Source organism: Euphorbia lathyris, chromosome 7 (assembly GCF_963576675.1).
Source record: "Euphorbia lathyris chromosome 7, ddEupLath1.1, whole genome shotgun sequence".
NCBI classification, from domain to species: domain Eukaryota; kingdom Viridiplantae; phylum Streptophyta; class Magnoliopsida; order Malpighiales; family Euphorbiaceae; genus Euphorbia; species Euphorbia lathyris.
Window position 1 is genome coordinate 61,400,368 of NC_088916.1, and position 72,089 is coordinate 61,472,456.

The following is a 72,089-nucleotide window of genomic DNA, read 5'->3' on the forward strand; positions in this document are numbered from 1 at the left end:
CTTCCAAAGGGAGCAAAGGAGGAGCGGGAATGACCTGAATAAGGCCAAACTGTCGAGAACACAATGCTGGCCAATACAACTCGAAACACGCCGCCGTCCCTGTGATAGTTGGCTTGAAGGTGGCACCGACATGGAGGAAACGAGTTAATAAGAACGACCTCCACATTTCATATGTCTCATCCAGGTTGATTGTAGAAGCTTTCATTATTCTTCCAGATTCTGGCAGTCTAGAGAAACAATAAGTGAACCTCAACGGAGGCTTATCTTTCAAACAAGAGAAAAACTTGAAGAACTTCCTGGTCTGGGTCATTTTGGTTCTACAACTCATCAGAGACCGACCAATGGGCATAGATGTGTCTAAAGCAGAACTTTGAAGCTGAGGAAAGTAAGCAAGGAGCCACAATTGAACGATCCAGAGGTTTCCACCAAGGCGGGTGGAAGGTTTAGTAGAGACCACGTGGGCAATGTGATGATAAGTTGCACCCAACAACATGGATCCTAAAGCCAATTTTTTCCCATTTGCAAGCTCATATGCAATCTCCTTGTATTCCGCAGTTACTTTGCCAGATGCAGTGCAAAAAATATATCGGCAAACAAGAGTCCATAAAAAGAGAAAATGATCAACCCGCTTTCTCTCTGGAGGATGATTAGTCATAGCCATACATTCGATCAGCCTTACCGAATCCATAGATCTGTACTTCTTGAAGAATTCTGGAAGCTCATGTCGAACTAAGGAAGGTATCTCAGGACCAACCACTGGTAGTCCTGTTAGCGCAAGCACATCCCTCAAGGTAACAGTCATCGGTACAGGTGGAAATAGAAAAGCATTACAGTTACGTGACCAGAAACCCAAAGCTGCATATAAAAGATTCTTGTTTACTAGAAGCTCTATCTGGGACATTTTAATCAACTCATTGATTCCAAGATTGCACCATTTTCTCTCATACGTCGGCTTCAACCGATTCACCCAGGTAGACCATGCTTTTATGGCAGTTTCACTAGCAAGACGGGGCCAACTTTTGCATTTAACATGTCGGCCGGTGAGAAGATCAGGTTTCATCAAAAGAAGTTCTCCCTCTTGAGATATTGGAAAAGGCACTTGAGGAGGTTTGTCTCGACCAGTCGGCAAAAGAGCATACAATTCATCATCATTAAAATTGATCTTGATTGTGTCAGGTTGATGTGCTTTTCCGAGTTCACCAGCACTTTTTCTAGAAGGATTTGGGTGCGACTTTCTTACAAGTGGAGCAGTTGGTTTCTTGATAAAAGGGGTTTCTGCCAAATTAAAGGTAAAAATTAAATTTTTTAAAATTTCGGCAGTATTTCCCCTTAAACTCTAAAGTCCCAAAAATCATGTCAACATAAAATTACTCTTTCAAGATTGTCATCCATTCACCAAATATCAATCATCAAACACATTTGAAGTCCATTACTTTTATTCACAAGTTCGGTGGTAAGTTTACCTTTGGAAGACATCTTGGCGGTGATTTTGAGTAAAGGAGTTGCACTTTAGCTAGACTAAACCTCAAGTTTGGTAACACCTTGATTAAAGGAAACCGATCAAAGATTAATCCGACCTTTAATCCTTGAGGCCTTCAAATCCTTCGTCAAAAGAGGAATCGGTTGTGCACTTATTCTCAGAGAATTCAATCAAAGGTACAAGCGAGCAAAGAGTTGGTAGTGCAATCACGAAGAACTTGTTAGCACCGTGATTAAAGGAAATCGATCAATGATTATCACTGATTGATCCGGCCTTTAATCCTTGCTACCGGTAAGCGTATCGTCACAACAGGAACTGATTTGGTTCAAGAAGATGCAACGGACAAAATAATTCTTCAATCTGCAGAGCATTAAAAGAAAAAGGTACTGGTTATTATAAAAAAAAAGAAAGAAAGAAGAAGAACAGTGTCGAAATTATCACTAGTTGATGAAGTATGGAGAAATCAGTAGAATCGACCAAATGTTCAAACCACAGACCAGATGTCGGTTGTTGAGATTAATCGTCAAAACCTCTCATAGCATATTTCTTCGAAAAACTAATCAGCAATATCTTCAATACATCGGATGGAATCTGATTGGCCTTTGAGTGATGAAGAGCTTGACAAGAGGAGAAAGATTGGCGGTACAGCTAATCAGCAAGGTCCCTGATGCATAGAGTGGAATCTGATTGGTATTTGAGTGATGAAGAGCTGTGAAAGAAGAGAAGAATTGATGGCACAAAGCAGGTGAGATTTCTAGGCTTATTTTTTTATATGTAAAGCATTAGGGTTGGATCAGTGCCTTTATTTATTTTTTTTTTTTTTGGTAGAAAAGGAAAAGAAAAATGAAAAACAACAAACTACCCAGGAATTAGCCTAGGGAAGCTAACCCCAATCCTATCTTCTAAGAGAAGATGAGAGATGAAACTAGGGGAAACAGGAAGGGTAGTAACGCCTAACGTCCCTTCATGGCCCGCCGCCGCCAAGCGATCAGCAACACGATTCTGCTCTCTAAAAATGTGTCTGAACTCTACGAACTCAAAGGAGGAGCAAAGCCTTATAATAGCTTTGATGAGGTTGCGACTGTTAAGACCCATAGAATGATTCTCAGAAATCATTTTGATTGCTTCCAAATTATCAGACTCCACAGAGAGCCTGTTAACACCCAGCCTTTTAGCAAGATTGATTCCAGTAAGAATAGCCCAAAGCTCCGCAGAAAAGGAAGAACCCAACCCTAAATTCTAGGAGAACCCAGAAAGCCAGACGCCCCCTACATCTCTAAGCACACCTCCAGCCGCAATCTTACCGTTACTGAGGCAGGAACCATCAGTATTCAGCTTCACAACCCCCTCTCTTGGCCTGCTCCATCCCACGAGATGGACATCACAACACTGAGAGGCTCTGGCAAGGGACTCTCCTTTGAAACTATCGATAATAGAGAAAAGTTTTTTCGAGAAGAAATCAGCTAAGTTTGTCATAAAAACAGTTTTATCTCCAAAAATCTCCTCGTTTCTCCATTTCCAAACTTGGTGACAGATAATAGCAAAGAAAATGTCACCATGCTCCATGTATGGAAGCAACTTTCCTCTAACACCATCAGAGAACCAGTCGACCTCAGAATGTGCCATGAAGGAAGAGAAAATATGGTGTGGGAGAATTTTCCTCCAAACCTCTTTACTATTAGAGCAATCTCTAAGAGCATGGCACAAAGTCTCAACATGGCCTCTGCATCTACTGCAAGCTCCAGAATCAGCCAAGTGCCTTCTGTGCCTATCCGAATTAGTAAGAAGCCTGTCCTTAACGCCCAGCCACAGGAAACTCCTAATACGGAAAGGAACTTTAAGGGTCCAAATCGACTTCCACACATCCGAGGGAGGATCAGATCTAAAGAGAGAGAAAGCTTCAAAGGCCGATTTGCAAGAATAAACTCCATTGTTAGTCAGCGCCCAACAGTGCCTATCCAAGTCTTCCTCTTGATTACTCACCTTCACTCCCCGCATTCTAAGGAGAGTCTCAAGGCTAAAGAAAGTATCAAACTTTGACCAGATCCAGTCCCCTTCCGAGTCAACCACATCGGCAATCCTCTAGTTGCGTATATCACTAGGCGGGGGGGAAGAACACACCTCAATTAACGGTTTATCCCCAATCCAGTTATCAAACCAGAAACTAATGGACTTACCATTCCCCACCTCCAGGCCAACTCCCGAGCAGAACTCATCAAACACAGCACTAAGTCCTTTCCAGAGGAAGGAACAATTAGCAACTCTCTCTTTCGGGCCCCCGAAGATTTTGTCTTTCCGATACTTACCACAAAGGAGGCGAACCCAAAGAGAGGAGGGGTTTTGCCACATACGCCAAAGGAGTTTCATTAATAAAACTTTATTATTGTCCTTTGCTTTCCTAATACCCAGACCCCCAGAATCTTTAGGCTGGCAAACCTCACTCCAAGGCACAAGATGGATCTTCCTGCCCTCCGCAGCTTCCCCCCACAGGAACCTACGGTTAATCTTGTCAAGATCATTAAGCACAGGATCCGGAAGCTTACAAGCCTGCATGATGTGATTGGGAGCAGCACAATTAACAGATTGAATTAACGTGAGGCGGCCAGCGAGAGACAGAGTCTTGGCTTTCCAAGTGGCACACTTCGAATTAGCTTTATCCAAAGTCTCTTTGAAGGAGCCTTTAGACACACACTCACTATGGAGGGGAACGCCCAGATACTTCCCAAGAGAATCAGTAAGAGGAATACCTGAGAGATCACTTAATCTCTTATAGACTCTCTGATTCATATTCTTAGAGCACATCATCCTAGATTTCTGGATATTAAGCTTCTGCCCAGAGGCCGAACAAAAACAATCCAGAATATCCATAATGACTCTCAACTGCTCCTCATTACCCTCAAGAAAGATAAGGACATCATCTGCAAAGAATAAGTGAGTCACCTAGGGACAAAAGCTGTTGATCGCCACAGGGTGGAAACTCCCATTATCAATCGCATCCTGAATCAGGTGAGAGAGCCTCTCCATAGCAATAACAAAAAGGAAAGGGCTCATAGGATCCCCCTGACGGATTCCTCTGCCCGGGGAAAATTCCTCCGACATATCCCCATTGACCATAACTTGAAACACAGGAGAAGAAATACATACCTTAATTAAACTTCTCCAGCTGTCCGGGATTCTAGCTCTCTCAAGGCTCTCCATCAAGAAATCCCAATTAATTCGATCATAGGCCTTCTCTAAATCCAGCTTCAGAGCCACAATGCCTTTCCTCCCCTTCCTAATCTTCATCGTGTGGACCATCTCTTGGGCGATCACCACATTATCCATCATTTGTCTACCAGGCACAAAGCTACCCTGATTCTGACAAATGATCGCAGGAAGAATGCCACGGATTCTATTAGCCACAATCTTTGTAACAGTTTTGTAAAGAACATTACAAAGACTGATAGGTCTCATATGCAAAAAGGAAGAAGGCTTATCAATCTTAGGAATCAGAACCAGGAGGGTTCTATTAACCAGCTCAATATCCTTCGAACCACTGAACACCCCCAAGACAAAATTATAGATGCCTTCCTTCACTACATCCCAATGCTTATGGTAAAAGCCCGCCGGAAGACCATCAATCCCAGGAGCTTTAGAAGCCCCAATGCTGAAGATAGCTTGGTCAATCTCTTTTCGGGAAATAGGTTGAAAGGCCTCCTGACTACAATCCTCACTGATTAAAGGAAATGTAGCAATAGAGTGAGCCCTCTCCAAAAGAACAGGTTCCTCTTTGAACAGCTCTCTGTAGAAATCCAGGGCTAAGTTTCGAATAACCTCATCTTCATAAACCCAATCACCATTAGAATCCTTAATGGCCTCAATTCTATTTCTCTGCCTTCTAATCAGGGTAGAGAGATGGAAGTATTTGGTATTACGATCGCCATCTCTAATCCAGGACTTCCGAGACTTCTGGAACCAAAGGAACTCCTCCTGCCTAAGCACAGCCTCCAGCTCCTTCTGAAGGGTTCTGAGGAGGCCCTCAAGGCTATGATCAAACCTCCCCTCCAACCTGCGTTGAATGCCCTCCATCCTCTTTAATAACTTGTTCTTCCTTCTGATAATATGCCCAAACACATTCCTATTCCACCCCTGCACCTTATTCCTGAACCCTTCAGCAGCTTGCAGTACATACGAATCTTTCAATATTGTTACTCTTTCTCCAAAACAAATTAAGTCTTTATTTGTTTTTCCAATTCTTTCCTAACTAGAAATCTGTTTTCAACCGGTACTTTTCTTTTCATAAATCTAATAATAGAATCAATTTAATCAGTAGGTGTCCTAGTATGATATGGTTTCTAATTACTTATTTGAGTTTATCTTTCATTTGGTTTCAGTTGTTAATTTTAGTTTAGTTATTTATTTTTATTTTTTATTTTTTTAGGATTAATTCGGGTCTCAAAAGATTCAATTCCATTGAAAGTCATTTTGTTTCAGTTTTTTAGGATTGGATCAGAATTTGAATTCATTTTATGTGACAATTAGTTTATTTTTATTTATTTATTTTAATGGGTTATTGTATTTATATTTTGGTAATTATTTCCGGGACAACTAAAATTGTAGTTGTTTATTTAAAAAAAATGGCTTTATTTTTATTTCTATTTTTGTTGTTGCATTTTTTGAATTTTTCGAAGTCTAAAAGATCTTTGTCGAGGGATCCAAACATAAATTTCCATCTCTCAAATCCATGTTTGTGGGGGGAAATTGTTTGCACCATAATTTAATCTTTTGGCTTTTAATTATTTTTAATATATTAATTGGCTACGTCTAAGTATATTTTTCCAAAGTTGACATCAGGGAAAACTTGAAGTGAACTTAGGGGAAACTAAGAGCCAATTAATATTTTAACGTATTTTTGTGAGCCAATTAAAAAGCAGGAAAGTTAGAAGGTGTCAAAAGTAATCCATCGTGAAAGTCAAAATGGAGCAGTTACTCAAGACGTGGGCTGAATGTGGAGAATGTGACTTAGTGGAAAGAAGCAGTAAGTTACCTCCAACGTCTATAAAAGGAAGAAATCACGATGAGAACAGCCCAATCAACCAACTCAATAAACCCAAGCAAAAACTCTAGCAAATTTTCTCTAGACTTCATCATCTTTAGATTTCTCACTTTGTTCCCTTAGTTTCAATTTTCAGATCTAAAGTTCATTCATTTCCCAGTACATTTTTTATTTTATTTGTTGTTCAATCGTTTCTGTAAGGTCGGTATCGTTTTGATAATCGAATCTTTGGAATTTTACGGTCTCTTTTATTCCATACAATCGTTTTGATAATTAGAAGTTAGAAAGCGCACTCAATTTCATTCCATAGTTTGATAATACTATAATTATCTGGCACGCTCGCAATTTTCCACAAAAGAGCCAAACAGGGACCAACATTTTCTTCTTCTCCGTCGACCCAGCTTTTCCGTTCAAGTAAGTACCTTAACATCTTATTTTCCTTGCGTTAATTTTTATTGTTATGGATCTTAAAATAGAAACCAGCCTCCACTGACCCCTCGACTAGCAAGCATAAAAAGGCTCTTGTCCGAAAACCTAAGAATTTTTTAGCAAGCTTTCCTCATGGATGAGTTTACTTCTTGTCCGACTGGCCTTCAAATACCCTAAATTTGGGCAGCAGGAGGCCATGTTGCCCAGACTAGGTGACCACACGAGCTCTTGAAAGCCACATAGGTTTTTACAGCATCTTCCTATAATAGGGACTCAGACTACCCTTTTTTTATGGCGTATTAAATGTTCTTAATGAGTTTGATATATGTCATGCCCAAATCGCTCCAAATGACTGGCTTGATTTGTTATCCTTAGTCAAACTCTATAAAGATTTAGACATGGTCTTGACTGGGGCCCTTTTTGTCACATGTGGACTCCGACCATACAGGAACAGGATGATGCTGTTTGGTTTAGCAAATCCTTGTCTGACCAGAAGCCTTTTATTACTAATAAGAGCTCTAGTGTGAAGGATTTTAAACTATACTATGTTTGGATCCATATATGGAATGATGAACATGTGAGGCCGTTAGAAGGGGTCATGTACCCCGAAGGGTTTCCATTTTGTACCTCGTGGAATAATGGTTCCGTCCAGAAGTCCTTCTTACCGAAACTAAGGAAACTTATTGATGAGGAGGACAAACTTTACCGACACCCGGTCTCCATTAATTTTTCCTTCATGTGGATTGAGTTCTTTGAGCATCTCTAGAGGACAATCCTTTCTTCCTTCGAACGGAGAAGGGGAGAGTTGCTTCTGAAAGGATGATTCATTATAATATGTTGCTTGTAGGCACCTTTCCTTTTTTGGCTGGTCCTTTTGATTTATTTTCCTTTTTTATTTGTGCAGGGTTTAACATGAATTCTATTCACGAAACTATGTTAGTTCGATGCGCTGCAACCAATGAAGCCTACGAGAAGACAAGGACCCAAAGTCTGGTTTGAATGGTTACCTCTTGTATAGTCTCAATTGGTTTTGGGGCAAGATGAAAATATTCTTAAATCTTTATTTTTTTAAAAAATATTTGTAGATCTTTACCGGTACATAAAAGTAATAAAATATCATATATATATATATATATATATAACCACAGACAAAGTAATAATCACTTTGCAAAAACAAATTAAGCATATAATTTACTAATAGTTCTATATTCAATTGAACAAAATAAAATTTAAAAATTTAATAAAAGAAAAACCACAAAATATTGTTCAATTGATACAACCTATTCGAAGTAAATCTCTTAAAAGTGTTCGAAAATCTCATTTTAGTAAAACTTAATTCAATTGATTTCAATTTGTTCGAATTTGTAAATAAATAAAATAAATAATAATAAAAGAAAAAATGAATTCTCTTATATTTAATAAGGGTAGCGATATCACATGAATATGAGCACACCCCGTGACACTTATGAAATTCGAACCACCATCCGGAAAAAAGAACACATGGAGCCACTACAGAGAACATATCCTCGATACAACTTGGTCTTATGGTATTGCATTGGGAAACCTCTATAGACCCCGTCAAGGATTAACCCGTTACAACAATCACCCCCAATCCCGTGAATCACGGACCAAGTGGGCTTGATGGATACCGAACCCCGATCTACAGGCACACATTCACCTATCAACAAGTGACACGTAGCACGACTCGCTCCAAAGCTTACAACCATCTCTCATAGTTCGATCACAATATAAACAGAATAAGACATTCCATAAGGTACATTACCTTTATTTATTCACCAAACTTACATTATAACTTTGATTTATTGTCGTGTTCATCCTGAAATCGTCCACAAAGCTGACTTTTGCACTAGAGCGGGTTAGTAGGACGTCAACCCCTCTTTTGATCATGTTTTATTGCAGGCTTAGAAGTGACCTATAAGATTCAACCAACTCAAGTAGTAATTAAGGACAATAAAACTTTAAATATAAATGTTACAATCCACTAAATAAAAAAACTCATAAAATCGTTTTTTTTAGAATTATCGGTTTAAATTCAGTCCACCGTTTGAGATTGCTTTTCGCCTAAATGCTACTATTAGAAGTTTTAACTAATCAAATATCTTAAAATAAAATAATGTTAACAACTCTATTTCTCCCCTAATACGACATCAAACAACTCTTTCCTAATACTACTACTATAACCAAACCCTAAAATATCACACCGGGCGAAAAAAAGAAACAATCACCCTATTTTATTAAGGAAGGATATCCATTAGATTGGCGGCTTGGATTCTTTACTTGTTTATTAGCAGCAGCAGAACCTATTGGCGAAAATACCCATAATTACTTCTAATATTATTCCCCTACTCGTATCATATGATGAAATAATCAAGGGCACATTCGTCAAATAATTTCGTCCCGTTCCTCAATTCCATGTCCTGACTGGATACTAGGCCCTTGTATTAGCGCAGACTCAATTCCTAGTTCGGTTTCTTTTGTTGGTAAACTTATCAAGCTAGGGTTAGGGTTTACAGGCCAAGTGCAGTCACCCGAATCGATTTTTGTTTAAGCGAGATATACAGATCAGAGAGGCTGCGGTCTCACTAATTAGCAATGGGAGTTCCCGCTTTCTACCGATGGTTAGCCGAGAAGTATCCGTTAGTGGTGGTGGACGTAACTGAGGAAGAACCGGTGGTTATCGATGGAGTTAAGATTCCGGTAGATACCAGCAGACCTAACCCTAATAACATTGAATACGATAATTTGTATCTCGACATGAACGGGATTATTCACCCTTGCTTTCACCCTGAAGACAGAGTACGTCTTTTATTTATTTTTTGATTATCTCCTTTAGGCCATTATAGCATTTCTTTCAAGTATATCTTTGACATTTTTATTTTATCCGAGTTATGTAACAATTGGTGGACGTGATCCCTAATTGTGCACTTTTATTTTTCTAGATTTTGACGTAGAGTGCTATTTTAGGTGAAGTTCAATAAGCTATTAAGATGTATGTTGTCGCTTGAATTGTAACTTAATTTTTCTCTATCGGTTGCAAACCTTATGTGGACACTGGATTTGAAATTTTTAATTATTGTCTGATATCTAATGTTATTTTTGTTCTTAATTTCATGGCATTGATCTGTGTTATGTCGTCTTTGATGCTAATGCTTGTGGAATGTGCTTTGTTAATATGTTCTATCAGCCTTCCCCAACATCATTTGAAGAGGTGTTCCAATGTATGTTTGACTACATTGACAGGCTTTTCGTGATGGTGAGACCTCGAAAGTTGCTATACATGGCTATTGGTAAGTATCTAATTCAGATGGTCTGTAATGCTGAAAAGCATTTCTATGTCCCTTATCATGTCCTATGTGTTACTTATTTTCTGAATACAACTGTTAGATGGTGTTGCTCCTCGGGCTAAAATGAATCAGCAGCGATCTAGGCGTTTCAGAGCAGCTAAAGATGCGGAAGATGCGGTATGTGCATGTGCATGTGCAATCATGTGTGTAATAAAAATGAATATATATATGAATAATGTGTTGGTCCTCCGTCTGTAGGCAGAGTAGGGTCATTTTTTTTAATCAACATATCATCTTCTATTGGCTAAACTTAATTGTTGGAGGATTTATACTGAACACTTGTGGATTTAAGCATAATTTGGATGGTTCGTCTGGCTTCTCAGTAGCAGGCGTTGCTTCATGGAAGTGATGATGTTCTTTTATTGTCACAAGCTATGTAAATAATCTTACAGCTGCATACAGCAAGAGACAAAGTTTGGATGTATGCATAAATTCTAAAATTTTAATGGAATATCCACAGTTATTTCTTTGGAAGTTTCACTTTTTGAATCTGTAAGAGATTAAGGTTTTGAAATTTTTGTTTTACTAAGAAATATCAAACAAGTCTGAAGTTCCTGCTGTAATATGTGGTCCCATTCCTCTACTAAATTGAGCCATCGTTAATGAGCTTTTACTGTTTTTTCTTTTAGGCAGCTGAAGAAGAGAGGCTAAGGCAGGAGTTTGAGAGAGAGGGCAGAAAGCTACCTCCTAAGGAGTCATCACAAATTTTTGATTCCAATGTTATCACTCCTGGAACTGAATTTATGGCTGTGCTTTCGATTGCACTGCAGTATTACATTCATCAAAGACTGAATTATGATCCTGGATGGAAAAAAATTAAGGTACCACTTATTTCATTCTCCTATTTTTTCTTCTTTATCCTGGTTTTAGTTAGCTATTATGATGCTGTGCTTATCATCTGATGGTTTATGCTAAAAGAAAGCTTTCATATACAATTCCTGAATGAATAATAATTTTTGAGTTTTGTTTTCTGTGAAGGTTATACTTTCTGATGCAAATGTTCCTGGTGAAGGCGAACACAAGGTTATGTCCTATATTCGTCTTCAAAGGAATCTTCCTGGTTACGATCCAAATACACGTCATTGTCTCTATGGCTTGGTATATCTACTCATTCTTGTCACTTCCCTCTCTCTCCCCCTATCGGGCAAAAAAATCGTTTGTTTTGGTTTTGGCAATTTTGATCTAAACTGATTTGATTTCTTCTGTAAACTGGTGTTATTGATAGGATGCGGATCTGATTATGCTGGCATTGGCTACTCATGAAATTCATTTTTCGATTTTGAGAGAGGTTTGCATCTTTCCAGACTCTTCAATAGAATTTCAACAAACTATGCCATTACTGTCATTGCTATGATTCTTAAGGATGCTATTTGTTGTAAAGATTGAAAATTGAGAGGACTTCATGTGTTTTCTTTATAGCACCTGTGCTGACATCTTCAAATTAATTTTCTCTGACATGGCTATTGTTTCTCAATTATATATTCCAGATTGTTTTCACCCCTGGTCAACAAGACAAATGCTTCATTTGTGGCCAGATGGGTCATTTAGCAGCAGATTGTGAGGGAAAGGCAAAGAGGAAGGCTGGAGAATTTGATGAGAAAGGTGATGAGGTTGTACCAAAAAAACCGTATCAGGTAGACTTTTATTCTTTGTGTTTGAAAGTCATCTATTTTGATAAATTCTGTAAATACATGGAGAAATAATTAACTGTTTGTCTCGGCACTATTTTCTCTTGATGCAGTTTCTCAATATTTGGACTCTACGAGAGTATTTGGAATTTGAAATGAGAATTCCTAACACCCCGTTCAAGATTGATTTTGAATGCATTGTGGATGATTTTATTTTCATGTGTTTCTTTGTTGGGAATGACTTCTTGCCACATATGCCAACATTGGAGATTCGTGAGGTTTGTTGAGATTTTACCTTCAAATTTGAGCAAATCTGCGTATTAGACTATGATTCTGTTGATTTAAGTGTTTTGGTGTTGTACAATATAAAACATATATTGGTTTATAGTCGAACTTAGTGTTTATTTTATTTATGTAATGTCCATCTAAACCTCGGTGACACGTGAGGGTTTTGTAAAATGATCTTCAAGAAGTTTTGTGTAGCAAATAATTATGGAGATGGGCACATGCATATATGTATGTCTAGATTTGAAAATCAAATTTAGAGATGCTTGTGAATTCCTTGCGTTTTTGGACGATATAGACAGCACAATGTACATGTGAACAAAGAAGGCATATGAAAGTAAATATTTTGAGTTATGCCCCAAGGCAGTAATACATCATTGAATTGCATGATTAAAAATGTTTCCTGACAGAAAAGGTGCAGTTCCTCTTCTTGCTTGTTGGTTTGGAGAAAAGGGGATTGTGGTTGGTCTGGGAACATGGTATTGGAATTTTTCTGTTGTGGGATAGACAGCCAGTGTATTGTAGGGTAGGATTAAATATGGTCCTTCAAATGTATTTAGCTACCTCCAACCTTGATATGTAAATTTTTTGTTGAAATACTGATGTGGCCATAATATCTTAATATTTTATTATACATTTAGCATGATCTCTATTGCATTTCAGTGCTGCACTTCAACAATTGTTTGAATAATTGTGGACTTCTCTTTCTCCATGATGTCCTCTTTTCAGTTGATTGATTATGGTATTACATGCTCACTTTTTCTATTGGAAATAACTTGTGTTAATTGATCTTTGTTTTCCATTCTCAATTTCATTTTCAGGGTGCAATCAACTTGCTGATGGCAGTGTACAAGAAGGAGATAAGGACAATGGGTGGTTATCTGACTAATGGAAGCAAGGTGTGTCTTCCGATTAAATTTAGCTGCTTTGCAGAGAGTTTATTTGCCATGTTTTTGTTATTTTGAAGAATTTGCTCAGTTCTGATATTGTTTCTTATTTATGTTCTTTTTTTTAAGCCAAATTTGAGCAATGTGGAGCATTTTATTCAAGCTGTGGGATCCTATGAAGATAAAATATTCCAGAAAAGAGGACGCTTGCATCAGGTTAAATTTTCTGACTTTGTTGATGGGTTCAGAATATTGGATGTTGACTTCATTAACTTGGACTATATGAAGTACATGAAGTATTGTATTTATTATACCCATGTCCTCCAGTTGCTCTTCTGGCTGTCAGTTTTTAAATGATTATCAGCTTATATAAGAAATGAACTGCTTCTGCATTAGTGAAGTTTGATGAGCTTGAAGGATATGCATATGTGTGATTGTTGGCTTTTAGCAATCAATAATGTTTGCTATATAAATTACCTTTTAGCAATCAATAACGTTTGCTATATAAATTATTGATATTTGAAAAGGAAAAACGAGAGACTAAAGAAATATGCATATATTATATTATATAATAGGCTTAATGCTTCTCCAGCCCCCTTAACTTGTCCAAATTGGTCATTTTACCCCTCCAACTCATCGAATGTCCTATTTACCCCCTTAACTCCATAAAAATAGTATTTCTCACTCCCTTAACTTGTCCAAATTTGTCATTTTACCCCTTCCCAACTCATCGAATATCCTATTTACACCCTTAACTCCATAAAAGTGGTATTTCTCACCACTTATGATCCTATTTACCCTCTTAACTCCATAAAAATGGTATTTCTTATCTCTTTACAGTAGGAAAAAAAGTTGAAAAGAGAAAGAACGAATAAAAAATACAAATAACAAGAACATTGTATAAACAAATTAAATACATTATATGTAGGGATAATGTACCAAAATAGGCTTATGATTTTTGGGTAAGTACCAATTTAGGTTCCACTTACAAAATAGCATAAATATAGGTTTAACGTTTAAAAAAAGTTATCAATTTAGGCTTCGATAACGAATTGTAAGGGGTGAAAAATACCACTTTTATGGAGTTAAGGGGGGTAAATAGAACATTCTATGAGTTGGGGGGATAAATGGACAAGTTGAGGGGGTGAGAAATACCACTTTTATGGAGTTAAGGGGGGTAAATAGGACATTCGATGAGTTGAGGGGGTAAAATGACCAATTTGGACAAGTTAAGGGGGCTGGGGAAGCATTAGGCCTATATAATATCTATTTCTACTTCTATGAACATCTCTAGGACATGTGCAATTCTGTTGCAAGCTTTTTCTGTCAGTTATAGGGTGCTAATTCCTGGCAGATCTTAGAGTACGATTATCCCAGGCTTTGATGAAGTCAATATTATACTGCAAATAGAATAATGTATCTATGGTGGGAGAGATTGTGCTCTGAACTTTTCTTTTTCTGCGTTATATTGCAGCGGCAGTCTGAAAGAATAAAGCGACAGAAGGTACAATCAAGAAGGGGTGATGATGCTGCGCCTCAAGCTTTGCCAGAGTCTTTGGTCCCAGTTTCTCGCTTTCATGGTTCTCGACTTGCCTCAGCTCCTTCCCCTTCACCATTTCAACATGGTTCGGAGGTTGATGTTAGTAGTAGTTGTACAGTGGCATCGAATGGTAAAGGGTCTCCTGGTCATGCCCATAAACTCATGCGTTTGTCGTCATCAGCTAGTGTTGGTGCTGCCATTGTTGATGCAGAGAATACTCTGGAAATAGAAGTATGTTTTCCTGCTTCAGAGAGGCATTTTAATGTAATTCCGACTCCTCCAGCGGTTCTTTAGGACTCATATACTATGGGTTAGCCTTGATTTGGTATGAGCCTTGCTGGGAAGGAGTTGAGAGTTCATTTACTTCTACCTGCAAACTCAGCATTCTATTACATTTTAGATGACATGTTTTATTTTTTGTTTTTTGTCTCTTCTCCAGGTACATGATAACAAAGATGAATTAAAAGCTAAGCTTAAGGAGAGACTTCGTGAAAAGTCGGATGCTTTTAATTCTGGAAATGCAGAAGAAGATAAGGTTTGGACTTGCTATACTGTTTCATGTGTTCTCTGAAATGCTTCATTTATACACTTCTGCTGCTTTATGTTCTATTAAAATAGATTAAAGAAGCCTGGCAAACATGTTTATTTTATATATATATATATATATATATATATATATATATAAAAATATAAATTTTAAATTCTTTTCAAGTGTCCACCCGATACGAATTTTACATTCTACATGTATCATGGTGGATTAAGTCCTCAATTTGGTAACACCATACCGTTATTTTTGTGTATTATATGCATTATAATGAGATTGAGAATTGAATGAAATTAAAATATTAAAAAAGCATCCTGAGTCCTCCGATCTTTTTGATATCTATTGATTAGCTCCTTGATCTTTCAATTATTATAATTGTACACATTAAGCCCGGAAGTTAACTTGATGAAAAGTGCGTTACCCATTTCGTCTTCATTTGGAATTCCATTTTCAACAGTTCAAAAGCTCTTTTATGTGTCTGATGTGACTATACAAATCTAATTTCAAACTGTAAAAAATGCAATTGTACCTAAACACTTTTAATCGAGTTTGATTTTTACATCTAACTGTATTGTTAACCAAGAGCTCAATGTGTGTGATTAAAATTGATCGAGGGCTTAGTGTGTTAAATGGAAAGATCTGGAACTTAATCAACAAACTAAAAAATTTCAGGAGCCTCAAGATACATATTTCCATTAGAATATTGCAACTTGAATAATCGAAGCTCACACGATTACATGCTTTTCTGTTATCATTTATGAAAACCCTTTTTTTTTAACCGTTTTCTTGAGGATATGATCAGTTTTATTTGATGTTCTCTTACAGATCAAATTGGGAGAGCCAGGATGGAAGGAAAGGTATTATGAGGAGAAGTTTTATGCAAAAACTCCTGAGGAACTTGAAGAGATAAGAAGAGATGTTGTAAGTTTTATGCTAAGACTTATTGTTGATTTTGAATGTCTTCAATGTCTGTTTAGAATTGATTTAGTTATTTATTTAATCCCCTTGGTGTAGATTTTGAAGTATACTGAAGGGCTATGTTGGGTAATGCACTACTATTATGAAGGAGTTTGTTCTTGGCAGTGGTGAGTTTTCACTTTTCCTTAGTAGTTAGGAGTTCTTCTCTATATGGAATATGATGTGCTGCTGGTTCTACGTTTCCTCTTTATGTGCACTGATTTCAATGGAAACATCTGGATTTATAAAGACTTTTTTGGGGTGCATTAGCTGTATTAAACATTGGTGCTACTTCCTTGTTTCACTTTAGAAAGAGAGGTTGCAGCACCATTTCTTTGTGTGTATATATATATTTATTTAGTCACTCCAAACTAAAAAAGATGACCTTTCAACCATCCTAATAAACAGGATTAACCAGCATAAAGTTATGCCTGTAAAGCTATATTTCTCTTTAGTTATGCATTCAAATTTATATCTGTAGTTTCTCAACAGATAAATTCTTTGTTTCAGGTTTTATCCTTATCACTATGCACCCTTTGCCTCTGATCTCAAAGATCTAGGTCAGATGAACATTGAGTTTGAATTGGGTTCTCCATTCAAACCGTTCAATCAACTTCTCGGTGTTTTCCCTGCTGCAAGGTGCCATATCTATTTGCTTCCCCTGTATGTGCATATATATATATATATCAGATGAACAAGAAACTGACTAGATTTTTTTTGACAGTTCCCATGCTCTTCCTGATCAATATCGGAAATTAATGACTGATCCAAATTCACCTATTATTGATTTTTACCCAACAGGTCTGCATTTTAACCTGGTATTTTAAATATTACCTGTATTCTTGCATGATAAGTTGCTTAGAGTTTTATTTGTTTCATCAGATTTTGAGGTGGACATGAATGGAAAGCGATATGCATGGCAGGTGAATTTACTTTTCTGATCTGAACACATAGTTTCATGGGTAAGAGTTTGCCTAGGACGCTATTTCACACCATTCTGAATCTTGACAATTTTTTCTGGTTTTTCATTACCTTTGCCAAGGGTATTGCGAAGTTGCCCTTCATTGATGAAGATCGCCTTCTTGCAGAGGTCAAAAAGGTCGAGAACACTTTAACGGTATGTCAATTGAATCAAGTCACTATGTGATGTCTACTTATTTTAATTTACTTCACTACTCTCTCTGGAGCAGGTGAGTTGTTGGGTTCAAGTGCTTCTGACAGCAAATAAACTGAATGTGCCTTTTTTTTTTGGGTAGGAGGAGGAAGCTAGGAGAAACAGTGTGATGTTTGATATGCTTTTTCTTCTATCATCCCACTGTCTTGCTGAGAGTATATATTTACTCGATAATAGCTGTAAACAATTGTCAGATGGAGAACGTGTTCAAGTCAAGGAACGTATTAATCCCGAGTTGAGGTTTGTGTTGCGAATCGTAAAATATTATAATTGCAAAATTATGATTTGAGATTCGGAGCTGTTTTTGACTTTGGATTTGAGTTGTTGGATATCATCTGTTTAGTGAATTTGACATTCTTATATTTATTCTTTTAATCTGAAGTTGCATAAGTTAAATGAGGGAGGATAATGTACGGATTTATTAACCAATATGTTATATAAAGAGTTTAAATTGGTCGAGACTACAAAGCAAGTAACCTACATCTAAAGAAGTTTAAGGGTTCCTAAGCAGAATACCTCTATTCATTTAAAAAAACCTGTACTTGTAATTCCAAAGTATTTCACTCATTAGAATAAAAACTATTCATTATGAATTTAAACAATGCTAGGATTTCTCTTGCTACGCAGTGAAGCTATTGCATTCTTAGTTTTTCTGATGTATAATCAAATGCCTTGCAGCTCAGAAACCTCTCAGGAAGAGTTCAGTGATTATATTGGTGTTATTTAGTTAGATTAGAAAGAAGGATGGGAGTGCAGGTGTACATTGATTCTGTTTGTTGGTCTGGTCTAGAGTCAACCGACTTTTCCTTAGCAGAATTAGCTGAGGGCTTGAAGAAAATTGTTTAAGCTTTTGTCAGTCTAATGTCTCAATGTGACGAAGTTGTTTTCTAATGTCATATCTATGTTAGTGTTCTTGCAAATTTGACCCGATGCCTGCTGAAGTATACGGTGCTTCTGAAGTTGATCTGATGAAGCATACTTCTCTGGATGCTATTTTTAATTTTATTTACTTATATCATTAAATAATGTTTGTTCTCGGTTTGACTTTACATAATATAAGATTATAGTGGGCATTGTACTTGTTGCATTATTTTTTCCTCTCGGTATGATCCTGCCAATTTGTTTGGAACTTTAGTTATTTTCTTCTTGATTATTGCCAGACTAGTTAGAGATTTCAAATTTATATGGCCAATTTTCTGATTTCATTTAGGGCTACATGCAGTGATGGGATGAATGGTTACATATCGCCATGTTCTGGAGACACTCACCCTCCTATATTCAGATCTCCAGTTGCAGGCATGGAGGACATTTTGGACAATGCAGTCATGTAAGAGTTTAAGTTTCGCATTTTATGTATATCTATTACTCCCTCCGTTCCATAATGTTTGACGTTTAAGGAATTTAAACACAGATTAAGAATCGTAATTAATGAATGTATTTTATAGAGAAAAAGACTTATTTGTCCTCCTTAATTCAGGAAAAAATCTGGCGGCTATTCATATTCCATTAGTTTTTTTATTTGATTTTTTATTAAATTATAGAATAAGGCTGAACTTTTTGGTAGGCTTTGAGATATATGTAGAATTTATTGGTCTGTTTGGTCATCCATTGGTCTCTTTAATTGTGAACTTGAAAAGTTGGAGTAAGATTACTTTGAGAAACGTAGAGATAAATAGGGCATAGATGAGAAATTAGTAATTAAGTGCCATGAACTAGTGTGAAACGTCAAACAATTTGGAACTAAAATTCACTTCCTAAACATCAAATTTTCAGGAACAGAGGGAGTATAAGACTAGATTACTTGGAGCTAAAACTTAAGAATTATCAGACTAAAATCTATTAAGCTCTTGTAAGTAATCACGTTGCCTAAAGTATGCCATATTTTAATGTAACTCTTTAATTTTTTTTCTTTACAGATGTGCTATATACAGACTTCCTGATCCACATAAACACATAACTAGGCCACCTCCTGGGGTTATTTTTCCCAAAAAGGTATGTGTTGTCAAGCGAGACCTGAATGTTTTTCATTAGCTGATTTTCCATTTCTTTCTTCGCATGGACATTTTGTCTTAGGCTTGATACATAATTACACACCTAAACTTGTAATGTTTTGCCGTTTGGCACCTTGTACTTGAACCTATCAACAAATAAGGGTGCCATAGGCCCGAAATTGACAAGTTCAGCGTGTCAAACAGCAAAAAGTTACTAGTTTAAATGTGTGATTATATATTAAGCCCTTTGTATTAACTTTTGTATTAATTGGCATCAGATGACCCATCTTCCCTATCTCGCACTGTCTCTGTTTCTTTTCTTATTAAGAAACCTGGTTTTAAATTTTCGATAGTCTTATCACATGTCTTGCTCTATTGCAGTGCCACCCTTCTGCTTTCTTTCTCTTTCAGATATTTTCTGGCCTAGGCCTAGCTCTTTTAACAACACTGGTTGATGCACCACATAGTTTTGTAGATCAGCTTTTTATTAATGCATTCCGATGGATTCTTAGATTTTGCATATCAAGATCAATGTGTACTTGATTTGTTGACTTTCAATTGCTTTTTATAGATGGTCGAAGCAGGAGATCTGAAACCTGCACCCGTTTTGTGGCATGAGGACTCTGGGAGGCGGCCCTGGGAAAGTAACAGGTACTCTTTGCTTGATCTTCAGTGCGTTTTGATACGACAATTCATATTTGTTTACCGTCTTTCTCATCTGGTTTTTTCTCTTTTCAGGCAAAATCCTCCTGGAGCTGTTTCTGGTCGTCAGCTAGGGGATGCATCACGTCGACTTGTTGTTAATAGTTTACAGTTGAAGGGAGATCGTGACAGACATTACAATCATTCGCGTGCTCCTACTCCATATGCTTCAGCTCCCTATCTGCCACATGCTCCTCCATATTCAAACGGGTTACATGATCCTGGACGAAATAGGATGATGCAGCCCGCGATGGATTATTCTCACGGCAGTCGTAACAGTGCTTCCTATAATCCTGGACATGCTCAACCATATGCTTCATCAGGCGCTAGCACTTATTACAATGGGTCTCAGTATGAAAGAGATAACAGATCAAGTGGTCAGCATTCAAGACAACCATACCACCAACCTGAATTTCATCAGAATGGACCAAGTCATCTGCAGGGTTCCGTTATTCAGCCATACGGGGCTCCTGGCTACGCTTATCAAGGTGATTACGATGTCTACCAGGGCCAGCAATCTGCTGGTGCTGCTAGTTATCAACAACGGGGTGGTTTCCCTCGTCAAAACTTTTCCAGAGGGCGTGATTATCATCAAGAAAGTGGCAACCGATATTCTATGTTAGACGCTAGAGGAAGTAGGGCGCAGCAGCAGCCACCAGAACACGGTGGACCAATCAGATCACAGCATCCACCACATGTTGGAGCAAATAGGAGGCCTTATCAGCCACCGAGGGGTGGGGCTGGTGGCAGGTTTCACCAAAGACCACCACAATCCGGGTATTACCAGTAGGATTATTCTGATTGCACGTACAACAGGTTCTACATAGCAGTTTGATTTTTAGTGCTACAGCTATTTGCTATTTTTTAGAGCTGTTAGATATTAGATTTTACCATTCTTGTATTCATTTTTCATAAAAAAAAATGTATCGTTTCATGTTGTAATTTGCGAGTTACCTAATTTAAATTAATTAATCAGTGGAGAGCATGCTTGTACAACGACATTTACTTCTATAGCAAGTAATTTGTGCTGTTGAATTTTATTTTTATAATTTTATAATTTCATGTAGTCTGTTTTACATTATAGTTGAACTGTGGAGAGAGAACTTCCATTTCCTCCAGTTATTTGTTCTTAATATATGTTTTAATCTGTTTCAAATGTCACTTTTTAATGTAGAAGTATATTCGCTTGTACATTTGAAGTTTGATTCAACTGTTGCTTGATTGGTGAATTAAAACATTAAAATGTAAAGCAGTTTTTTTTTTTTTTTTTTTTTTTTGAGAAATGTAAAACAGTTAATTGGCAAAAATGTTAAATTTGAAATCATTTATATGGATTTATTTTAAACTTTTTTTTTTTTTAAATAGGATTTATTTTAAATTAATACAAGTAAAATTGTAAAAGAAGTATATCTCAGAAATCGGTAAAACGATTGCTCTTTCAAACTCTCCGAACCAGCTTTTGCTTTGTAGTAGATTGCAAACAGAATGAAGTGAGAAGGTGAGGTTGCGGTATAAAAGTCACTAAATATATAAAAAATCATCTAAAAATCTATATAAACTTTCACATAAAGATGGATTTTCATGGGGTAGGGAGAGATGTCAATATCTCTGCCTTTGTGGAATTTATTTTGTCTATCTACGAGATAAAATAAACACCGAGATTCTCCGTTTCTGTTGAAATTGGATAATTGCAGCCTCGTTTGCTGTAGAGAGAATAATTTTTGATACGATAGAGAAAATAGGACTGAAATGATTATTATTTTTCCTATATTTATATCATATTAATATGTAAATAAATTTTATAGAATAACCTGAAATTACTACCCTACTTTGGAGTAGGCACGTTTTATTATAAACTAAATGAAGTTTTTATAAACAAAATTTTCATGTACTCCTCTTTTATGGCTTTCCTGAACTTCAATTCAACCAAAAACCCATTACCATATGTTTTTTTTTTTTTTTTTTTTTTTTTTTTTTTTTTTTTAAAATTTAGGGCTAATACTTCCCCAGTCCCCTCAACTTGTCCAAATTGGTCATTTTGCCCCCTCAACTCATCGAATGTCCTATTTACCCCCTTAACTCCATAAAAGTGGTATTTCTCACCCCCAACTTGTCCATTTCTCCCCCAACTCATAGAATGTTCTATTTACCCCCTTAACTCCATAAAAGGGATATTTTTCACCACTTACAATCCGTTATCGAACCCTAAATTGATAACTTTTTTTTTAAACGTTAAACCTATATTTATGCTATTTTGTAAGTGGAACCTAAATTGATATTTCTCTAAAAATCATAGGCATGTTTTGGCACATTATCCCTACATATAATGTATTTAACTTGTTTATATTAATGTGCTTGTTATTTGTATTTTTTATTCGTTCTTTCTTTTTTCAACTTTTTTAACTACTATAAAGGGATAAGAAATACCATTTTTATGGAGTTAAGAGGGTAAATAGGATCATAAGTGGTGAGAAATACCACTTTTATGGAGTTAAGGGGGTAAATAGGATATTCGATGAGTTGAGAAAGGGTAAAATGACAAAATTGGACAAGTTAAGGGGGTGAGAAATACCATTTTTATGGAGTTAAGAGGGTAAATAGGACATTCGATGAGTTGGAGGGGTAAATAGGCCAATTTGGACAAGTTAAGGGGGCTAGAGAAGCATTAAGCCTTTAATTTATGAAATAAATTATGTTTAGGTAAATTTATTAAAGGCTTAAATCATATGCAACCCCTGAACTTACGGGACGATTTATTTGCCCCTTCAACTATTTAAAAGTGGTATTAGCAACCATCTTTTTCATTATACCGGAAACAATCATGACATGTTTTCATTGCAAGTACCAAGGTCATATTAACAAGAGTTGTACACTACTAAAACAAGCTGTAAATGAGGTTAGTATAAACAGTACACAAGTTCTCTTATAAAAATTGCGTATAGCTTTAACTCCTTCTAAATCGTTTACATATATGCATAATGGTTCCAATATTTCCACGAACACTTGTACTAATGTTGGAACTTCATCTTGTTTCCGTTATAATAAAGATAGAAGGTTACCAATACCACATTTAAATAGTTGAGGGGTCAAATAGGTCCTCCTGTAAATTCAGGGGGCAAAATGACCAAAATTGACAAATTCAGCGTGTTGCGTATGATTTAGGCCTTTATTAAATGTAAGCCTTAATAACAGGTAAATTATACCCATGACCACTGAACTTTACCTACTTAATATTGTGGCCATTGAACTTCAATTCTTAACAGTATGACCACTGAACTTTACATTTTTTAACACCGGTGGCCACTCAACGCCTCAAAACGATCGCTGACGGTCTGAAAATAAAAAATCAAAGAGTTAATGATATTATAAGGAACTTTAATTTTTGAAAATTGTTGTTTTGTGGTTATTTAGGTGTTGTTTGGTTAGGAGAGATAGAGAGTGAATTTTTAAAGAGAGAAAGCTCCAAAAAAATGTGATTTTGGAAAATAAAAAATGTGGTTTCATGGTAAATGTCGTTCCGAACAACTTTAATTCTTGAATATTTTCATTTTGAGGTCTTTAACGGTCATTTTGAGGATTTAGTTAAAGTTGAGTGGTCACCGATGTTAAAAAGTGTAAAGTTTAGTGGCCATACCGTTAAAAATTGAAGTTCAGTGGCTATGGATATAATTTACCGTCTTAATAATCGTCCTCTACCAGATCAGTATGCTCTTTCCTTCGTCCCTTTCACATACGGTGAATATGAATATTTTCTCTCTTAATCCTATACTATAAAATACTTAAGTAGTTTTCCGGTCAACTCAGATCGGGTCTCTCATTTAGTCTATTTGATTTGAGTTGGAGGGTTGCAATTTCAAGGCTTTTGTTTTTTTAATGATAATTTTCCGTTTTATTTTCTTAATGATATTTTTCCGTTTCTTTTTTTAATGAAAATTTAATAAGTATTTAAAATTATTTGATTCTTGTCATATTGACAAGTTTTGTGTGTCTTTTCGAATTGATAAGTTTTCTTTAGTTTTTCTTATGAGTCTAACATCCTGAAACTATCGTGGGCTGGCAACCCACAGACAGTAGGAGTTTTTATGGATCTTGTCCATCAACATAAGCCTAATATTATTTTCCTTTCTGAGACTCGCATCTGTCTCAATCGTTTAGATGCACTTCGAAGAAGAATTAAATTTGCACGATGTGTGAGTGTTTACTATGAAGGAAAGAGTGTCGGTTTGTCTCTGTTCTGGTGTCTATCAAAGATGGTTAAAATTCTAATTTCTGATCGGCTTTTTTTGGATTCGGAAGTTAGTTTGGAGGGTAGTATTACCCTGACAGTTTATTGGATGTTTGAGTGTGCTCGTCGATCTGTTTCATAAACTTTCAAACGATCTACTTAAGCTGAAGTTGAACGTGGATGCTTGGCGTTTGAGGGTTTTGGGATCCTAGGGATTGGTATTGTTGTGCAAAATTGGAAAAAAGCTTTAGAAAGTTTTAGACTCCATGAAGGAGGTACTTCTAGTTCACATCATTATGCTAAACAAAAGTTTGATCAATACTGAAATCTAAGGGAGAATGTGGATCACGTGTTAGCATCAAAATGTTCAGTATTAGAGGGTGAATACCGCACTAGGTTAACTGCAGTTGTACATGTTATTCGATATCTTTTGGAGGCAGGTATTGCATTTCGGGGACATGATGAGTCGGAAGAGTCGAAGCAGATGGGTAATTTTCGTTTACTCATCAAATGGTACTGTAAACGGGATGAAGGTGTAAGGAAGGTAATTGAAAATGCTCCACGTAATAATCTATTGACTTCTGGAGAAACTCAAAAGCAAATTGTATCTGCTTGTGCTTCAGAGACAAGAAAAGTTATTCTCAATGAGATTGGGGATAAGTTCTTTTCCCTATTGATCGATGAGGCCCGAGATTGTTCAATTAAAGAATAGATGGCTGTGGTTTTGAGATTTGTAAATGATCATGGAGAGGTGATTGAACGGTTTCTTGGTTTAGTACATGTTAGTCACACATCTGCAAAGTGTTTGAAAAAAGCTATTGATGGTTTCTTTACAGTGAATAGATTATCACTTTCGAGGCTTAGAGGTCAAGGTTATGATGGAGCTTCTAATATGCGTGGTAAGTTTCATGGACTACAAGCACTCATTTTAAATGAAAACAAACATGCACATTATATTCATTGTTTTGCTCACCAACTTCAGTTAGTTGTTGTTGCTGCTGTAAAAAGTTGTAAAGCAGTGAGTACTTTTTTTGATTATCTTCCTATTATTGTGAATATTGTTGGTGCTTCATGTAAAAGAAAGGATGCTCTTCAGCAATTACATCATGATAAAGTAGTAGAACAAGTAGAAAAGGTGAAATTTCTACAGGAAAGAGCATGAATCAAGAAATAAGTTTAGCTGGTCCAAGTGATACACGTTGGGGTTCTCACTATAAAACGATAATTCGTCTTTTTGAGATGTGGGATTCAGTTATAGAAGTTCTTATAGTTATTTCAAATGATGGGGAATCTCGTGCCACTGCTGATAGTTTGGTTGTCAAAATGTTAGATTTTGAATTTGTGCTTATTGGAAAATTGATGGCGAGGCTATTGGGAATGACACATGCTTTATCACAATTCTTACAAGTTAAGAATCAAAACATAGTACATGCTATGGAGTTTGTTAAAGTGGTGAAAAGTGGCTTACAAGTATATATGGAAGATGGTTGGGAAAAGTTGTTGAAAGAAGTCACTGAATTTTGTGAAGCACGAAATATACCCGTACCTATTATGGAAGATATCATTCAAAGTCGTGCTAGACAACTTATTGATGGAATGCAAAAGACTCATCTCCACCGTTTTCGGATAGATATCTTTCTCGAGGTACTTGATTTTCTTTATGCCATCTAATTATATATTAATTAAATGACATTAATCTTCATTGCATTCTAATTGTTTTTATATTCCTACAAATGCTAGGCTGTTAATGCTATTGCTTCAGAGATGGGCCATCGTTTTAATGAGTCAACTTCTGAGTTACTTGTGTGCATGTCGTGTCTTAATCCTTCCAATTCATTTGCCCATTTTGATCATGAAAGACTACTTCAACTTGCCAAGTTATATTCAGACGATTTTTCTAGTTGTGAGATAGTTGAGCTTGACCATCAACTTGGTCTCTACTTTCATGATATGAAAAACAATAAATATTTCTCTGATATTCATGAGATTGGCGACCTTGCTAAAAAGATGGTGGAGAAGCAATATCACGTGTTTTATCGGTTAGTGTATCGACTTATTGAGTTAACGTTGGTAATTCCTGTTGCAACAGCTACTGTTGAAAGATGTTTTTCTGCAATGAATATTGTTAAAGACCGATTTACGCAACCGGATGGGAGATGCTTATATGAGTGATTCATTGATGTGTTATATTGAGAATACTACTTTCAACAGTATTGAAGATGAAGCCATTTTGCAAAATTATCAGAATTTTCAGTCTCGGAGAACACTATTACCAACTATCAGTACATCATAGATTGTCGGTAGCTCATCTATTTTGAAAAATAGTTATATACTTATCGGTATCTGTAAACATTATTTTTGATTATTTTGCAATAGAATTAAATTTTTATATAGTTTTATTTTTTATTTTTATATGTACATGGTGATTTTTTTTTTTTTTTACAATGTTGGGCTAAAATTTGCCCCCACTAATTTCTAATCCTGGCTCCGCCACTGATTATAAGGGTGGTTTTTTTTTTTGAGAAGTTTTCTCGTCGTTTGTATGGGGAGTTTTAGCCTCGTGATGGGGAGACCGGTTCTGATCACATGCATCTTAATAACTATGTGTATTCGGAAGACTTTAAGCTGGTTAAAAACACTAAAATTTGGATGAGGTTGGAGTTGATTCGAATGTTATAATAATTGTTACTTATTTAGCTGATCCAAATTTTCGGTCTTATGAGTTTTATTTGTTGATTGTTTTTGTTAAGTTTATTTCCTAATATAAATTCTATTAGTTGTTCTGATAAGCGTTAATGTTAAGATTTGAATAAATCTATTTGTTGAATGATTTGATGAAGTTAATGTAAATCCCTAATTCATAATGAATAATGAATAATTATGATTAGGACATAACAACTTCCTAACCTAAACCAAATAACTTCAACTTGAAACATGTCTTTGGTAAAAGTAAAAACCCAAAGACCATCACTCCTCTCCTCACCTGTCGGTGAACAGTTAAACAGTCCACATCAGCTCACTCTCCACCCAATCAACGGCTGAATCTTCTCCTCCCTCCATTTGACCACTCATCATACGCAACTCTCGCCCATACACTGTCCAACTCAAGGGGCATATCCGTCATTTCGAAACACCAAACCAAAATACTAAAAAACAGCTAAAACTTAAAAAAACCGGGAACATCTTATTACAGCGCAAGTCGGTGCTCCAAAAACAAACAACCACCAGATAACTGACAAAAGTTCGATACTTCTGCAACCAGATCCAGCTCCAAAATACGATTCTCAGCTCATCATTTCCCGGTATACATTCAAGGAAATCTAATCCAAGTTTCAATTTCCAAAGCCATTTTAGCTGCAACTCGCATTGCTCAATTCGAGAGGGCTTTTTTCAATCTTAATTTGGCTTTGTAAGTGTAATAGATCTAGAGTTGTAGCTCTTAGAGATTCGTGTTTTTAGGGTTTTTGAGTGATTCTGTGGTGATATAAAGCTCACATTGCCCAAAATGGGAGAGAAATCGAAATCGAAGGGTTGCTGTGGTTGGTTTATTGCAGTTATTGTATTGGCAGTGGTTGTGGTTGCCGTCGTTTACACGATTAAAAAGAAAACCGATCATAATTCCGATGGGCTGGGTCCTGTTCCAGGGCCTCCTGGCGCCATAGAGAAGAAGTACAGTGACGCTCTTAAAGTTGCTATGAAATTCTTCGATGTGCAAAAATGTGAGTTGTTTATCTCAATTTTGTTATTTGTGATATTTGTGGGTTGAATTGAAAATTGAAATGCTTCTATTTCATTGATGCAGCTGGTAAGTTGGAGGATAACAAGATAAGTTGGAGAGGGGATTCGGGTCTTAAAGATGGGAGTGTGGCGAAATTGGACCTCTCAAAAGGGTTGTATGATGCAGGAGATCATATGAAATTTGGTTTTCCAATGGCTTTTACTGCCACAGTTTTGTCTTGGGCCATCCTTGAATATGGGGATCAGATGGATGTAGTTAATCAGTTGGAACCCGCTCAGGATTCGCTTAAGTGGATTACTGATTTCCTTATTACTGCTCATATTTCAGAAAACGTGTTAATTGTTCAGGTAACTATTCTATTCCCAGTATTTTACTTCCCAAAAGTTTTAGCTTTCTTCAATTTTGTTTCTATTTTCATAGGTTATCCTCTCGTTCAACTGAATTGAATTTGAGAATGTAACGGCTTGTTGTAGTACCATTTAAATAAGTTGCCCGTTTTGGCCAAAGTCTCTCTCTTTTTTTTTTTTTGGCTTTCATGACTTTAAAACTGGAAATCCATCTTACAAATATAGGATAGTGATAACTTGTGGAATCTTCTTTAGCCGGAATACCTTCCCTTTGAGGTGCCGTTGGGATCGGCGGCGGGGACACTCCGATGCCAAAATAATCTCAAAAGTGAGCTAGTGAATGTAAGTTTGATACCAGGATGTTGGGGTATTTATATAGGTTTCTCTAACCTGTAGCGTTGATGGCAGAGAAGATGAACGGTTGTACCTTCATTGCTCATTTAATGCCATTTAGTGGGCTGAGTAACCGCCTTTAGAAGACGTTTATTCAGTTACACCATTAAGCTCTTTCATAACTGATATATAAGGCATAATGGATCCGTCTTGGCGTATCATCCGTTGGGGATATGGACATATCCGCCTTGCGTATCCCAACGTGGTGACACGTGGCTGGTTATGATACTGGCGAACCCTTTGCTATTTGTATTATACTCCTTGAACAACATTTCAGATAGTTAGTCTCTCATCATTTTCAATGTGGGATTTAGTTAATTCCTACTCTCCATCACCATCCTTTAGGTCCGCTTATTGTTCAGACTTTCTACCTCCACCTCACCCCTGCAGGACCAAGTTGCTGTTACAGACCCACTAGTTTCCGCCTGGTTCGTCCCTGAAACAACACATGTAGTGGAGAGTTGACTCTGATATCAACTCTAACAGTTCGGTCTAATAACATACAGATATTGTCGGCTTTGGTTTAAGTCCAATTCCTTGAGTCTTACTGCTTTAAAATGCGTTTACACATCACCTTACTAATATAGCCTAGTCACTGTATCCTCATTTCCGAGGTAGGATTTAGTTCATTACTGCCCTATCGTCATCCTATAGAGCCGCTTATTGCTGAGACCTTCTACCGTGGTGCTACACCCTCAGGACCGGATTGTTACGGAGAAGCTTACATCTTCCTAAGTTGTGTGATGAATCCTAAAATATCAAATACATTCAAACTCTTTTTGTTTTTTGCATTGTAGTTTTCTGTTGTAAGTGTAAAATCTATTCCTTATAATGAGTGAAGCAAGTGAGAATTGATTTTGTTTCACTATGAGTCAGGTTGGTGATCCAAAAACAGACCATGGTTGTTGGGACAGGCCTGAGGACATGACTGAGAAGAGACCTCTTACTCAGGTGAACACATCTGCTCCAGGGACTGAGGTTGCTGCTGAAACTGCAGCAGCTATGGCTTCTGCATCGCTGGTATTTAAGAAAAGCGATCCCAAATATTCCAGCACGCTCCTTCAGCATGCGAAACAATTATTTAGTTTTGCAGATGAACATAGAGGTTCTTATAGTGAGAGCATCCCTGAAGTCCAGCATTTTTACAATTCAACAGGATATGGGGATGAACTCTTGTGGGCAGCAAGCTGGCTCTACCATGCTACGGAGGACAAAACATACCTTCAATTCGTCACTGGTCAAAATGGAAAATCCTTTGCCGACTGGGGAAGTCCGACGTGGTTTAGCTGGGACAATAAGCTTGCAGGAACACAGGTATGTCTTTCATTTTCTCCAACATATAGAATCTACAATTCTTTGCATTTGATCCTACACTTTTGTATGTATCTGGATTATGCAATTTGGTTTTCATTTCAACACATTTTCATGTTGGTTTCATGGTCTCTGCATTCTTTTGATCATACATTGCATATGTAGTATAGTTTTACTTTACAGTTGTCTTTTTAATGTTCTCTGCTATATTTCATGAACCTAAATGCATGCTGTCAATGTATTTGGAGGACTGATGCATCAAATTTGCTTTCGGAAAGGCGCAATAGATGCTCATAAGGGTATTGCTTGTTCTATATTCCGAAGTCATAAAGCATGATAGAATTTCATATTTGGATACCAATATTATGGTAAACTGTAGTCAAATTGAGATGTTTATGTATTGGGAAATATCTGCATTGCAAATAGGCCTTTTCTTTTGATGTACTCAAGATAAATTGACAATTTTTTGTCTGGACTGTATTCTTCAGATGTACTCAAGAGGGCGAGCCTTGGCGCAACGGTAAAAACGTTGTTGTCGTGTGACCGAAGGCCACGGGTTCGAGTCTTAGGAGCGGCCTCTTGCCAAAAAAATTGGCAAGGGAAGGCTTGCCCCCAGTACACCCTTGTGGTGGGACCCCTCCCCGGACCCTCGCTTAGCGGGGACGCGTAATGCACCGGGCCGCCCTTTTACTGTATTCTTCAGATCTTAGAAAATTGTAATTCTACGTCTTAAGAAACAAATTATCGAATTTTGGTGCAGGTTTTGTTGTCCAGATTAACTTTCTTTGGTGAGAAAGACACCACAAACTCAGGCCTTCGAAGTTATAGGAAAACAGCTGCTGCTGTGATGTGTGGCCTTTTTGAGGATTCTCCAACAGCCACGACCAGCAGAACCGACAGTAACGCTCTTCCTTGATATCATACTAAGACTAGGATGCACAACTAGATGTCTTTTCCAAGTTTAGGTTTATATAGAACTTCCTGGCACTTTGCACAAACACTCTTGTCATCATATTTCCATCTATCTGTTTAACAGTCATGCTGCTTCTTATCAAACTAAATTGTCAAATCGGTGTAGATTAGGACCGAGCCGCACTTGGACACTTGTACAAGATTATATATTGCTTTGAGAACACATAGATGAATTCAGGAATGCTCAAATGTAATTAAAATTGTCCTCTTTCTTGGTTTCAGGTGGCCTTATATGGGTGAGTGAATGGAATGCTTTACAACATCCTGTTGCTTCTGCATTTTTAGCTTCTCTATATAGTGACTACATGCGAACATCAAGGACCGCATCGATATCATGTAGCGGACAATCATTTAAACCATCCGATCTTCGTAAATTTGCCAGATCCCAGGTAAACCTCTCATGTTCAACTTGCTATTGTACACAGTTACTTCTCAGAGTTTGCTAAATTACTTAGTGAAAAACTCACCTGATAAGTACTTTGTTCCAGGCTGATTATGTGTTGGGAGACAATCCTATGAAAATGAGCTATCTCGTCGGATACGGTTCTAAGTTCCCACAATATGTGCACCATAGGGGAGCATCAATCCCAGCTGATGCAACAACCGGATGCAAAGATGGGTGGAAATGGCTAGAGGCAGATGATCCTAACCCCAATGTAGCTTATGGAGCACTTGTGGGTGGACCTTTCTTAAATGAATCATATGTAGATGATAGAAACAACTCAATGCAAGGTGAACCAAGCACATACAATAGTGCACTCATGGTTGGTCTTCTGTCAAGTCTGGTTACTACCTCTTCGGCTCTGGAATCTTTCACTTGATGTCATGTGAAATTATATAGCTTGAAACAATATTGTTTCTCTGTATTATATGTAGGTGTGAGGTTTAATTGTTTGTTTGCAATTACTGAAATTTTAAGTTTTGGTTTGTTTTTACACTTCTGAACCCCTCATTTGATGGGTTCTTAGCTCCACCCCACGAAGTTCTGTTCTTCTTCTTCATACTTGGGAGACCGATATTGTCCCTTTTGGTTTAAGTTTCGATCTCACGGCTTTAAAACGTCTCTACATGTATTAGAAACACCCGGTCACTTCCTATTCCCACTCCTATTGCCATTCTTTAGAATTGCTCATTGCTCAAACCTTCTTCTTTGGCGTTGCCTACTTTAGACTGAATCGTTACAAACCCATCAGCTTTCGTTCGTCCTTGAACCAACACATTGTATGGGGAGAGTCGGCTCAGATACTAATTATAAAAGCTAGTCTAATACATGTAGGTATTGTCAGGTTTGACTCAAGTTTCCATGCATGAGTCCTACGATTTTAAAACGCGTCTACATATATCAGAAACACTTTTACTAATAAATCAATATCACTCCCTTTGCATTTATGATGTGAGATTCAATTCATTCTTGTCTCCATCATAAGTCCTTAGGTCGGATTCTTACTCAAACCTACTACCCCTATGATCCACTTCGAACCAGATTACAAAATGTTTGAGCCTTTGAATCGTTAGCTAGCTAATGGATTAGTGAGTATGTATTAATATTCGGGAATATTAGGAACCCCATGTGGACGTGTGGTGCTTTCGTATGGAACCTGAATTGATTAACAATTGAAATATATCGTATTTAGCAGCCGAGGGAAAGGATGCACAAAGAGTCTGTTATACCTCTGGCCACTGAAATCCACCCTGCGAGGAATGGTTCTAGACAGTCCTTTATCTAGAAAAATGGTCTGAGAGTGCTGCAAATGCCCAGCAAAGGCCCAGGTCCCCGACCGTGGATGAGGTCGGCGATCTGGCCCACAAAAAATGTTAAATCATGAGTGTTTTGCTCTCTCGTGGTTTCCTCGATGCATTTCAAAACTCCTTCATCTTCCCATGGTTCCCGATTATCCATTTTGAACACAGTTTTGTGGATGAATATCTTCGTAAAGATCTTCTATGCTTATCTGTTGTTTCGAGTTGGACCTCTTTGATCTGATTTCTCCCGATTACCCGTTTTAGCATTTTCGGTCCACTTGATGTCCTCATCATACGCACTTTCTTAAAAAGACCTTGACCTCAAGTTGTTGGTTGAGTATGGAAGAAGCTCATTGATTTTGGACAGGCTCAAACCTTTCCTTTCGAGCAAAAGTGTTGTTGTTCACAGCATTTCGGGATAACCACTTGATACGCATTCATTTTGGCATTTCTTTCATTGTTTATCAAAGTTGTAAAAAATGCTAGACGCTAGCTGGGCGGAAAGAGCCATCGGGGATTAGTCGAAGATTAATGGAGAATAGTTGAATTTGTATTTTGTATTTTGTATTTATTAATCAATAAATTGTTACATAAATTCAATTAAAATGTTTATTGTATTATTTAAAAAATAATGATATAAAATTATTTAATATAAAAAACACGTATATTTGTAATATATATCTTAAAAAAATATACAAACATGAATATTTTAACAACAATATCATTGAAACAACTCAGACTTGAATTATAATAAAGCAAAAATAAATTCACAATAAAAAATACTTTTGTTCATCATCGCTTAGGCGACGTCGAGGTGGCTAAAAAATCGCCTAAAGGGATTAATTGGAGAAATTAGGGTGAATTCTTGATTTCGAGCGCTTAGACGGTATTGGTTTTGAACAGTGATGTTTACTAACATCGAATCGAATGAAATGTCTCCATGAAGCTTGTCCACCCATTTCTTGGCAATCCTATGAAAACTCTTTGAGGCCCATACGACTTTGAGTAGACAAACTCCGGGATTTCGCATCCTCTACTGCACTAACCACGAATACTATTCACAACCTTCTTCCACTCATAGCCAGTGTTAAATGGAATGTCTCTGTGACACTTGTGAACCCACTTGGTAGCGATCCAATAAACACTATTTAAAGATCCTATATTGCATTGAGTTGACCATTCTTGGACTTCTCTATCATTCTCTTTACAAAACCGGACATGATTCCACCATTCCTGGATTATTTCCACATGTTCTTCATCCAACCAAGGACTATTCACTTTCACCACACCACTGAATTGAATCCACTCCTAAACTCGGCCTTCTCCTTCTCCGCTCCATTCTCAAGCTCATTCTTTTCCTTATTAATCTCATTTGCAAACTCGGTCTCCTCCTTCACATCCTCAGTATCAAACCCGCTCTTCTCGTTCTCAACATAATCTGGCTTCCCACAAGTGATTTTCCTATGGTATATATTTTCAAGCACACCACTATCTTCATTTGACATTAACACATAAGTCAGTATGTGATTCCACATTCCCAACTTCCATTTTCTTCTTCTCTCCATGGCTCAAGCAAATTATTCCATTATCCAAGTTTTCCAACCTAGTTAACATGTTATATACCCCAACAAATTTGACCCACAAGCATCTCTTCCATCATCGTATCCTTCAACCTCCACACATAAAGTGATTTCATCATTCTCCTCGTAGTAGATATCAAGCCCAAAGTCACTCCCCCATTCTTTAAGATCAATATCCTCGTATTCTTCAAGCATACTAGTAAAATTGTTTTTAAGGGTATTTTCTCAAACACATAAGGGACATTATTTTTCACATTATATTCTCCAATCTCATCGCACACAAAATCAATAATGCTAAATTCTTTAACCATTAGAATTTCTTTCTCCTCATTCATACAATTATCCAAATCTTCTGTATTAAGTTCACTCATCCAAAAACTCAAAAGAGAATTTAATTCATCTTCAACAACACAAACATCTAACTTGTCACTAATAATTTCAATACCTCTATCCTCGATATAAGAATTTGACAAATTAGGGTTTACCTTTATGGTTTTAGATTGAAGATAAATTGATGATGACTCATTTGGGGAAACAAATGAGCCTTCTTGGCATGAGGAGTGAACTTTTTTTTCTCCCTTTTGGTTCTGCTCAAATGCTTGTTGAAGCATGTCTTTGAAACTCCACCTTTATTTGTCCCGTTGAAGTCCTCACAGCTTCTATAGAAACTCTCATTTCTTGTCTAAAAGCTAGACTTGATTCTTCTATTGAGAGTTTTATCTTTTGTCTCAAACCATTCATTTTTCTATCTAAAAACTCTAATGTTATGCTTCACATTTTATGGAATAAAGTGTTCAAAAAAGTCTTAGATTAGGAGACGATCAAAACTTTGATACCAAATGACACAAAGAATGGTTGAGAGGAAGAAATTGTTGAATATACATATTTAGAAAATTCCTAATTAATAAACGGGTTGAACCATAACCTTCATACAAGGATTTCATATTTTGTTTGATAAAAATTAATTACAAAATTATAAAGGGTATATACGCAATAAATCCTAAACTAGTAAATTACATAAAAGTCCTAACAATTAACTAACCAATACATAACTAAAGGGGTATAAATGGAATAATGAAAAGTAATGGTATAATCATAAATAATGCCTAATAGTGAACTTGTAAAACTAGTAAATTACATAAAAGTCCTAACAATTAACTAACCAATACATAACTAAAGGGGTATAAATGGAATAATGAAAAGTAATGGTATAATCATAAATAATGCCTAATAGTGAACTTGTAAATTTAAAATGATAAAGGAGATGGAGCCGTAAGAAGAATAAGAAAAACAAAAGGAAATGACAACTTATGGCTGAGCGTAAAAATGCAAAGCAAAGACTAGAATTGCTAACCATGTCTATCAAGAAATTAATTGGGCCGAATCGGCGACCCCAACCCCGGACAGCGCTCGTCCACAGAAAATGCCCAATCATGCACATTTTGCTTCCTCGCCGCTTTCCCGATGCATTCCAAAACTCCTGAATCTTTCAGTGGTTCCCAACTATCCATTTTGAACATCGTTTTGTGGATGAATATCTTCATAAAGATCTCCAATATTTCTCCATTGCTTCGAATTGAACCTCTTTAATTCAGTTTCTCCCAGTTACCCGTTTTAACATTTTTATCTACTTAATACCCTCATCATTACTTTTTAATCCTCGCGAAAACAACGAAACTAATTGAAGGAACATATATTCTCAAAAGAAGCTTGGAAACTTTAGCACTAGCCCTATAAAAGTAGAATTCATGTAACTCAAAATTAGAGATATATGGGTGAAAAAGGAGGAAGAATAAGAATCAAAATTGTTATCCAAGAATCTAATCAAGGCCTTTGGTTCTCCAACCAAACCAAACCCTTCAATTCAATTCTTTTTCAACACATACTTTATTACACATGAGGTTAATATTTATTTTGTCCTTTGAAGACAAGGAGACATGTTCAAGTAATTGAAATGGTTGAATTGAGGAATCTTAATGGAGTTATGACCATTAAAGTTGAAAAAAAGTAGAGACAAACAATATTATATAATTCAATTTAATGTTTATCCAAAAATAGAAACCACATAATATAAAAAAGAGCCCAAACATTTTCCATAACCATTGCTTTCCAAGTCTAGTCTATTTTCCTGAATTGACTCCACCATACCAAAATATCATTTCACTCTAACCCTCTTTAATTATTGCATTTCACTACTTAATTCCATTTATTTATCTATACTTAATGCCTTCATAATTATCTACCTAATCACATTATTTTATGTTTACTTATTTTTTTTTATTGGATATTCATCACTCCATCAACTATAATTATAAGCATTAATTCCTTAGATTATTAGAAAAAATAGGTTGTCAACATCAAATTTAATTGAAAATGCAACACTCATTTCATCACCATTTGAAAATGTGTTTTTAATCTTATATATAGAAAAAGGAAATGTGTTTTTAATATTTTGAAAAAAAAATGCCATGCTCATTTCATCAGCATTTGAAAATGTGTTTTTGATCTTATAAAAAATGTGTTTTTTATATTTTGAAAACAGTATTTTTTTTATATTTAATGTGACTATAAAAAAATGATAAAAACTTGTATCAAATTATAAATAATGTGAATTTAAAAGTAAATAAAATGAGTAGTGCATTTTTAAATGAGTTTGATGTTTAAATTAAATATTTTATTAGTTAGGCTCAAGTGGAAATTAAAGAATTCAATGTATTAAATTGAAAAATCAAGACATAGGATCTGTTTGGTTCGGTTCTTGATATCTGTTACTTATTGTTTCTAGTAGATATTAATTGATTTTTATTCTTCCAAAATAAATATGGACAATTATTGTTCCTTAATTCTATCTAAACACTTTATATCCACTATTTAAAAAAAAAAGAATAAAATGAACATTTAGTGGGGTTAAACACCAAAAAGGGACTCTCTAAGAGAATTTCTATTGAAAGGATTGTTTAACCTGTTAATTAAAACATCTCCCATTACAACAGTGAGACCACCGTAATGAGCATTGTGGATTTGAGATTTTTTTAAACAAAACTCATTACAGTGGGTATATTGCTGCAATGGTTTCAAATCGGCACGTTATTTACCTTCTATATGACTGTTTTAACCTACCATTTAAAAACAACTCATTTTAAGGAATTATTTTTTTAACTATTATCATGTTGAGAATAATTTCTCCAAAAAACCTTATTTTGGGGTTTAAGCCCATTTAGAGCTTGAGTTGATGGTAGGGTTAGGAGGGTTAGTACTGATTAATGGAAACCATTGGTTGGGGGAGTGAACCTTATAAAGGTAAAGGTATTGAGGAGTTTTACAAGGGTTAGGGAGGATTGATTTTATTGCAATTCTTCCAATTTTTATACCAACAATTTGGAAGGTTTGGAAGGGTTTGAAAATTAAAAACATGTTTGAAACCTTACCTTCCTTCCAAACAAGACTAAAGTTAATGCATCCTTTTCCCTTCATTTCCCTTCCTTCCCTTTTCCCTTCATTTATTTACTTGTCCCATCTAAACATTTTATCAAACTAATATCTCGTTTTGTTTGTTGGAAAATATTAGGTAGTAAAAAAAATTGTGTTGAAAAGTAAAATATTTTACAGTATTTGACTATAACACCAAAAAATGAAAAAAAAGTGGTGGATGACTACTCAAAAGGATAAAAAAGAACGAAGTAAGATTACAAAATCTTATGAAAATGTTTTACTTTTTTAAAAGGGTAAAACATTTTTTCCACTTCCTTCGTAAATTTCTTATTAACTAACTTAAAATTTTTCATTGTTTTTTTTACTTCAAATAATAGAATTAAAGTGTTTATTAGTATTGAGAAATACTTAATTAACAAAAATAGAAAAGATGTGTTGTTAAAAAAAAAAAAAAAGAGGAAAAAAACAGAGATGACATGGTCACGTGTGGGCAAGTGAGTAGTAGATGAGCCCTAAACTAAAAAAGAGGAGGAGGACAATAAGAAGAAGCCATTTCACCCTCCCTTCAATTCAATGGCCCTTGTTTGTACGACTAAGGACAGGTGTCCTATCCAACCCCCTCTATTATTTTTGTCCCCTTCTTCTCCACTTCATCATTTCTATCCCCCTACCCTACCCTACCTACTCTTCTCTTCTTTTTATTCCTTCCCATTCCATTCCATACCAAATTTTATCATTATGTCCCCAACACACACTGTTAATCACATTGCCACAACTTAAATCAGATATTTTAAAACTGGCACGAGACATACCACACTCATAATACTATTAAGAATAAAAATCTACAAAATTCACAATCGAAACAACATAATCAACTTCACGGTAGCCAAATGACGAATTCAGAACTCACTAACAGTATTATTTGATCTGTTTCAAAAAAAAATATTATTTGATGATTCATAAATGTATAGTTGATATTTTTTTGGACGCTTTTATAAAAATTATTTCAACTCTTGATATCGCCCGATAAACTAATATTCAACTCTACCGTATTATTACTTGATACTACCCCGTCTCATACATATATACAGAAAATTCATTATTTTCACATTCCATGAAATATGCGTAATTCGTCTTTTAATTAAAAGCAACGGTAATTTTATACCACTATTTAATATAGTTTAAATTTTACTAAATATAAAATAAATTAAATATTTTTACGTAGATTTATGGTACGTAAAGGTATTAATCAACACTTGTTTACAAAACTAATTTGATCAATTCAATTTACATATAAACAATTACAGTACAATAATTAATAATTAATAATAAACACCTACTAATAAACTGCCTGGCCTTTGTTGATCTGGGTCAGAATCTATTACATTAATAATAATAGTAAATAAATAAATTTCTTTTTTTTTAAAAGAAAAAATCAAAGAGCATTAGCCACAGCTGACTAAAATAACTGTGGCTGTGTGTATTATATATATATATATATTAGAAAATCAGCTAATTGATTAATTAATTAACTAATAATAGTCATCAATCCATCAAAACTAATATTTGTAATTAATTAATATGTAGCAGTAGTTGAAGATGTCAACGAGCAATATCTGACTTTATGGTGTAGCCCATTTGTTGTTCCATCTCCCAACTTAGCTTCGGCGCCACACCTGAATGCCTCGGCTCATATTCCTGTCCAATACCGCATTTTTTAAATATATTTTCAATCCACGTGTTCCCGGTAATTAGCACACACATCATGACATAATTATAAAATTAAGTATCAAATTTATCTATCAAGTTCGTTAGTTTGTCCATTTAATCTAAAATTAAGTTTGTGTATTGATTTGGGGGCCTTTTATGGTTATTTTTTTTTTTATAAAGTAAAACTTACTTTGATTTCTTCACCATCCAATGGTGGTGGACTTTAACAAAGTAAGTTCATCCAATAACAATAAAAAACAAAGAAGGCTTACTTTATAAAAAACAAAGTACCTAACCTATTAATTTGGTCTATTAACTTTCAAATTTGAAATCAAACTAGTCTAAAATAACACGTGTCAATATAAGAAACCGATACATATTTATTTGGACTAATTTGACATTAAAGCGGAACATGTTAATTTGGACTAATTTGATATTAAATTAATTTGTTATCGTATTTAATATTGAACTAAATTGATTATTGATCCTTAATTTCATAATTAGTTACTAGTATAATTGATTGGAGACTTGGAGAGAATAATAATAAGGCCTAATATATAAATAATATCTGAATTTATCCAAATGTTGCAACTATCCCCCTTAACTTTCAATTGTAACAACTTACATCTCAAATTTGTCCAATTGTAAAATATAACCTTTCAAACTTGTCCAACTGTAAAACAGAATCCCAAATTGAGATTTCTTTTACCCCGTACTTGAAGCAATCGTAAAAACGTTTTTCCGGATTCGTATCACGCCATGAAATCTTCAATGGAGCTATTTCTCCACATAAACATCTTTTCACCGCTATAATATCCCAAAAATTTGAATCAAGAAATCACTAAAAACGAATAGGGATAACAGAGAGAAGAAGAAAAATGGAGGATTTCTGATTTACCGTTAGGTTGAAGAATAAGTTAAACAATTGAGAATTTGGTTACTTAAATACTGATTTTTTGGGTTTAAATATCTGATTATCACATTCTACGAGCGTTGCAGTTTTTGTATTTCACGTGTTTCTTCAATTGCAGTCCATGTCAGTAATTTGGAGTTATGTTTTACAATTGAACAAGTTTGAGAGATTATGTTTTACAATTGAACAAGTTTGAGAGATTATGTTTTACAATTGAATAAGTTTGAGGAATAAATCGTTACAATTGAAAGTTGAGAAAGGCCGTTACAACATTTGGAGAAATTCAGATGGTTAGTTGTGTATTAGACCTAATAATAATAAGAATATTTCGGATATGATAAGGTAAGGTAAGTACATACCTCTAGCTTGGACATGAGTTCATGGGCAGTTTGGGCAGAAACAATAATGTGACGGGCAGCTGGAGTTATGAACCCTTCTTCTACTGCTTTGTCTATGAACGATAGCAGTGAATTGTAGTACCCATCCACATTCAACAGTCCCACCTGATATTTTCTCAATTTAATCCCACTTTAATTATTACAATTAACTTTTAATTAATTAAGATAACTAATTACCGGCTTTTCATGGATTCCAAGCTGAGCCCATGTGATCACTTCCAGAAGCTCTTCCAAGGTTCCATAGCCACCTGGTAATGCTATAAAAGCATCAGCTTGGCGAGCCATCTCCGCCTTGCGCTGATGCATGCCGGATACAGCTCTTACTTCCCCTACCGTCTCTCCGGTAATCTGATAATAACAATTTATTAATCACCGTATAATCAACTCCGGTTAAACGGATTTAACTCTTAATTAGTAAATTAATTACCTCTCGGGGCATAAGAGTCTTTGGTATCACTCTGCAAAACAGAAAACCATAATCAGAATGCAAATTCAATTATGAGAAAAACAGAGAGATAATTCTCCGGTTAAATTAAATTACCCCAAAACATGGCGGCCGCCGTCGTAAACAGCTTGAGAAACCAGGCCCATTAAACCGATACTTCCTCCGCCATAAACCAGATCAATGTTCCTTTCAACCTGTAATTAGTGATTGGGGTTAAGCTAATTAAGTTGATTTAGCCCCCAATTAATGAGAAAACAGAGGAAGTTTTATACCAGTTGATGGGCAAGTTGAAGAGCGGAGAGCTGGAAGCTAGGGTTCTTGCCGGGGCTGCTGCCGCAGAAAACACAGATACGTCTGAATCTGGAAATGATGGACGGTAGGTGTTGAGTTTCCATAATTGGGATTTTGTATTTGATCAAACAGAGACCCGAAAAGGAAAAGGAGTTATTGTATTGTTGAGAAGTCTGCTATCACTTGAAATTGAAATTGAAAATTCTGTTTTGAAGCCTAGAGTATGGGAATGAATTAACTCTTTTATATCTATTTTTCCCCCCTACGCCGACATATTTTACTCGCGCTTTTTTTTTTTTTATCTTAACTTTTGTCCCAATAATCTCTTCATTCATTTGAGTAAATTATATTTATGGTACTCAACTTTTTTTTTTTATTAACATTACAACCACTGCAAAAATACCCTCAACTTTGACACTCAAAATCAATTTTATTTTTTTAGCGTTTAAATAACGTAATTTTATCTATAACGATCAAAGTAAAGAGCAAATTTACTCCTAACATTAATAAGTTGTGTCAATTTGAAAAATAATTCATATATTTTAAATCATGAATCTTGTCATCTACAATTTCATATGTACATTGTTTTAGCACTAATTAGTAACATATCACAACCGAATCGATAACCAATTACTAAATACATCATTTTCAAAACCGAATTGAACCAAACTAAATAAATAATCGAACCAAACTATATTTTTGGTTTGGTTATCGATTATTGGTCAATTTTTTTCACTCATAATTCTAAGTAGTTTTAGTTCTTGAAATTTGTTGAAGTTATTTAGGGAGAGAAAATGATTCTTTAGAAAAAGAAAACACTAAAAATGAAAAATCACGATTTAGAACATAAAAATTGTGGTTTTATAAATATAGTTATAAACAATTTTAATTCTTAAATTTTAATTTATTTATTTATTTTAAGACTATTTACCTTTATAATGAGCCATAATGCTAGTAAAAGATAAAATTGAGTGACACTTTTATATCAAGGTTTGCGGTTGAACATCCAATGTTAGTAAGAGTAAAATTGAGGGTCTTTTTAGTTCACATGTTGCTTTTTTATGTTTTTTTTGTCCATGCTAACTGTTTGTTGATAGGTAGCAGTTATTAGTTGTTTTTTCCTACTAAAAGCAGCTATTTCAGTATTTTACAAAACACTTTTTTATCTTTTGTTTAGAATTGAAAAAAAGTTCTGAAAAATGAAAGCAAACAAGCACTAAATTGACATATATATATATCATTTAGAAAAAAAGTACAAAAATAAATCATATGGAACTAGTCTCGTGGTTTAAAAACTTACAAACACAGTTTGAGGTTTGTGAAGTTTGCAGTTAAAAGATATTTGAGTCAATTTTTTAGTCAAACAATATCTACAGTCTAGTTAATTGACAAAGTCAAACCTTATATATGAGTTAATTTTAAAAGTCGGTCTTTTTATTATTATTCCAAATCGCTTCATTTTGGAGTAAATAGCTACTACAACAATTTTTAACAGAATTTTCAAGTTTGCACAATATATAAACCACACATACTTGTTTGTAAACTTTTAAATCATGTCAGACCACAAATTTTCTTTTTGTATTTTTTTTCTTATTAATTTACCCCATTAAATTAGTTTTAAAATGCCCAAGAAATAAGATATTAGCAATAAATTGATGTGTATCCACTTGAATGGTCGATGACCAAATTTACTCATTTTGCTTCATTCAGATGAGATTGATGTATTGTTTAACTATATACGATTAGCAATATTATAAAATTCGGATATGACTTATGGCCGGTTTCCTGTTTGACCAATTCGGTTCGAGATGGACTGATTCATTTTTCGTAAATCATGTTTAAAAGTGAGGTCCCTTTTTGTGAATCTAAATCTACAGAGAATTACTTGCAATTCAATCTTCATCATTTATGTTCTTTGAATATTGGATCTGAGTAATTTCTTTTGCAACCACATAGCTCTAGTGATCTATCGAAAAAAACTACCATTTCCACTCTTACTAAATTTGAAAAGGATAGAAATGAAAAGATTATAGAGAACAGAAGCAGTTCAAATGGATTACGAGATCCACTAAATATATGAACTCCAACTAAAATAAAATTAACAAAAAAAAAAAACCAAATCGTTCGTTCTTCCTCCTCAATGTAGATAGAGCAACCCACAATTGGCGTCGATGAGAAAAAAAAACTCGAAGCAGCTGAGAAAGATGAAGGACTAAGGGTTACGTCGTCAGTAAGAGATAGAGTAGCTAAAAATGGACTATATCGACTGAGACTACTACTAGATGGTGAGGAGATGATAAATCTGAATTAGCGAGGAGATGGGAGGTAGAATGAGAGGTAAAAATGCAAGGAGACCTAAAATTATTGTGTTGAAGAAGAGAGGGGAAGAGAGATGGAGACCTAAAATTACTATGTTTTTTCTTCTTTTAAATCCTTTACCACTTTTGAATATCCTTGGATATAGTGTATGGTTAAGATATTCAAAAATTTCATTTTTATTTAATTGTGGCATGTCACCATGTGACAATACAAGTCATACATATTATGAGATATTGTTAATATAATATCCGTGTTAGCTTTCTGATGGTCCAGATCATCGGATTCAAATATAATAACTTTAATGACATAAATTTACTATTTTAGTAACTTTATTGAATTATAAGCTACTTTAGTGATTATATATGCATAATGCTTCTACTTTAATGACATATAAACTTTGTACCCGTTTGTACATTATGTAAAAAGTTCCATGAACACTTAAATTACATCTTAAAAATCAAACTTTTAGTACATGAAACAAATTTTGGTTGAGACAAGAGATGAACATGTACTTAAAAGAGATAGATGCTCTTGTCATTCTAAATGTGTGAAAAACAATAGTAAAAGCTATTACAATTTTTGTTCATATTACAATTTCATGAAAAAATATTTTCTTTTCTAAAAAAAAGAAAAAAGAAAAAAGAAAAGAAAAAGAGAGAGCATTTAAATTATACCAATAATTAATCAAGAATGAAAAATCTCATGAGGTCCGTACAATTTGGACCTACTGCTTAATAATTCTTCTATAACAACTGTAACGGTGGTTGTGATAGTCCAAGGTTGGTCCAGATATTTGCACTTTCTGTCTTTTTATTCTCAATCTACCTATGGTGAATACCAATTTGTAATTAGACTTATTATAACCCGAGTGGTAAGAAGTTGAATCTCTGCTTAATCGTAAATATAATTTATAATTAGAATAATTTTGGATATATTTGTACTTACCCAAAAATATTAGGACAAAATTAGAAATTATTCCTTAAAAATTAACGTGTATTGCTATTCCCTATTTGGACAATTTTACCCTTTTCATAAAAAATGTCAACTGAAAATTTGGATATTGGAGAGAATTGGCCAAAATTTGGCCTAGGCGGATGCTGGATCCGTCCGGCCAATGGCTGGGGCGGATGTAGCATCCGCCTAGGCCAAATTTTGACCGATGCAAAATTGTAAAATTTCTAGTGACGAAAAATACTAAATCATTCAATTTTTTGTGACGAAAATACAAAATTCTCCAATTTTTTGTGACGAAAAATGCAAAATCGTCGTAAAAATATGCATTAATTTTACAACCGAATGATTAATTAATTACATTTTATGCAAGTTCATGGGGCTAACTGAACATTTTATGCAAGTTCAGGAGGTTATCGAGACACTTTGAAAGTTCATGGGCCAATCAACCATTTTGGACAAGTTCAGGGGGCAAATGATGTATTAAGCCTTTCTGATTTATAATCATCCATTTTTGGGTTTTGGATTGTCACACATCAATTATTTTCATAATTTCAATTATTGTTGTTCGGGTTTATAATTTTGGAGAGAGAATTTTCAGTTTTTTTATCAAAATTATGAGAAGTGTTAGCATATAATACATTGGTTTACATTGGATTGTTTCTCTATAAGTCAACATTGGTGTGCTAGATTAGTGGGTAATTAGTTTTGGGTAATTAGGGTAATTAGCTTAAATAATACCCTTTCCTTTTGTTCAATACCTGCTATATATACAGCAGAGTTGTATTTTGTTCTTCACTTTTCCATAATAAGATCTGTATCTTTCATAAATTCTACATGGTATCAGAGCCATGGTTGGGAGAAGAAGAAGACGAAGAGGAGCTAGGGAAATAGATCCAGATGAGCTTTTCACAGATGAAGCATCTGATGATCCAGAGGAGATGACAAACAATTCTCAGAAAATGTATACTTCAAACGGATCGGCTAATCCTGGCTTAATCCTCACTACGATTCAATTGGATGGAGGAAATTTTTTGTCATGGAAGAACACAATAACGAGAGTCTTAACTGTCAAAGATAAATTGCAGTACATCGATGACTCTGAAGAGGTGCCAGATGAAGGAACAACAGAATTCAGGAAATGGAAGAAGAACGACTGCCTTGTAACCTCATGGATTCTGAATACGATCTCTAGAGAAGTTGCAGAAGGATTTCAATATGTAGATTCTTCGAGAGATTTGTGGAAAGAATTGGAGCATCGGTTTGGCGATAACAACGGTCCGTTATTATACAAAATCAAACGTGAGATCAGCCTATTCACATAAGGTACTCTCTCACTAATGCAATATTTTAACCGATTAAAGAAATTCTGGGATGAATTGGCACTTCTGCGGCCATTGCCAAGTTGCAAATGTGGAGTTGCTCGTAATTGTGCCTGTAATGCATTTCAACGATTTGTTGATTTTAATGAAGAGGATAAACTTATCCAGTTTTTGGTAGGTTTAAATCCACATTATGATAATGTGAAAAACCAGATTCTATTACTAGATCCTCTACCAGATGTAAACAAAGGTTATTCTATGGTGCTAAGGATTGAAAAGCAAGATGAAATATCTGTTGAACAATCAATTGAAATTGCCAATTTCACCAGTTCTCGTAGCACACCATATAATGCCGATCCAAATTCAAGATTCAAGAAGAAAGAAAATGATGACAGATTCTGCGATCACTGTAGAAAACCAGGTCATACTCGGTTTGGTTGCTTCAAGCTTATCGGATATCCTGAGTGGTGGAAGGATCCTTCTAAACGCAAAGGAGCAAATTCAAAGACATATCGCAGCAATAATGCAAATGTTGTTAATACTAACAATAACAATTCAACTTCTTCTGTGAATTCTGAAAATATGCAGGCATATACTACTATTGATGAATCAAAACATGATGGAGATGAAGACATGACACACATGATTAAAGAGGTCTATCGAATGATGAAGGGAAAGAATGTATCAACACAGAATCTGAGTCCATTACATCAAGCTTCTACATCTGATTTTACTGCATTTGCAGGATACTCAGGTATTCAACCTTGGCCTTCACATTCTAGTTCTCAAACAGAAAATACATATTGGATCATCGATAGTGGGGCTACCTCACATATGTGCTTTCAATCTAATTTGCTGACAAAGTGCAAAAATATGGTGTGCAAACAATATATAAAACTTCCAGATGGTTCTAGTCAGACAGTAAATTCTAGTGGCACTGTGGAATTATCGTCTGGTTTATCTTTGAGTGATGTCTTATTTGTGCCACATTTTCAGTACAATCTTTTATCTGTGGGACAGCTTCTCAAGCAGTCAAGCATTGTGATTATTTTTCACAACACTCATTGCTATTTACAGGATTCGAAGACACAAGAAATCTTAGCCGTGGCTTGGTTGGTTGAAGGATTATACTTACTTGATTCACAGTCGTTTGATAGCAAACAATTGCAGAAATTGCAGAAATTTCATGAACAGAGAAATTTAGCTTGTCATGTTAATAGTAAGTGTATTCCATGGCACAGTAGACTGGGACATGCATCTCTTGATGCTTTACATCATATTTCTGATATTGTTTAACTCCTGATGATCATATCTGTGTAGTGTGTTCTTATGCAAAACAACATCGTTTTTCTTTCAATAAAAGTCATACTGTTACAACATCCAATTTTGAGTTATTACATATAGATGTTTGGGGGCCTTATTCTGAAGAATCTCTTACTGGAGCAAAATTCTTCCTTACTATTGTTGATGATTGTAGTCGATATAATTGGGTGATTATGTTGAAATACAAATCACAGGTTTATGAAGCTTTGGTCGTTTTTCTAAAAATGATACAAACACAATTTGAAGCAAAGGTGAAAGTTATACGAAGTGATAATGGGGGGGAGTTTGTCAATCACAAATGTGCACATCTATTTCAGGAATATGGAATTATTCATCACAGGACATGTCCTTACACACCACAGCAGAACGGTGTGGTTGAACGCAAGCATAGGAATTTGCTTGAGATAGCTCGTGCCTTGATGTTTCAGTCATAATTACCTGTTCAGTTTTGGAGTGAAGCTATTCTTCATGCTGTTACAATCATTAACAGATTGCCGACTCGTGTTCTGTAATGGAAGACACCATTTACATGTATGTTCAAGCGGAACCCAGCCTATAATGATCTATTTGTCTTTGGATGTCAATGTTTATACAAAATATTGCCTACACCTGCAAAGTTTTCTCCAAGATCACAATTGGGAGTTCATTTGGGACATTCACCTGGAAGGAAGGGATATAGAGTCTATGATTTACAATCAAAACAGATCATTGTATCTCGAGAGATACAATTTCAAGAGGACATTTTTCCTTTTGCTCCAAATACTTCAATTATATCTTCTCCTCATCCTGGACTTTTGTTATTATCTGAACAGCTACCTCCAAAATCTGTCCCTATTGAAAATACTTCATCTGATACACTTCGAAGATCATCTCGCTTATCAAAACCCCCTTCTTGGCATTCAGATTTCATTTCCGTTGTTCATAATTCTTCACATTCTTTACCTCATGTACCTACATTCAGTCAATCACATTCAGCATTTCTGTCTCAACTGCAAACTTACAAGGAACCAAAGAATTATCTTGAAGCTTCTCATGATCCAAATTGGGTAAAAGCTATGGAAGCCGAAATATCAGCATTAGAGGCAAATAATACCTGGGAATTAGTCCCCACACCGGTACATAAGAAACCTATTTCTTCTCGTTGGATATTCAAGATCAAATTTAAGCCTTCTAGTGAAGTGGACAAGTTTAAAGCCCGCCTTGTCGCCAAGGGATATAATCAGCAGGCAGGAATTGATTACCATGATTCTTTTAGTCCAGTGGCTAAAACTGGCACAGTGAGATTGTTTCTTGCTATTTGTGCATCCTTGGGTTGGGAAATTCACCAAGTGGATATTAATAATGCCTATCTTCATGGAAGTATAGATGAAGATATTTACTTACTACCTCCACAAGGGTATACAAAAGCACAGCCTGGTCAAGTTTGTCGACTTGTTAAGTCCCTTTACGGGCTTAAACAAGCCGGGAGACAATGGCATCATGAAATATCGAGCAAATTACTTGAGTATGGGTTCACGAGATCCAAAAGTGACTATTGTTTATTTCTTAAACATACAGATACATCAACCTTACAGTTGATTATATATGTTGATGATATTCTCATTTCAGGCAATAATACTAAAGCTATACAGGATGTCAAGGATTTTTTGCATCATTTGTTTACTATCAAAGATCTCGGGCAAGCGAAATACTTCCTCGGCATCGAGATTGCCAGGTCTTCAACAGGATTGTTACTATCTCAATCAAAGTATATTATAGACTTAATTTCTGATGCAGGTTTGCAGCAAGCAGCGGTTTGTACTAGTCCTTTAGCACATGGGACTGATCTTACAATTCCTGGTGAACCGTTAAGTCAACCAGATGTTTATAGACGGTTGGTGGGGAGATTACTTTACCTTAATTTCACCAGGCCTGACATAACGTATTCTACCCAACAGCTCAGTCAACATATGCAGAATCCTTGCAAGCATCATCTTCTTGCAGCATTACATGTACTTCGTTATCTAAAAGGAACTGCTCAATATGGCCTTTTTTATCCATCAAACACAAATTTTCAGCTACAAGCTTACTGTGATTCTGATTGGGGTGGATGTAAGACAAGTAGACGGTCTCTTTCGGGTTATTGCGTCTTTTTGGGAACAACATTAATCTCTTGGAAGAGCAAAAAGCAGGGTACTGTCAGTAAATCTTCTGCTGAGGCGGAATACCGTAGCATGGCTTCAACGTGCTGTGAATTAAAATGGCTTACATATCTTTTGAAGGATTTCAGACTTCCAGTACAATTGCCAATTTCAATGTACTGTGATAGTCAGGCAGCAATTGCCATAGCCAGAAATCCAGTCTTTCATGAACGAATGAAGCATGTGGAAATCGATTGTCATATCGTTCGTGATTGTGTCGATAATGGTTTTATACAGACGCCTTATGTTCAATCAAAGCTACAACTTGCAGGTGTTTTTACCAAAACACTAAGTACTACTCATATGTTACCTTTTTTGTCCAAGATGGGATTTGTACAAACTGCACCAATTCCATCTTGAGGGGGGGCTGTTAGCATATAATACATTGGTTTACATTGGATTGTTTCTCTATAAGTCAATATTGGTGTACTAGATTAGTGGGTAATTAGTTTTGGGTAATTAGGGTAATTAGCTTAAATAATACCCTTTCCTTTTGTTCAATACCTGCTATATATATACAGCAGAGTTGTATTTTGTTTTTCACTTTTCCATAATAAGATCTGTATCTTTCATAAATTCTACAAGAAGGGTAAAAAAAAAAATCCAAATGAGAACAGTAACTAATAAAAAAAGCAGTATTTAACCATCCACATAATTAAATTGCCACTTGATTTGGTGCTAGTCTGGAAATTATTTGCTTAAACACTAAGATGAAGCTAATTTTAAGGAATTAACAGATCAAGTTGGGTATTAATAGCTAAAAAGTGTTAAAATCACGAGGTATAGTTGTGGATACACATCAACCATACATTACATTAATTATAAATTTGTGCCAACACGAAATATTCTTTATGAGATACTTCGAAGTTAGATCATAAATTATAAACTGATTTTTTAAATAATTCTTTACCTACATATTGGGAGTAATAAATGCAATTATTTTAATCAAATTATTGGTTCAACATGTTATTTGTTTTAATAGAATTGCCATATGTGTCAATTATTAATTAATAACTTCCATACACAGATTGCCTTCTTTAATCAAGAGTTTATGGTTCCTACACCTTTCAATTATTTGAGGGGCCTAAATTTAAAACTGAAAAATCAAAACACATGTTTTAGTTATTTATTTATTTTTCGAATACTAATAATTATAGTTTTAATAATTGGTGTTTAGTACCTTTGAATCTACCCTCACGTCTAGTTGCTTTCTGCATAACAAGGGAGGGGTCGGTTGTTCGGCGAAAAACTCTCTGATGATTAAGTCAGATGAAAGAAAGAAAAGTAGGTTAGAATTTTGTGACGTACCTTAAGGTTCTCAAGCCTTACCTTTTACAGTCCCTTCATAGTCTTAATTAGCGTAGGACTTCACTTCTTATTCAAGAACTAATGTTAAAGCTATTACATGTATCAGTTCTATAACTCATTTCCTCGATCACATCACATTAAATATACACAGAAACCAAAACATTCTAGGTTATAGGAATGTCACAACATTTTTTATACTCCATATGAATCATAAAACCGACGCTCTGATACCATTAAATGTACCCATTTCTCAGGTCACATTAAATATACATAAAAATCAAAACATTCGTCATAATTGATCGTAAACATTAATTAATGTAATCCAATAAACTCTCTTCCTTAATTGATAATGTCTATCAAAACCCATAATCAATGACCAAGTAATAAAACAATTTACTCCATTACTACAATTTAATTAAATCTAACAAAATAATTCAATCATTGAATATAATAAATTCTAAAGAATGTCGATGAAAATGCTATTGGGAATGAGACGCTTATCAGGGGGCGAATCCAGTATGAGGGCACTGAGGGAAGTTGCCCCACTGATATTTGTATTTTTTTTAAAAAATCCAAGTATTAATTTTGAATTTTTAGAGCTTTGCTCTCATTCATCAATGGAGGTTTAGGGTTTACTAGTTCTATAATTGAGGATGAAGAATTGTTTTAAATTTAATATTTTCTTTTTATTTTTTTAATTCTATTTTAAAGCAAAACGTCGTCGTTTTATTTAATTAGAACTACATCCTTTTGTTTACAACAAAAATAAAAAAAATAAAAAGTAAATATTTAAATGTAAAAGTAAATAGGTCTTAAAACAAACCATCGGTCTCTCTTACTCTCTTTAGTTCTTCTTCCTCAATTCCTCTTTCTTCTTAAACCTAAATTGAAATCCCTAATCCTAACTAAGATTAAATCAAAATCGGCAGCCAATCACACTCCATCTCCGATTTTTGCCTCTCTGCTTTGGTAATTTTTTGCTCCTACTTGAATTTTGATTTGATATTTCTGCTACTATTTTACTTAAACCTGAGCTTTGATCTCTGGTTTTCTATAATTATTATTTTTTGGATAAAAATTATTTTAGTCGTATTGTTTGCCCCCATAGGGGAGAAATCCTGAATTCGCCCCTGACGCTTATAATGGTCAATCTGGATGCAAGATGAATCTGTAATAACTAGCAAACACGAGAACTTCTGAATATAGCTTGAATAATATGATTTGAGGCACACACTCTCGGTTGAGATTCAAACTCTCACTTTTCCAAATATGAAAACATTAAATCGCAAATATAAACTATTCTATGGAATTCGAGTGCCGTTTTCACTAAAAATAATCCGAAAAAGACATATTCATGTCCAATAAACACAGATCTAATATAAATATTTAAAGGTCAAAACTGAATAGAACACGAGATCTGTGGCTCTAATACAAGGATAAATATCACATATTTTATATGGGTTATTAGATTTTCTCTTGTAGCGCATATAAACTCTAATGTGACTTGTAGTTGAAGTACAGATCAACAAGACCTTCATATTACCTACTTCAACTACGCTGAGGTTAATCGAGAGAGGAAACGACTGATCTACAAACTAAGAGTGACTATAGTTGTGAGATAGAGGGGGTGGTGCAGAGGGTGGATAGAGACAACCTTTCACCATCTTTCAATATTTCTCTGTATTAGGTTTAGACAATTAACTATCTATTTATAGGGAGAGGCTAGAGCAGATCCTAATCTCATTTTCTGTCTTTTGGATTAGACCCATTTTATCTATTAGAGGACCTTTTATTCGGCCCAAAGCCTAATAAGTCTAACAGTTGCTCGGTATGTTCTATCCATACTAATTTATTTGTTTCATTGTCTATTCCATCTTGGTTAGAATATGTTATTTGTAAGGATGTTTCTTCTTCCGTTTAATGAATATTTTTATTTATGTAAAAATAAAAGGTTGAAATGAATGATAACGATAACTAGAGATTTCAAATTCGAATTTTGATGTATGAAGAAAGAAAGATAATATATTTAAAAGATATAGGATGAGTTAATATATAAAAACTTATTAAGTTTGTAATTTAATTAGAGTACCTAATTTAAAAAAATATCTACCTCATACCAAATTGGGAAAGGTGAAAAAAGAATAAATTGATATAAATAGGCACCTTAAATTAAATCCATAATATTTGTAGTGAGAAAAGGGGAAAGAGACATCCTTTAATAAATCCACATCCACTACTTGGTTCATCATAATGTTGATTATAGTGGTGTGATGGTCCCATCCCAATTAGACCTGGCAATTATCGTGTTCGAGTCGTGTTCATGTCGTGTCATTTTGGGTTCGTGTCACAAAAGAGTAAACCCAAACCCAACCCAAAAACTTTCGTGTCAAAGTCGTGTTAACCTGTTCGGGTTAGTGTCGATTTCGTGTCGTGTTTTCGGGTTACATGTAATTTTGTTATGCATATATATTAATAATAACTCTTAAAAATATAAAAAGATATGGTACTGTTTTTAAACGTTTTATATCATTTTTAGATTAGTATGTTAACAATAATTATCGAAAAGTTCGATAATATCATGTTAGAGGGTCATGTAATGTGTTTATAACCATTTAGGAAATTCAAATCAATATTTGCAATTAATAATTATAATTTTATTATCTTTATTAATAAAGTGACATAAAAACATGAGAGAATATAACAATAATTTTCAATATCCGTGTCAGTTTCGTGTTTTCGGATTGACACGAAAATTAACGTGTCATTTCGTGTCGTGTCATAAAACCCTAAACACTAACACTAAAAAAGCATGTCGTGTTCGTGTCGTGTCATCGGGTCGTGTGTCGCTTTGCCGGGTCTAATCCCAATTCTCTCTTTCCGGACCTAGACCTAGCTCATACGCTGGGTGGTTTTCAGTGGAATTCTACCCTAGGTAATTTTTTTTTTATTAGGGTTAATTATAAATAGATATAGTGTGGTTTCACGGATTTACAGTTATATATATATGTGGTATTTTTAATGGAAGGTAATCTTCTTTTTTTATTACAAATAGATACATAGTGTTTTACGGATTTGCAGATGAATATTTATGGTATTTTTCATTACAAGTGTAATCTTGTGGTTTGAAATTTTTTCAGTTTTTACTGACTTTACCAAATTTGGCCGATAACAACTTCAAATTGAAATTTTTTAAAAATTAAACTTGTTTAGTATCATATTTATTATGGAACTACGTTTTTTATTTTTCAAAATTATCATTTTTAGCGTTTTTACTCTCTAAACATTAACTTTTTCTATCATAAAAAAAAACACATAAATCGCCTCAAACCTAAAAAGTTAAAAATCGAAGTTGCTTAAAATACATTTTAACTTTTAAAAATTTTCATTTTAAGATTGTTATCAGCCAAATTTGATAAAGTCAACAAAAAAATAAAATTTTACAAATTACAAAATAACGTTTATAACAAAAAATACCTATTTGTAAATCTATACAACCACATCACATCTATTTGTAATTAACCTTTTTATTATATACTATCAAAACTTAAAATTGCAATTAATAGCTACCGAAAGATAATAATACTAATAATTTAATAGATGAGAAGCTTGTATTTCCTTTTCCACCAATCATTGATAATGCAATTGAGTTTCTAAGTAATTAAGTGATTAAGCCATTCAAGTTGCTTAATTAGAGATTTTGATTTGGAATTCTATTAAATTTTAATTTGAAGAGATGTCATTTAAAAGGTGATTGGAAAATTAATTATTAAAGAAATATTACAACCTAATAAAAAGGAGAAATCTACGAAACTAATCCAATAAAAGAGTTCTAGATCAATTTCAATATATGTTACTAAACTAGACATTTACATTACATGTGTTTTTTTACAATATCCTTAGTGTGTATATAACTAACAACACAATATGAAGTCATAATAAAAATTTGGAAAAAGTATAAAAATAAACCTTTTGGTTACACCTGTTTTCGATTACACCCATGTGGTTTAAAAATTTATAAAATGGTACATTGAGGTTCATTCCGTTAGCAAACACATAACAAATTGGAATTAGAGATGCCATGAGGCAGGGGCGAATCCAGAATTTCTCCCCCATAGGGGCAAACAATACATCTCAAATATTTTTTATCCAAAAAATAATAATTATAGAAAATCAGAGATCAAAGCTCAAGTTTAAGTAAAATAGTAGCAGAAATATCAATCAAAATTCAAGTAAGAGCAAAAAAAAAGTACCAAAGCAGAGAGGCAAAGATTGGAGATGGAGTGCCGGACCAACGATCCAACTACAAAAGGATTGACTGCCGATTTTGATTTAATCTTAGTTAGAATTAAGGATTTCAATTTAGGCTTAAGAGAAAAGAGGAATTGAAGAAGAAGAACTAAAAAGATTAAAGAGAGTAAAAGAGACTGATGGTTTGTTTTAAGACTTTTACATTTAAATATTTACTTTTTTTTGTTGTTGTAAACAAAACAATGTAGTTCTAATTAAATAAAACGACGTCATTTTGCTTTAAAACAGAATTAAAAAAATAAAATATTAAATTTAAAACCATTTTTCATCCTCAATTATAGAACCAGTAAACCCTAAACCTCTCAACTCACCCCACCCATGTGATTCGAACCCATGACCTTTAGGGTCATAGGTAAGCTCTCAACCAACAGGCTAAGAGCTTCACCACCTACAAGTAGGGCTTTACATTTGGGTAAATTCACAAATAATTTACCTAAGCGTGCTGAATAATTTTAGAGAGAGAAAAATTAAGAGAGAAGAGAGAGAAAGAAAAAAAAAAGAAATTAAAGAGATGAGGAAGATGGTATAATTGGTTTTTATTTTTCATTTTGGGGTTTGTTTGTGATAATTAGATAAAAAAAGATGAGTAATTTATAAAATAAATAAATATAAGAACCAAATTAACTCTTTTCCTTTTGACTTTTAACACCGTTAGTCAATTTGATATGTGTTTGCTAACGGAATGAACCTCAAGATACCATTTTGTAAATTTTTAAACCACAGGGGTGTGATCGAAAACAGCTGTAACCACAAGGTTTATTTTTGTACTTTTCCCTAAAAACTTTAACTCTTTATTTTCTCATCTCATTTCATTCGAACTTCATCTCCAACACCACTTTCAAAAGCTTCCAACATCATAGATTTTGTTGTTTTTAAATACATAATAATCAAACGAAATTTTAAGTTAGTTGAAACGGTTTGAAATTACTTCTAAATTAGTCAAAATTTATGATTTTACTACGCAATTGAGGTTCACAATTTATGATTTCACTATGCAATCCGCGAATTGCCAAGTGATTTAACCTAGCATATCATCAATTGCCAAGTGATTTAACCTATAGGAAGGGCGGTGGTGGCGAAAAGAGTAGTGGAAGCTGGGACAGCTGCGATGACATTAGGTTTTCTTAATCGCTATCCAATATTTAATTTCCGTTTCACTTTGATGTTGTACATTATTGTTCACGGAGAAAGTGAGAAAGTTTGGAGTCAAATAAACTATTTCCATATTCTTTTTCTCATAATTAGATCAAACTAATACAACTCATGATCCATCTAATGAATATTCCTAGAAACCGTAAACCATATAGCACCTCCTCAATAATAAAGTAGTCATAAAGAATAATTATCCAATTAACAATGAACATGAATTGACAAATTAAAACATAAGATAATGAAAGTGTCTCTTAAAATTCTAACAATTTACATTTACATTGTAAGAAAGTTGTAGTCAAAAGCTGGTTTTGATCTACACACGAAAACGATATTAGGAACAATTGCCGACCGACCACTTTTGTTTGCGTAAAAGGTGAAGCTAATATGACGTTGTATGCCATAAATCATGGAACATGTGTCTTTGTTTAATAAAATTAGGGTTTCTTTCTATCCTTTTATTCAACTTTCTCTGCTCAAATATGTTTACGTATTTGGACCAACTATTTAATTTAACAATTATAAACAAAACATAATCCAACTAAAATACTATAGAAACCCCTTAATTTCTTCAATTCATTTCTTGTCTTATTTACAACCTTATAGTATTCTCTTTTACTATAATGAAAATATCAAATTTATTCAACTCAGTTTGACATTAATGTGATAAACCAATGTGGGAAAAGCTATATGTATTTTAAAAATATATGATAGAAGTTTAGACGGAGTAAAGGTTCAAGAGAAAAATAAATAAATATATATATATATATATATATATATATATATATATATATATATATTAGGTTATTTTGAAAATAAATTGAAAGTTATGATTATTTTTAGGGTAAATTATGAAATTGGGCCAATTTAGGGACCTATTTACATATTTAAACCCATTTCATATCTAGACTATTTGATTTAAAAATTACATACAATATCCTTCATATATATATATATATATATATATAACAACTTAGCATTTTCTTCATCTTTCTTCTTTCTCTCTTCATTTCTTTCTTCTTCTATTTATTGGGAATGCTTTAATAATTTCATACATCAATCCAAGATCTAAGCTTTTCATGTAAATATTATGTTTATTTTACATACATAAATCCTTTTGGGCTGGTTAGTTTTATTTATTTGAAGTTAGTGTGGACCTATATCTTATGATATTTGGAGTTTTGATTTAACCCGACAGCTTCCCGGTTTACAATTTTGCTTCATAGAATCGCAAATTGCGAAGCTATAAGGCTTTGCGGATAAGCTAAAACCGTGAAGGCAAAACACACATATACTTCGCGATTTACCTAAACAGCGAAGAACTTCGAGTACGCAGTTTTGCAATATTTCCTTTTTGTATTTAGTACATCTTTTGACAGTATCTTTGTTTTAATTATTTTTTTAACAGTAGCAGTATGTCAACCGACCATTTCTTATGTGTGATCATGTGGAATGACCAATGGAAAACCATGGGAAGAACCATAATATACGAGGTGGTGAATTGAAGTTGCTTTGACTTTCAACAAAAGTCAACTTCAAAATGCTTCAAGAGAGAGTCTACATTTATGCACGTGTTGATTTAACATCATTTGACATATGTATGACTATGCAAACTACATATGGTCCAAAAAATGTTTTTGGGTTAGTAGTTTTGATTGCTGATTCAAGTGATGTTGAGTGCTTCATAGAGTATTTCCAGAAGAATCCAAGTGATGTTATCCCACTATATGTTAATTTTTGAATCACGAACAATAGATGCACAACTACTATGAGCTATGAAGACAGAATGTTAGTCAATCAAATTGTGATGCCACCGTTGAAGTGGACACAACCCTTGAAGTCGAAACTCATCGGCCAGGCAAAGAAAAGATCATTAATTTAACCTTGCATCCAACCCTGGTTTAGACAATATTAGCTCGAATCCGTTTTTTTAGCCATAAGAAACAATATATGAAGAATATATTTGGGGTCATTTTGACCCCGAAGAAACGGTAAACCAAGAAACATTATATGATGAACAACATATTCCTTAGAAACAATCTCACCATGAAGGCGTTTCTGAAAGCAATGCACGAGCTGACCATGCAATAGTAAGTATCTATGAGGCGAATGATGAAGAAAGAAGAAGAAAGAGGACTGGTCCATTTTGATAGCTGTCAGAGGTTCATGATGCACATGTGTTTCTTATTGAATTTAGTGCATCAAAAGGGGCTGATGATTTAAAGGTGCATGATATATTCTCAAACAAACGAGAATTGCAAGATTCACTTGGAAAATACGCAGTTAAGAACATGTTCGAACAGAGAGTATACAAGTCTAACAAGTTCATGCTTGCAGTTAGATGTAAGCATGATGAGAGATATAAATGGCTTGCCAGCAGTATTGTAATACCTAATTTCGATATGTTCAGGCTCTGAAGAATGGATGAAATGAACAAAGACACATGTGCTAGAGATCAAATATTACCACATCACATGCAAGTGAGGAAACGAGTTGCCGACATACTACTTGCGAATAAGTTTGATGTCGAAGATAGAGTGTATAGACCAAAGGACATTGTGAAAGATTTTGAGAAAGTGTATAAAATTAATTCGAGAGCAAGATGTTGGGCGTTAGAAGATGTGGGGGGGGGGGGGAGGGTCATCGGAAGAGTCATTTATGTTGTTACCGAACTACTACGAGACCTTGAAAAAATGAAATCCAGGTATGTTGACACATATTCAAACTAACGTTGTTGATCACTTCAAGTACTTCTTTCTAGCGATAGGTCTCTCACTTAGAGCATTTAAAGAATATATTTGACATGTTTGTTATGTTGACGGAGCATTTTTAAAAGGTAAATATCATGGCCAATTGTACATTGCAGTTGGCAAAGATGGTAATAACTAGATTTATCCTATTGCTTTTGGTGCTAGACCAAATGAGAGCAATGAGGCATGGACTTGGTTTATGACCAAGCTTAAAGAATGTATTGGGGATGTAGAGAATTTTTCCATAATCACAGATAGGCACAAGGGAATTGATTAAGCCGTGAATTTAGTGTTTCCAAATGTGTTACATGGATGTTGTCGTCAACATCTGAGAATGAATCTGAAACATATATTCCAGAAAATTAGAAAGGTAAATGAGGTATACTGGTGAGCTGCTAAAGCTTATAGAGTTTCTGATTTTAACGAGGCATTTTCTCGACTTCGACAACTACATGGCCCCACACCATAATATTTAGAGCAAGCCGACATCCAGAAATGGTCACATGCATACTTTTATACCCGTTGGTATAACATGATGACCATAAACATAGAAGAATCATGTAACACGATTATGGTGGTAGGAAGATGTTTACTTGTCACAGTGTTTGTAGAGTACATTAGAGCAATGAATTAGTCGGTACTATTTTCACTTATCAAAATACCTCCAAAATAAACATTTGCTTATCTTGAAGCAATGCTGATATAAAAATGATAATTTATTAGAGAACAATCAGCAAAGGATACAAGGATTTCAAAAGCTTAGTAATACTTTTATACTTAAAGGAAATAATAAGCAACCAAGGAATCTCAATTTCAAATGTTTAATCAAAGTTCTTGCTTTTCAGCACTAGTTGTGGTGCATTCAGTAAGCCTGAACTTCTAGCTTGCCTAATTAATACAACTTAAAATTAGAATGTCATGCTTGAGTGAATGTACAAATCTCTCAAAGTGTTTTGGGTCAAGGTGTTTTTCGCTCAACAACTACATCATAAACAGATAAGAACCATAATCTTGCAAATCGGTCCGAACTTCACTATCTTGAAAAGAAAACAAACACAATCAAATGGTCTTTATAAAGGGTTGAGCTGAGGTTTAGGTAAATGGGTAGGAATAGGGATAATATTAGGTCAAAGAAGACTACCATGCTAAATGAAATTGAGTAAACTAAAGATTAGTTAGTGGTGGAATTTTGAAGTAGTGGACCTTGAAGAGAAGGAATAAACTACTGTTGAATATCCTCAGAGAGCAATCGGTAGACTTGGTCTTAGTTGGATAAGTTTGTTGTTGACTTTTCTCTTTGAAGGTATCATTAAGAGATTTTAATTTTCTTTCCTTTTTAAACGAGATACTATTGAAATTTTTACAAATCGTAAATACAATTATAACTCAATTAACTTTATCAAATTTGGTAGACTTCAAAGAATATGTTTGGGAATCAGGTCGAATTGCCAATTACAACATCAGTGAAAGTGGATCATTGATTCAGATTAGAAAAGGAATACATGTTCCTTTATGTAATCGATGTTAGAATCCACGATGGTACTGTGCGAAGAGCGTCTCAAACCCTAGCAGAGCACGTGGCGACTTCTTTCCTCAATATCATGAACTTATAACATAGTAAATATGGAATACTTAACAACATAAATTAATTTGACCTTAGATGGTAGTACTTAAGTAGTAAAACTTGGGAAGTTACTCTTTAAGTTATTGAAAATTGAAGGTGTCCTCTCTTATTCTACCCAATGCAAGGAAATGCCATACACAATTATGAATTATCTATATTCTATAGTTGGTTGGTCGTTGCCTCGTGTTCCGCCACAGAGGAGAGGACCTACTACGTTACTTTTTAAATATCTATTATCATCTCATTAATATTAATTATATTAAATCAGTCTCTATCTATCTCTAAATTAAAATATTAATATTAATAACTATTTATATATGCCTAGTAATAGTATGGCTTAAAGCAATGCCCATAATCCCTGATATCACCTTCTAGCTACCTGTTTCCACAAATTCAACATCTTACTCTATCTTTTTTCTTAATTATCATTATTTCATCATAAATGCCTTTCGCCCTTTTTGACTTCTAATAGTATCACTTAATCATATTTAACATTTAAATTCAATATTTAAGATTTCTACACAATTATATATATTTTTAGCGATAATTGTTTCATTCATAGATCGTAATAAAATAAGAATATACAGTATTTAAAACTGTTTCTGACACAACAAGGAGAAAAGTGTTCCACAAAGAATTGACTTCATAGTCTTTTTCTCGATGAATGACTTGACTTTTTAATAAGTGAAATTTATATGATTGTAGATAAAACTCTTCTGACTTTTTATAAAGGAAAACTTGATAATACCTATATGTAGATAGAAAAATACTGCTTATATAGGGAGAAAGAACGATACACTTAATATAAAAGAGAAACAATTAAACCTACCATAATAGTACATCGATCCAAAGTTTTATTCAATAAAAAAATCAAAACAAAGTAAAGAAGTTGAACCACTACTGAGAGACGTGGTTCTGATGTGCAGGGACGGACGCATTATAAAATTATAGGGAGCGCTAAAATTTTACTAATTTTGTTCGACTTGGCTGGGAGAGCTAGTTGGGGATTTTGATTGGGGTAAGAATCCTTCAACCATCATACTAAAATATATTTTTGGACTGAATGGAGCCAAAGCCTCCCCTTCAGTCATAGTGTAGGTCTGTCCCTGCTGATGTGGACATCTCCTATGTAGAGATTCAACATAAAGACAAAGAGTTGCAAAAAAGACTAGACCTTTATATCATAAGAAAGAAGATTTAGATACAAATAGAAAAGCACTATGCCATTTTCCCTTTCACATGACACAAGATACATGACAGACATTAATTTTCGTGTCATCTGAATATTTTTCGTGACAGTATTTTAACTGTATGTCATCTAAATACGAAATAAAAAATGCGCTCGATTCTCAGATGACATTACGATTACAGAATCCTGTCATCCAAAGAAAACATGCATTTTCGTTAAATTTGATGCGCTCAACAGATGACACTTCTAATAAATGAATGTCATTGTATGCCGAAAACAAAAAAGCGGCAAATGAAATTTCACTTACGCGGCCATACCAAATTTTAGGCGCTCTATATCATTTGGCTGAAATTTCAGCTGATATATAAACCCTCTCTCAATCCCAAACCCCAGTTTAGGTTACGTGATGCGGATTCCGTGAAGAACCCGATCTAAGGGATAAGTGTACCCCGTCGTTATCAAGTAATAAATTTCTGGGTTTAAGTCCATGTTATCGTCCACAGGATTTATTTCTGCAAGTACCGAATTACTAAGTCTCGGATGTTATCTAGGCTTAGGGGGTTTTGAGTTTGGTTTTGTTTAATTAATCTACTCCTAGGTTGAATTACACTAATTCTAATTAAGTTATCTAATTCTAGCTAAGTTATTCTAAGCCTAACTAAATTACTCTACCCCTAATTAAGTTAAACTACTCCTAAGTGATCTTTTGTCAATGCAATCATCTAAAGGATCATGAAGGGATACGATGATAATGGAAATAGATTGTTTAAACAATTGAATTAAAATCTAAGTCACTTGTGTTCGAGGCGATTAACCCGACCTATCCTCCTAAAGTTCCTAGTTCGTGATTCCCTTGTAAGGCCGAAACTAGCTCTAAGGCTCAGTAATTTGGGCTTAATCTTCTATAGGGTCGTCAATCCTATAGGCACTGACTAGGTCAGATTCAGCTCGCAATATGTGCCAACTTGATTTTGGGATTATCGAATGAGTTAAACCAATCAAACAAAGCGTAAGACAAAGATTCAAAGCATTAAAACAATTGAAGAAACAAAACTATTATATTAATCAAAGATGGAGAACATTGTCATGAAGTTACAATAAGCCTAAGATTCATAGCATGTATCATAGGATAAACAAGTTATAAAAGAAGAAAAATCCCTTTCAGGGAACCTGTCAACCAATGCAGGCGTCTTCCTAGGACTTAAGGATGGAGCTCGAGCAATCCTCGGTGAATGGAGCTTCGGAGGCGTCTTCAATGGAGGTTTGAAGGTTTTGGAGGAGGTGGAGAGGATTTCTCGAGGTGGAAGATAAGAAAATTATAAAAACAAAAGATATCTAATTTACAATTGAAAATTCCTATTTATAGACGCGTCTCGGGCCTCGTTTTGACCTAATTTCGTGTCCTTGTTGGTGTAGGAAGACGTGGGGCCGAACGTGGCTTCGTGGGGGCAGAATTGGTCTTTTTGACCAATTCCCGCAGGTCTGCTCGCCGAGCAGGAAAGGCTGCTCGCCGAGCAGAATTGCGACGAGCAGCCCCTGCTCGCCGAGCAGGCGCCTGGTGGCCTGCTCGGCGAGCAGGCCCCTGGGTGCCTGGGCAGTGCCTGGGCGCTGCATGGGCTGCTGCCCGGGCTGCGTGCCGATGCTCAATTCGCCGAGCGGCTGCCGGGGGGTCCTACTCGCCGAGCGTTTTCGCCCGAAACGCGCTCGATCCGTGCCGGATGACTTCTATACCCTTTTTCGTCCGAACTTACACCTGCACACGCATAAAAACTCCAAGAAACATTAGTTTAAAAGCCAAATTGATCCGTCAATCGCTTATTTTGAGCAAACGCTTCGTTTGGTGCGACTTTTGACGGACCAATTAGCTTCAAAAGATAACGGAATTCTAATATGCATGTTATTTCGGCCGTATTTGCCTAAATTGATCACAAAACGAGCCTAAACAACGAAAAGTAAATAGAACGTTTCCAATTTCTAACTAACTCACACAAAAGCATTTAAATGCGAGAATTGCTCGCTTATTAACCAAATTACTCTAAAAACCGTCCTAAAACCGTACCCAAAGATAGGGGTTTTTGACCCCTATCAAACCTCCTCGCACTTAAAACTTTACTTGTCCCCAAGTAAACTAAAAAAACTAAACCCGCCACCACAAGCAAGCTAGAAAACCTCCCGGTTTGACTGGGTGCTTGACACAACTTCGAACATCTGTAATTACATGGATTCGGAAATACAAAGTAGAGACACGATATCCAAAAGCCGCATTTCAATTATCATGGGTCATAGTTTTAAGCAAATGGACACATGTTCAATTAAACGAGTTTAAGGGGATTGCTAAGTAAAACACCTCACCATAGGTAGTTCACTCATTCACACAATTTTTGGTGGCTAAGGTGTTTACTCTCGGCTTATGTTCTTGCTTAGGATTACGCTGATTTTGCACGTTCATCCGAGTTCCTCTACTATGCTACATGACTCCGATGATATCAAAAACAGCCTCTAATTGGGGTTGTAATGTGGTTAGAGGGTTAAAGGTACAACAAAGGTTAAAAGCTCTAGCGCTAAAAAAACAAGGTTAAAATGGCTTTAGCAAATACGGAGTGACTGAGCTTTTTATTCATCCCTTATTTTGGATTTCTTTTTGAGACGTTTTTATTTTTAGGAACTGGGGAATGAAGTTCTTCCCTTTTGTTCGTCTCTTTTCTTTTCTCTTTTTTGTGATTTTTTTGTTTTTTTGTTTTTTTGTTTTTTTGTTTTTTTGTTTTTTCTTTTGGGATAGTGATGCTCATTCACCTCTTAGCCTTTTGGCTTGCTACTATAATGCCATAAACAACGATAAAGCGCTAGAGAAAAACAAAGGCTCAATTCGAGCTTTGCAAAAACAAAGGTTAAGTAGCGAACCAAGTTGTGGTTCGCAAAAACGGGTTAGAACGAAAGAAAAATCTACAAACTACAAAAATGTCGGCTCAAAGGGGCTTCCTAGAGTGAATGAAAAAGAGAAAATAAGGTAAAGAAAAGGTTAATTCTAATGAGGCTGATTCATCGTTTATCATCTCAAATCATTGCATGTAGGTTCAACACAGTATTAGGTGCAAAATCTGTAATCTTCCACAAGTCAAAGCATTCACACAAAAATGTCAAGAAAAAAAAAAGCTTTTCGATATTCGCTCTTAGGCTCAAATTCAGCTCACAATTCTTTGGGTTTCAATTTTGTGTTTACTAGTTTTCCCCAAACTCAAGTTTAACATCACATGCCTTCAATTCTTAAATTATCTACCTAAGTAATGATTTTAGCATTTCTTCAAAAGTAGGGTCTAAATGCAAACCTTAGCTCATGCTTTTACAGATACAAGAGTTGTGTCCTACACCTAAACTAGTTGTCATGCAATTTTAGATTCGGTTCTCAGCCCTCAAAGACAAATAACGAAGTTCAGATTCGAAGGAGGTTCACGGTTTTAGGTCCTAAACATGCAAAAACATAAACAAAACACCAAAACGCAAACCTAAACTAGACACGACGCAACAAAAATTAAAAATTTATACAATTTTTTGTAAGTTTGTCTACCCCTCCTCCTCACACTAAAATTATGCAATAAGTTCCAACATTGCATCATAAATCATGAAGTACGAGTGTAAAAAGTTAGGGTGGAGAAGAAAACTTACGGATTTTATCGCAATCGCAAAAGCTTGACGATTTGCGGTGGCAAATTTTTTTTTTTATTTATTTATTTATTTCAGCTTCGTTCGGGAGAAAAAAAAAATCTCGAAAAAAATTCCTTATCGCGGTCGAGCACCGCCGCTGGGCAGCAGTGCCCAGCGGCGGGCTGGGCGCAGTGCCCAGCGGCGTGCTGGGCGCCAGCGCCCAGCGCGCGGCGAGCAGGGCGGCAGTGCCCTGCTCGTCGAGCAGGGCCCTGCTCGCCGAGCTGGGCCTCCTGGGGCCAAAATATTTTTTTTTTGAACCTAAAAACTTAAAAATAAAAAATAAAAATAAAAATAAAAATAAATAAAATAAAATAAAATAAAACTAAACAACTAAAAAAAATATTTATTTATTTAATTATTTATTTATTTATTTATTTCTTTTTTTTTTTATTTATTTTTTTTAACGAACACTTTAAAAAAAACGTAAAAGAAAACTAAAAAGACTAAACTACAGGATCAATGTATAATCTAAATAAAACAAACCTGAAAAGTTTTATTGAAACTTGGGTTGCCTCCCAAGAAGCACTACGTTATAGTCGGTGAGCTCGACATAGAATTCCCGCTGGTGGAGTAACTTGCTTAGTTTTTTGACTCCGGGAGGGCTCTTGGTCCTACCAATTACTTGAAGCTAGCTCGTTTTTGTCGGACGCATGATCTCCGGCTGAGCCGACTGCCTAGGTGTATGCTTCTACTCGCGTTAGAAATTCAAATTCCTGAATAAATAATCCGTACCTACAAAACGGATTAAGAGCCTCTAATAAGTTTAATGAAAGCAGGAGGCCGAATTTAAACATATTATGAAAAAGTTTGGTTTGCTCCCTTTTGGATTCTCTTGGTAGGTCGAAGAGAATGAAAACTTCTGAGCATGAAACAAACCTAAACTTTTCTAATGTTTGAGGAAAAGGTACTTGAGATACACAAGTTTTGATTTGATCTTTTATCTCTACCACATGATTTAGAATTTCAGATTTTGAACCGGGGTTGCTTACCGCTTCCGGTTCTTCACTTACCTCGAGTGATGCATGTGATAGTGGACTTGGTTCTACCTTTTTGTCATTCCTCAAAGAGATGGCTTGAGCTGATTCCCTTTGTGGGATTTCTATGTTTTCCTTTATGCTTGGGAGAGCATCTCGGGATTGCTTTTGCATCTCTTGGTTTATTTGAGCCAGTTGGTTGCTCAAGTCCTTGCAAACCTCCTCGTTGATTGTAAGTCGGGCTGATATTCCTTTCAAAAGGGACAGCACCTCATCTCGTGAGCTAGAGGGTTATGGAGGAACTTGGCTTGCTTGTTCGTAAGGGAACATTCCCAATTCGTTTTCCCTGTGCTCATTAACAAACCTATTTGGAGGCCTCAATATGTTAGGGTTCCCGTAGGACAGATTTGAGTGTTGAGGTCTCCTCCAATCACTACCATAAAAGCTGTAAGAATTGGGGTTAGAATTATACCTTTGGTGATTACCCACAAAACTTACACTTTCATTGGTGTTGAGGCTCAGATTTGCCATCAAGATATCCATTTTCTCATTTAAGTCGGCCATGGAGGGATTGGGAGCCTCATTCTCCAGGGTATGAATGTATTGCCTTGATGGGATAGTAAACTTTTGAGCTTGCCACTCGACTTTTTCTTGCCAATTCATTGATCAGAGAATGCTGAGAAAAAGTGAAGTTCTAGCACAAAAGTTGATAAGTAACAGTATACAGATATGAACAAGTATAGAAACGTATAAAGAAATCATATATCAACAAGTATAAACGATATAAACAAAGATATTCACAATGAATGCCTAAACTAACAAATCAACCTTTGGTTCGATATTGCAGAAGAAATAAATCCCCGGCAACGGCGCCAAAAACTTGATGCGGATTCCGTGAAGAACCCGATCTAAGGGATAAGTGTACCCCGTCGTTATCAAGTAATAAATTTCTGGGTTTAAGTCCAGGTTATCGTCCACAGGATTTATTTCTGCAAGTACCGAATTACTAAGTCTCGGATGTTATCTAGGCTTAGGGGGTTTTGAGTTTGGTTTTGTTTAATTAATCTACTCCTAGGTTGAATTACACTAATTCTAATTAAGTTATCTAATTCTAGCTAAGTTATTCTAAGCCTAACTAAATTACTCTACCCCTAATTAAGTTAAACTACTCCTAAGTGATCTTTTGTCAATGCAATCATCTAAAGGATCATGAAGGGATACGATGATAATGGAAATAGATTGTTTAAACAATTGAATTAAAATCTAAGTCACTTGTGTTCGAGGCGATTAACCCGACCTATCCTCCTAAAGTTCCTAGTTCGTGATTCCCTTGTAAGGCCGAAACTAGCTCTAAGGCTCAGTAATTTGGGCTTAATCTTCTATAGGGTCGTCAATCCTATAGGCACTGACTAGGTCAGATTCAGCTCGCAATATGTGCCAACTTGATTTTGGGATTATCGAATGAGTTAAACCAATCAAACAAAGCGTAAGACAAAGATTCAAAGCATTAAAACAATTGAAGAAACAAAACTATTATATTAATCAAAGATGGAGAACATTGTCATGAAGTTACAATAAGCCTAAGATTCATAGCATGTATCATAGGATAAACAAGTTATAAAAGAAGAAAAATCCCTTTCAGGGAACCTGTCAACCAATGCAGGCGTCTTCCTAGGACTTAAGGATGGAGCTCGAGCAATCCTCGGTGAATGGAGCTTCGGAGGCGTCTTCAATGGAGGTTTGAAGGTTTTGGAGGAGGTGGAGAGGATTTCTCGAGGTGGAAGATAAGAAAATTACAAAAACAAAAGATATCTAATTTACAATTGAAAATTCCTATTTATAGACGCGTCTCGGGCCTCGTTTTGACCTAATTTCGTGTCCTTGTTGGTGTAGGAAGACGTGGGGCCGAACGTGGCTTCGTGGGGGCAGAATTGGTCTTTTTGACCAATTCCCGCAGGTCTGCTCGCCGAGCAGGAAAGGCTGCTCGCCGAGCAGAATTGCGACGAGCAGCCCCTGCTCGCCGAGCAGGCGCCTGGTGGCCTGCTCGGCGAGCAGGCCCCTGGGTGCCTGCTCGGCGAGCAGGCACTGCCTGCTCGGTGAGCAGGCACACTGCCTGGGCAGTGCCGGGGCGCTGCCTGGGCTGCTGCCCGGGCTGCGTGCCGATGCTCAATTCGCCGAGCGGCTGCCGGGGGGTCCTGCTCGCCGAGCGTTTTCGCTCGAAACGCGCTCGATCCGTGCCGGATGACTTCTATACCCTTTTTCGTCCGAACTTACACCTGCACACGCATAAAAACTCCAAGAAACATTAGTCTAAAAGCCAAATTGATCCGTCAATCGCTTATTTTGAGCAAACGCTTCGTTTGGTGCGACTTTTGACGGACCAATTAGCTTCAAAAGATAACGGAATTCTAATATGCATGTTATTTCAGCCGTATTTGCCTAAATTGATCACAAAACGAGCCTAAACAACGAAAAGTAAATAGAACGTTTCCAATTTCTAACTAACTCACACAAAAGCATTTAAATGCGAGAATTGCTCGCTTATTAACCAAATTACTCTAAAAACCGTCCTAAAACCGTACCCAAAGATAGGGGTTTTTGACCCCTATCATTACGCAAGCTTCATCCCTCTCATCCCTCTCATCCCGCTCTATCTCCATGGTTGATTTGAACATGCAATCACTGGGTAAGCTCGAAACATGGTACTGGTAAGCCATATTTTCTTCGTTCCTAGCTGTATTAGAGTATCATTGTTCCTTACTCTATCTTTTCCTCATCCGATTTACTTTGGTGTATGTCGATTTCAGCAGCTGGTATAATGATTTTGTGATTTTCAGACCTATCGTTGAAAGGTTTAGATCTCTCGCTTAGCTGCACTGATTTTATTGTATTTAGATTCACTGCTGTAAAGCTTGGGTCTTTATCTTTTTTAATCTAGGGCAAGACAGTGCCTGATATAGTAGATGGTATAAACTCATCTGATTCCTTTTTATTTGAACACTATTTGCAGGGATAGTAAGAATGCTTCAGTACATGGGAAGGCTGACTGAAGAGATTGTCAATCGGTTCATGCCTTTAGCATATGGGAAGATTTCTTTAACTTACTGAATATATATTAATGTTATATTGGTTTGAACTGATTGGTCATGCCTTTAGAAGTGATTGTGTATGTTTGATGTACTGTTTTGGAACCTAGAACTCATTGATTTAGGAAACTAGCCTGATTTAGTATATATATTGTTATGTGGGTTTGAACTGAACGATTACATATATGTATGATGTTTTGGGTGATGATGAAATGATTGGTATGAACTGATTGGTTAGATATAACTATTTAGGAAGCTAGGACTCATAGAGTTTATGTATGAATGATCATTAAGCATGTGGCTGATTAGGCATACTCTAAAGCTTTGAATGTTCATTGAGATTGGCACTACTCTTACACCTATGAGTTATACTGCTAGAAGTGATTGAGTATGTGTATGTGTATGAAACATGTTTATGTATGATGTTCTGTTGATGTTTATGTTTGAGGTTCTGTATGAGTATGTGTACGATTGTTCATTTGGGCATGTAGCTTATTCATCATGCATCGAGTATTAGAGGAACATTGTAAAAGGGTCATTAAGCATGTGGCTAATTAGGCATACTCTAAAGCTTTGAATGTTCATTGAGATTGACACTACTCTTACACCTATGGGTCATACTGCTAGAAGTGATTGAGTGTGTGTATGTGTATGAAACATGTTTATGTATGATGTTCTGTTGATGTTTATGTTTGAGGTTCTGTATGAGTATGAGTATGTTTGATGGTTATGTTTGAGATTGTCTACTTGTTATAGCATGTTCACTTGAATATACATGTCTACTTGAATAAGTTGTCTACTTGTTATAGCATGTTAGGCATACTCTTAAAGCTGAAAATGTTATGAACTCAACTGGCTCATTTTTATTTGAACATGACCTATGATGATAAGTAAGGATTCTGAATGCAATTCGTTTATGAAGCATGTATTAAAAGGTAAATTTAGGCAAATTGCATATACTGATATGGCTTGCAAATGATAAGATATATTTTGATTAGATAGAATATACATATACATACGAATTGAATAACAAGCTCTACATAAAGGGTTATGTATGTGCATTGGCCATACTCTTATTATGTTCCTTTCCACTCGGTTTGATATCGTAACAACAACATTAAACATGGTGATAGGTTTATGATGCATTCAGCACAAACAGAGTCCCTTGTTTTGACAGCATCATAAACCTCATTACCAAGTTTAGAGTACCACGAGTACAACCCAAGTGGAAGGAGCATTGTAAAAGGGTCAGTTTAGTCTACTTGCACATACATACAAACTAAATAGCAAAGCTCTACGTTATATTACAAAAGGGGGGATGAGTGTTGCCTTTCGGTGGTAATTGACAGTCCAAAGTTCCTTAGCTGTTTTGTCTAGTGAAAGGAAATTTGGAATTGGAATGAGAACCACATTTTGATATCACATTGCCTTTCAATTCTCCTTTCACTTAGCCAAGACAGCTTAGGAGATTTGAACACTCTTCATATTCAGCACAAATAGAGTCCCTTGTGGTGACAGCGTCATAACCCTCATTACCAAGTGGAAGGAGCATTATAAAAGGGTCAGTTTAGGAGCACAAAGCTCTACGTTATATATTACAAAGGGGGGGGGGGGGAATTAAAGGTCCAAAGCTCCTTAACTATTTTGACTATAGAAAGGAAATTTGGAATTGGAATAAGAACCACATTTGGAGCGCACATTGCCTTCCGATTCTCCTTTCTCTTAACCAAGATAGTTTAGGAGATTTGGACACCCTCATATCCACTTTGCATACTCCTCAGTCCATATCCGGGCGATCCCCTCATACTCTTCCCTGTTGCTGCGGTATTGCTCAGCAACTGCTTCTTGCCCAGGATATGGCTCTTCACTGTGGGGCTGTAGAAGTAGATCATATATGTGCCACAGACACTACAAAATGCATAGAATAATTAGAACAAAAATATGATGTTGTATGTTTATCAAATGAAATAGATAAATGGTTGCATTATACCGTGGAAGTGGAAAAGCGATGGTTATTAAGGATACGAGGAAGATGAATCGACCCCTGAGGAGCCACGTTAGGATGATATATCCTATTCCGGAACCAAAACTGAGAATAAGAGGAGAGATTTATTAGTGTATGTTTCATGTAGGTGATTATATCTTACTAATCTGAGTTAATATTACTCTTGCAGGTCTGTTTGGGAAATCCGAATGGTAGCTGATTCTGATTTCAAATACACCCCTTTCATATGCGGTGTATTGGGGGCCTTTCATCCTGATCGACCATGTGAAGAAGTTACCATCGAGAGGACCTGTACGTTATCATCCAAGAATAATCATTAGAAATACACAGAAGAAACCAGGAAGGGTTACAGAACAACTATGGATTGACATACGTACCATTGA

General features: G+C 35.3%; 3 protein-coding genes across 4 annotated transcripts; 2 read left to right on the plus strand and 1 right to left on the minus strand.

Annotated features, from left to right (window-relative positions):
* Nucleotides 1-9,227: 9,227 nt before the first annotated feature.
* LOC136235051 (5'-3' exoribonuclease 3) lies at nt 9,228-21,052 on the plus strand. Of its 2 annotated transcripts, none has more exons than XM_066024565.1 (23): nt 9,228-9,761; nt 10,150-10,252; nt 10,350-10,426; nt 10,939-11,130; nt 11,288-11,407; nt 11,535-11,597; nt 11,797-11,943; nt 12,051-12,215; nt 13,044-13,121; nt 13,239-13,325; nt 14,584-14,880; nt 15,089-15,184; nt 16,019-16,114; nt 16,208-16,278; nt 16,661-16,789; nt 16,875-16,951; nt 17,033-17,073; nt 17,193-17,267; nt 17,407-17,564; nt 18,535-18,651; nt 19,241-19,316; nt 19,887-19,966; nt 20,054-21,052. In XM_066024565.1, exons 1-23 carry the CDS (start codon nt 9,558-9,560, stop codon nt 20,805-20,807), a joined length of 3,303 nt encoding a protein of 1,100 aa, XP_065880637.1. In that variant the 5' UTR covers nt 9,228-9,557; the 3' UTR covers nt 20,808-21,052. The 2 variants fall into 2 exon arrangements, with proteins under 2 accessions (XP_065880637.1, XP_065880638.1); XM_066024566.1 differs by having other exon boundaries at nt 18,547-18,651.
* A 6,362-nt stretch (nt 21,053-27,414) lies between these two features.
* On the plus strand, nt 27,415-32,005 carry LOC136200817 (endoglucanase 10). Its single transcript, XM_065991293.1, has 6 exons — nt 27,415-27,961; nt 28,045-28,328; nt 29,598-30,035; nt 30,793-30,931; nt 31,227-31,393; nt 31,493-32,005. The coding sequence occupies exons 1-6, from the start codon at nt 27,748-27,750 to the stop codon at nt 31,823-31,825; spliced, it is 1,575 nt and encodes a 524-aa protein (XP_065847365.1). The 5' UTR covers nt 27,415-27,747; the 3' UTR covers nt 31,826-32,005.
* Nucleotides 32,006-38,962: 6,957 nt separating this feature from the next.
* LOC136201367 (cytokinin riboside 5'-monophosphate phosphoribohydrolase LOG1-like) lies at nt 38,963-41,733 on the minus strand. Its single transcript, XM_065992028.1, has 6 exons — nt 41,498-41,733; nt 41,322-41,419; nt 41,208-41,238; nt 40,958-41,128; nt 40,742-40,885; nt 38,963-39,457 (listed from the first exon to the last, which is right to left on the minus strand). The coding sequence occupies exons 1-6, from the start codon at nt 41,618-41,620 to the stop codon at nt 39,362-39,364; spliced, it is 663 nt and encodes a 220-aa protein (XP_065848100.1). The 5' UTR covers nt 41,621-41,733; the 3' UTR covers nt 38,963-39,361.
* Between the last annotated feature and the right edge of the window lie 30,356 nt (nt 41,734-72,089).

Bases quoted from the DNA above. Each gene is read 5' to 3' on its own strand.
- LOC136235051 (XM_066024565.1), top strand. From the start codon at position 9,558: ATGGGAGTTCCCGCTTTCTACCGATGGTTAGCCGAGAAGTATCCGTTA. The intron at 12,216-13,043 runs GTTTGTTGAGAT...TTTCATTTTCAG, and splicing joins CAACATTGGAGATTCGTGAG to GGTGCAATCAACTTGCTGAT. The intron at 16,952-17,032 runs GTCTGCATTTTA...TTGTTTCATCAG, and splicing joins TATTGATTTTTACCCAACAG to ATTTTGAGGTGGACATGAAT.
- LOC136200817 (XM_065991293.1), top strand. From the start codon at position 27,748: ATGGGAGAGAAATCGAAATCGAAGGGTTGCTGTGGTTGGTTTATTGCA. The intron at 30,932-31,226 runs GTAACGCTCTTC...TCTTGGTTTCAG, and splicing joins CACGACCAGCAGAACCGACA to GTGGCCTTATATGGGTGAGT. The intron at 31,394-31,492 runs GTAAACCTCTCA...ACTTTGTTCCAG, and splicing joins GTAAATTTGCCAGATCCCAG to GCTGATTATGTGTTGGGAGA.
- LOC136201367 (XM_065992028.1), bottom strand. From the start codon at position 41,620: ATGGAAACTCAACACCTACCGTCCATCATTTCCAGATTCAGACGTATC. The intron at 41,239-41,321 runs GTAATTTAATTT...TCTGTTTTGCAG, and splicing joins GGCGGCCGCCATGTTTTGGG to AGTGATACCAAAGACTCTTA. The intron at 40,886-40,957 runs GTAATTAGTTAT...AGAAAATATCAG, and splicing joins TTGGAATCCATGAAAAGCCG to GTGGGACTGTTGAATGTGGA.